General features: G+C 33.5%; 2 protein-coding genes across 4 annotated transcripts; one reads left to right on the top strand and one right to left on the bottom strand.

Annotated features, from left to right (window-relative positions):
* Positions 1-5,284: 5,284 nt before the first annotated feature.
* Smp_140500 (putative paramyosin (Allergen Blo t 11)) lies at positions 5,285-31,813 on the bottom strand (the record flags this gene model as incomplete). The annotated part of the gene is made up of 13 exons (XM_018793719.1): positions 5,285-5,652; positions 6,597-6,829; positions 9,143-9,384; positions 9,632-9,825; positions 11,167-11,269; positions 12,115-12,200; positions 17,406-17,577; positions 22,750-22,887; positions 23,861-24,059; positions 25,723-25,844; positions 27,125-27,310; positions 29,384-29,584; positions 31,553-31,813. The coding sequence occupies 13 exons, from the start codon at positions 31,811-31,813 to the stop codon at positions 5,285-5,287; spliced, it is 2,505 nt and encodes an 834-aa protein (XP_018648203.1).
* Positions 31,814-43,589: 11,776 nt separating this feature from the next.
* On the top strand, positions 43,590-56,154 carry Smp_033950.1 (putative smad4; the record flags this gene model as incomplete). 3 transcript variants are annotated; one of them, XM_018793720.1, is made up of 9 exons in its annotated part: positions 43,590-43,654; positions 43,734-44,024; positions 44,066-44,279; positions 48,121-48,324; positions 49,601-50,235; positions 51,599-51,786; positions 53,739-53,931; positions 54,355-54,698; positions 55,168-55,303. In XM_018793720.1, the coding sequence occupies exons 1-9, from the start codon at positions 43,643-43,645 to the stop codon at positions 55,301-55,303; spliced, it is 2,217 nt and encodes a 738-aa protein (XP_018648204.1). In that variant the 5' UTR covers positions 43,590-43,642. The 3 variants fall into 3 exon arrangements, with proteins under 3 accessions (XP_018648204.1, XP_018648206.1, XP_018648205.1); XM_018793723.1 differs by lacking the exons at positions 43,734-44,024; positions 44,066-44,279 and having other exon boundaries at positions 48,121-48,350; positions 55,168-56,154; XM_018793722.1 differs by lacking the exons at positions 43,734-44,024; positions 44,066-44,279.
* Positions 56,155-72,089: the final 15,935 nt, after the last annotated feature.

A 72,089-nucleotide genomic window follows, 5' to 3' on the forward strand; every position in this document is an offset into this window, starting at 1 on the left:
AAGATGAACTGCAATTCAAAGTGGTGCATGGAGGACAGTTGATAAACACATTCCAAGTGGGGACCTGAGTCAGACAGGGTTGCTAACTCTCCCCCTTTTATTTTGTAGCATAGGTCTCTGTATCAGTAAACCTCAACATACACAAGGAAAAAAGCAAGATTCGCAAATGCAACACGAAGATCATCAACCCAATCACACTTGATGGAGAAACTCTGGAAGGGGTGAAATCTTTCACTTACGTGGAAAGTATCATTGTTGAACGTGTAGGATCTCATGCAGACGTTGGAAGTCGATAGGACGTACATTACGGAATTCACCAAATCGCATCACGAGGCAATCCCTAACTTGGAATCATGAAGGGAGACGGAAAAGAGAAAGGCCAAATAACACATTGCGCCGGGAAATAGAAGCAGATATGAAGAGGATGAATAGTAACTGCGAAGAACTGGAAAGAATCACACAGGATTGGGTTGGATGGAGTCTGTGCCCAACCATGAGTGGTGACAATCGGAATTCAGTATGTAAGATAGAAACGTACTATTCAGTATTTTAATTCTTATATTGACATGTGAGAAAGTATTAACTTTTCGGATTTCTTTAAAAGAATTAGTTAAAAATCATAAAGTTTTCTATACTGAAATAAACGCATTAGATTATCTACCAAATCTAATGTGACTTAATTTCAGGCTTTCAGGAAATTTCCAGAAAAATAATACCATGCTTTTTAAAATAATGCTTTCCATTATTATTTATTATGTACAAGTTTATTAGAATCGGCTGCAATCGAAAGCTTTAAAACGGTACAAGTATAAAGAAACTTGTAATTGACCATGTGATTTATTTCTCATGTGAAGTTTCCAGGAATATACAATCAAGTAAATCAAACCATTGAGAAAAGAAAATACGGACAAAAATGAGATCAATTAAACTTTTAAATAACTTGATTTAAGAGGAAACGATTAGTAACCGAATTAGTGAAAATCACTTAATCTAGAAGACATTTCTTAGTGTTTATTGTAAACTAGAGTGATCCTTTTAACAGATCTACACTTAACGAGTATTACCATATATATATATATATATATATATATATATATATATTATAAAACAATAACATCAACTAAAACAAAGAATACATTTACTGTTGTGAAAGAGGAAAATAAAGATCAGTGTATTGTAATTTATTCAGACAACCGGAGCAAATAAAAGTACGATTTTAAATCAACTGGAAAGGTACATGACAAACTTCATTCATTAATTATCATATGGACAAACTGGAAAATTTACCAAGATAAACTATAATTTTCAAACATTAGACCACACAGCTGGACATTATATTTTATTCTTATTTTTTTTATAGAGTATCTTAGTAACATATGAGAGCCATTTACTAAATACTTCGTTTTTAAATTTTTATCACTGGTCTTTCACATCCTGTATGATTCTTCAAGTACACAATTCCTTTCTATTTTCCATTCTATTCTCTTCAACTCAATCATCCTAGCCTTCTGCTGCCAGGTTTTTCCACATCCGATTGGTGTTACACACCACTTATGTCGACAGACATAATTAGCATACATTTCTTTTCATGATATTGTAAACGTGCCATCACATTCACAAAAGGAGATAGCAAAAATTAAATGAGTAATTTCTTGCATAGTGGTTGGCTAAAGACTCAATTGCTTGGTAATTAACCGGTTTTACTTTTATAGGTTCAGGATTTCAATGTTTTAGTTTTCTATTCGATAAAAAAGGATTTTACGATAATATTCTATTAGTAATGATTTACAATATTCATACATTTTTCTTATTTATGTTCCAATCCGATCATACTATTACTAGTAATCGAATAATTATGAGTAGAATTACTCCCATTATATGAAATGTTATCATTGTAATATTATTTTGAGGGTTTCTTACGAGAACTACTTTTTTATATGGTCATATGATATGTGTATATAATATTCCATTTGTTAAATAGAAAAGTGCATAACAAAAATACAAACTCAAGAATAATCACGTGAACTTTGAAATAATTTTTTTAAAGAAACGTATTTTCATTGAGAAACAAAATCTGGAAGAACAGATTTATAGATAGATAGATAGATAGATATGCACAAACTCTTAGCCATAAACTCTATAAACCAAGTAAAATGATAAGATAAAATGTCATACGTAGAATATCTTAAATTTTTTATTTAATTTACTTACATTAAAAATTTATATTTTTTTAGTTGGTTAGATCAGATAAATTTGGTGAGTTTTTGTCCGGAATTGTTACAACAATATCACTGATCAATCAGAGATGATGGTTTAATTCTAATAATTTTTATTAAACATATTTTTATTTAATAATATAACTTAAGCTTTTAAATACACAATATAAATTTATATCAGATTGTGGATTTTTGTGGAAATTGTAGTAATTTGATAAATGAATTCATGAGTCGATTCAAACTAGACCATCATGCGAAACCATGGTTTCGTCATAGTATGAGACTCCTAAACAGTGCTCATTCACGATCCTCCATGCACATCTTGAATCCAAGACCTTCGGCTTTGCGCGCGAACTCTTTACCTCTAGTCCAGTGAGCCGGCGTTCGACGGTGATGATGCCTAACTTCAACCAGTCCAATATATTGCGCAGCCGCCCATCACTGTCTTCAATAAGTAACGGCCTCACAACAGACACGGTTGAACTCCACTGGTCACTGCTTCTCATGGTGGCGCAATATCGTGGATTGGCTGAAGTTAGACATTAACACCGTTGGATGCCAGCCGGCTCAGTGGTCTACAGGTTAAGTGTTCACGCACGAGACCAAAGGTCCTGGGTTCGAATTTGGCGTGCGGGATCGTGGATAGGCACAGTTGAGGAGTCCTATACTATGACAAAACGGCCGTCCAGTGCTCCCAGGTTTTCCATGGTGGTCTAGCTTTAATCAACTTACGAATAAAAGTACTAAATATTAATTAAGACAAACATTCTAGCAAATTAATTCTGAAGAATCTTAAAACAAAAATGGCTGTTTTAGCAAAAGCAATGATCGATGTTATAGTTTGGACTCTGGTATGAAACAAATAAATTTTCTCATATTTTAAAATGTTTATTATCACTTTAGAAATGAGTTGTAGAAGCACCCGTTTTATTATACTATCCTTTTGATTCTGATTAAATACAATCATTGGTGTATAGAATATAGAGCACTACAAAATGCTTATACAGATTCTATATGAATTTAACTATCAGAGTGATATCTACCACCATAAAACTTGTCCGTTCTCAAGAATATAGAATTTTGGGTTACATGACGGATCTAACATTTTTTTATAGTGGTTACAATCTTATAGTTTATATTCTTCATGTATGGTCACTGTTTGGTATCAAAGGTCCAGCGTTAATAAGAGTTTCATACTTTAATCCATGTTAAGAAAGAGATAAGACAACTAGACTTTCATTTTCAAAACATTCTGTTTAAGTAAGGATAGATATTTACTGATGACCATGCCCAGTGAATCGGCTTCACTACAAATTCATTTGACTGGGAAAACATAAATTATTGAATACATTCAATAGATTGTTGATTACGCAAAAGCTATGTGAACGTATAATTTTGGCACCTGAATACTAATAGAATAAAGGTTATAAATCATTATACAAAATGATAGTTCATTATTATTTTATTATGTGTCTTTAATTTGGTTGAGCATTTTAAAGGAAAACCGTCCTCATACGAAATAGTTATTGACAGATGACCTAACTGACATGTTTAATTTTTTTGTGAATTAGAACAATAAGCAAAGTAAAAGAAAGGTAGCTATATACTGTCATTTCAAATCTCATAAACAATATTTTTGCTGTAGAGAAACATATCTTCTGATATGACTTCAATAAACTTTAAGCAATTATATTTGGTGAGTTTGTAACCATATAGAGACATTAAGTAAGTGTAAACAATTGAGCAAACATACTGACTCGATTAATTATGATCTGTTAGTACTATGTAGGAAATCAATTATAGACCAATGACTAAAACTATGTAATTATCGGGAGATCTTGAATGTATAATGATTTGCATATTTTATTAATTGTTTTGTTAGTGAAGAATTCAAATAGCCATTGAACACCTTGATCATCAGAATCGGAATGTTTGCACATTCGTGCAGAAAATAAGACAGTATAAATGGGTATAAGATAAAAAAGGTGAATTACAAGTTATCACAAAGACAAAAAACTAACAAGGCAAAGAGAAATTTCAGTGAAAAATATAATCGACATCCATGTTAATTCAATTTACCATTGTCAACTTAAATTAACTTCGTATGAAATCATTCAGTAAATTAACTAACTAAATTTTAAGTGATTTGATTCCGATAATAGTAAGTAGAATCATTATACTCAAAATAAATAGTCATTTGAAAATTGAGATTAATTATAGATCATTTACCATCACTTGACCACATAAATTGGTTTTACATTACCCGCAAATTAATTAATTAGAAGGCATTTCAATTCATTTATGTAGATAAAATGAAACAACATAAATGCTTCTTCCATAAGTAACTGTAAAGTATAGTTTTAATGTTTTTGTATTCATACTTTAAATGGTTGTTTTCATACTAAGAAGTAACTTAATGATAATTTTCAGCAACAAAACAAAAACAGCTCAATAAATGAGCTTGTAATATACACAAAGAAATTTCGTCCTCAAATGTATTACAAGGATATTTATCAGCTTAAAATTTAGTAATCAATATTTGATAAAAAAAATTCTGAATATAGGAATGTAATGTCTCTACATATACTTGAAGTTTTTCTATATAAATAGTTCTCAATCTGTTGATGGAATATATGATGATCCGTATAGTTTTACGAACAGGATATAGTGAAAGCAAAATGTATCCACGATGTTTGAAAAAATATTAAACTGAAACAAAACATCACTTAGTAAATTATTAGTACATCCTAGTAAATTTACACATGTATACGTAATTATCTTTAAATTTTATGAATTCAATGCAAATTCAGAGTGGTTAACTAACACCTTTCACTACTACTTATTCACCAACTTTCAAGAGTAAAATATGCCAACTCATAACGGAATTTACTGTTATAAAGAGTTGATAATGAATAATGTTCTAAGATATTAATAAATTTTATAACCACTTTCAAGTTCTTGAACGAATGTATTTTGTTGACAAAACCTGATGAAACAACAAGAAGGATTTAAATATACCTCAAAGAAAGTTGTAAACAAATATCAATATCAAATTACTTACTAAAAAATCAGGTTCCTGGTAAAGTATTGTCTGGACAATTTGTAACTTCGTTATCTGAATACATTTCTAATGATTTATCATATTCTTTTAATTTCCAATTTATAATTCCATTATTATTAGTATTGTGACTAGTTAATTCTCGTGCAGTAGGTTTGAATTCAGGATCTATGATAGTCAACTGTTTTCCGTACTGGGTTTCATGTTTTAAAGTGTTACCTTTGGTATTTTGGTAATTGAAATTTAAAAATGTTTTATAATTGTTCGCTGTTATATGTACATCAATATTAGGAGTAGGAGAATTTGGTTGATCTGGTATTTTAGTGTCTAATTTAAAATTTTGTTGATTAGTGCAATACTTGACATCGTTGTTACTTTCTGGAAATTTTAAACATCACAGTGAAATGGAAATTTAAATTCCAGTAGAAATAATTACTGAATATGATTATAACAGTAAAACTAATTGATAATTAAAAGAATTGAACGTCAATTCACTTGGGTGTGTGCGTTCGACTTCCAATGTCAATAAAATTTGCCAGGTTTTCATTTATGTGAGTTTATGAAACACAGCTCACATCTTTTAAATGAATTCAGGAAGATATGAAATTCTCTAAAACGTTCATATCCTCAGTAACATACCTGGATTTATTTCCTTCAAATTATTTACAGTTATGTTTTCTACACTTACAATATAGAAATATATTGAGCTCCGTAAATTTGTATCTCAATTCGTTCTTCAGTGGCTGACCTAGAAATGGAAGCATCTATCGACTTTTAAATGAACTATATTTGAAGTAATGGCTGTCAAATGCATCCAAAATTAATGTTCATTTTCATTTTAGAACATTTTATTCGAACTTATCTGGAGTCTAGTATTGATATTTACACTCAGACTTCCGAGTTTTGTCTACAAGGTTATTAAAGTAAAGAGCGTCTTGAATTTCATTGAGTAGCGCCATTCAAAGCATAATCGACACTTTTCTGAAGTCATTTCGGAGGCTTTCGTTTAGAAGGTTCATTTTCCGGTAGAGACCAATTAACTCACTCTTAAGTGTAAACATGCTGAAAGTATTGATCAAATAATTTTATATGAATTCGCTTGAATCTGCACTAACAATTACTTCATGATAAACTTTAAATGTCTGAAGTAGTGTATTTGGTCAAATGGATAACTTTCATATAATCGACTATCAACTATGATGTTTGGTTTTTCTTAAATAATTTCTACTTCATGCGAAAACATTTAGAATAAATAGCTGAAATATTTTGTAGGTAGACTTATTGCATATCAGGAAATACCCTGATTGGATCAGAAAACTTACCGCCATTATTCACTTTGGTTTCTCTCGAAACTAATTCGTCCGAATCATTAGATTGACTGGAAAGTATAGCGCTGTCACTGACTGAATAGTAGGTTCGTGTTGTATCCGATTTCAAACTTTGTGCACTTTGTTCCTGGGTGTAGTACAGCTTATTCTTATCGTTCAATTGAACTGGGGACGTATTTTTAAGTGTTTGATTAGATAAAGTTAAAATTTCATTATTCTCATGTGGTCTGTTTTAAATAACATTCCAAAAACATTCATATAAAACGGTTGTTGATTAGTTGCATATCAAAGAACACGAAATTAGTGAAAATGCGTTAAAAACGTAAACCAATTGAAAAAATAAATTAGTTTTTGATTAACCATACACGTTATTAATTTTAGTATGACAGAAGTTTAGCACTACATTCCTTACATCTTTACATAGTTAAACAAAATGTGGAAAAACAATGCATATTGTTCATAACATATATATATTTGGGATATCCCAACAAGTAGAAATTTGTATTTCTGACGTTTCGTGACTTCATGTAAGTTACTTCTTCAAAGCAAATAAATAGCTTAAGTAAAATTAACACAGGTCCAAATAGTACAAAGGAAACAATGCAGAATATTTTTAGTAAAATCAAAATCATAGTAGGTCTGAACATGTCAATGTCACGTTATTTTGGTGAACGTAATTCTGTTTGAAATATCACTGCATATATTTGTGCGTTAGAAGGTGGGTATGAAAAATGTATACACTTGTAATATGAAGTAGTGAAGTTAAAATTGTGGGTACAGATTGTGTGAAAAGTGGATAGGGTCAAATGTAGTTGTTTGGATAAACAGTCCAGGTTCGATGAATAGTCAGACCTTCTTTCCTTTGAGGGGAGAGAGATCTAGCATTATGTGAAAGGCTTCAGCCACTTGCCTCTGTAGAGTTGGGAAAACCTTTCTGTATTATTTTGATATTTTTTTATCAATTCGGTGATTTGAAAATAGCATGTGATGCTAATGATTTAACTTGTAGATTTTCCAATTCTATAGGACTATTTGATCTTTCTGTGTAACTAACATGTTCCTTGGCACGCATCGAGATCTCATTGGAAGACTCTCAAATTTAGAACTCACCACGATCGACTCAAACTAATCTGTATAGAATTTTTCATAGACGTAAACTGGATCTTATTTTTCATTCTAACTAAGGAGTTTTTTAGAGTGTTGGTTGTCTAATGATAAGCTTTAATTTTGTACGTTTTCAGGATCAATTGTAACTATTCTATCGTACTCCGTTGGTAAGGTAAAACCACAGTACCTATTCAAGATCTTTCATTGGAATTGTTATTCAAAGAATGACAGTTTTGTTTTATTATGTTTTTATTAATATTTCTACGACAGTTATTAGATTGCAGGATGTTTATTATATCGTCTTTTTCCTCTAGCATGTCTTCTGCAGTAATGATCTTGATTGCTCTTCTGAAAAGACTCAGAGCCATGGAAAGTTTTGCACTGAACGAATGTTCAGATTTAAGATCGATATACCGATTTCAATGCGTCGGTTTTCGGTATATGGTTAAATTTAGACTTTCACTAGAATTCCTTTTACCAAACAGTCTAATAATGGTAGTTTACCATATCCATTTAATTTTAATAATATTACAGTAATTTCATTAAAAATGAAGAGTAAAATGCAATCACATTTAAAAAATCGATAGTAGTTCGCTGAATAGATAACTGTTTTTGATTTTATTGTAAAAAACGTAAGAGTACGTCGAAGAGGAATTACTGTCTTGAAATTTTTTATCAGCTATCTATAATGAAAAAAAAATATAATTACAAAGATCTGAGACCTAAAAGCTAGTGACGGAAAATAAAATGACGAATATGTTGATATTTTAAATTATTCACTTATATTGGGATGTAATTTGTTGTAAAGCAGAGATAAACTCAATGGTAATCAAGCTTTTTACCAAATATGTCCATTTAAAGTATACTTCAACCTAAGACATTCTAGTCTTAGGAAATATTCATGCTTACTTTGCGTGAACTGATACTAAATAAGAAGTTTCTTTTTATTTTCACTTTCTGTATCCGAGGAAGTCGTCAATCTTTTGATAAATGCGATCACTGCAAATAGCCTTATGTTTGATCGGTCAGAATTACTCAAAAGACTTAATTATGGTTTAACGGAAGACGTATTCACGTTGTATATCCGAAGTAATATAAATTATTCATAAGTTAGGAACACATTTATAAATTATGATGTAGATATTCCACGTATGAGAGGTTTTTATAAAACCTGTTTGAACTCATTTCACTTTTCATGTAGGTTTGAAATAGACTTAACTGGCTTACATTTCACATCATGATCAACCCACATTTGTTTATAGGGTAATCTAGATATTATGATTGCGTTTCACTGATTATTGTGCACCTTCTAAACATACACTTAAGAACCTTGTTTCTAATTATCAAAAGGAATTTATAACAAGAGAGATGAGCGAAATTCATAATTTATATTTATCCAATGGATTTATAAATGAACAAATTGAAATACAAACCTTTTATTTGATTTTCCATCATTAAAATTGGTGATGTTGTGACAACGATCTAGAAACTTTTCTTCATTCCAAACACTTTTATCATTATGACAACTACTGGTTTTTACTTGTTCATTTGAATAATCATAGAAAATATTGTTATTGTTATGTTGAAATTCTGTTGAGTATTCGACCACTCTTTGAGATGAATAAGTTGCTGGTTTATTATCTCGCGTCGCTTCCATCATACGATTATCAAGCTCCTTAAAATGATAAGACATAGAAATATATGTCATGAAAAATATAATCGAATTGGACGTGTAATTCAAAATACCTTCATCTTGACTTGTTTTTAAAATCAACTAATTCTTATCAAACTTTATACCTTTATTCCTTATTTACATAAGTCATAAAGTACAGGAGACTATTATTCAGACTACCATAAAAATACATTGAGATGGATAGTTCTATGACAACACGCTTTAAAATATTGGTCAGTCGGTTGTTTACCTTTATTAGACGTTGATTTTGTTCTGTTAACCTTCGAAGTAAATCTGTCAGCTGTTCATTTTGACTTTGTAGATTTCCTTTATCTTCACTTACTTTGTACATATTCATCTCTAAATTTCCTAATCGTTGTTGTAAACTGAAAATAGCATTAGACTGTTTCACAGCGTTTGATATATTTCTTTGAAAATTGTTTCCTAATAACAGATATAATTGTAAAAAAGCATCTAAGTTGAAATAATTTTCTGTTGGTATACATAAATAGACATATTTATATTAACATTCATATTAACATTGAATGGACAATCTGACAAAAACTTAGCGCCGACTATATAGAACATATCATGGGTAAAAACTATGGATGAATAATCTCAGCGATTGAAACCTAAATAAATCCAACACTTTCCCTGACAAACTGTTCTGAGCTTCAAAAATATTCATGATAAATTTTGAGTCTGATTATTTCCGTGTATCACACAAATTAAAGTCATGAGACATTGGAATGAGTCGATTTTACAATTTGTCTCTTTTTCGATATCACCAAAGTTAAAACCTTGAACATACTAATAAAAAATCATTTCAGTAGGCATTATTGAAGACATACAGAATCACTGAATTAATTTTCATAATACATTTGTTATGTTCTATCTTTATTTTAAACGAAAGTGAACAGTAGAACAAATATTTACAATAATTTACTATCAATGAACACTATTTCATCTAGTATCTGTTTTGTGCTGGATTTATTGACCAATACATCACTCTATAATTCATTAACAGTAGGCAACAATCAGAACTTTGTTTTTATAATTCTCTCTTATAAATTTTATGATGATTTGTTTTTATAAAAATGAAATACTTCCTTCTCATATATTTGATTCCATTATAATTTATCTAATCTTTACAGAATGTTTATTTCTAAAGCTTATATTGTAATAAAATAAGAAATCTTAAACGGACATACAGTGGATAACTTGCACAAAAGTATCGTTTTGATTGCACTATTTTACATTGTTTACAGTGTTTCAAAGTTGGTGTGTATGGGTTACTTGAAACTTCCCATTGATCTTAGGAATTGCAATTAATAAGTATGTTTTGACATATCCTGTGGAGATTGTCTCGATATTGTCGTTAAATTTCAAATATTTTTAAGCAGAAATGGATGGTGGTTTACACTGGAGTTCAGGACGCTCATTTATTCCCACTAGGGACTGATTGGAAGTTGATCATTTGCAGTCCTACACATTAATGGAAATATTTGAACAAACAAGACATATGAATTAAAATTTACCCTACTGGACAAGGCACTGGCGTTCGAAGCCGCGGATAAAAGCATGAACTTCTGAATGAACTTACACCCAACTGACGAGTCTCCAATAAGACGAAATCCGCATCGTGGATTCCAATGTTAGCTATCAATCATCATTACATAAATATGGTTCAAGAGTTCATAACTCAGCAAGGACGGATGAATGTTTTTTGTTAACTCATTTTTCGAAATCAATACAACTAAGAAATGAACAAACCATTTAGTTTACCTTGAGAAATCTTCAAGTTTTCTCTAATTTTATCGCTGCTAACTGTTTCACAGCTTTCTCGTCTTAGTGAACTTCTGTCACATTTCGACTTCGATTCATTTATCTAAAAGTTTATTTGGTTAATAAATACTGGTTAGACGAAAGAATAAACTTTATTAATACGAGTATGAAGAATAAAAAAGTACTTGTTTATGAATATCTTGTGCTTATTATTAAACACAACTTTATTATAGATCGTCCACATTAATCTACTACAGACAATAAACAAAAACAAAAATAAACTTTTATTTGATCTGTTTGCTTCTTGGAAGTCGTGTAAATATTTTTTGTATTAAAGCTCACCATTTTTATGATATAACATTTCAGAAAAGATCTTTTGTTGAGTAAGGCAATCTCACGTTAGCATCATATGTATATTTATATAACCTTCGAGATACATGTACGTTACTAGTCACAGCTGTGGTCTGTTGGACAGATGATGAGTATGTTCGTAGTCATACAACTTCAGTTTCATTATATTTTTGTCTGATACTAATGAGAATGTACCAGTTACATCGAAATCTAGATTAGGTTGATATAATTTTTAAACTATCCACCTGGATATCTTCTAAATATTCGAAACTGCTTGGAAATTAAGGACACTAGAAACTTCGAATATTTTAATGAAGTGAAAAACCAGAAGATTTCCTATCTTTTTTCTTTCGCTTTGTGATAATTTACAGTCTTATAAAATGAAATTATACTCAATGTCACTGAAAAGCACACGTTTTAATAGTCTCCCGTTTATTTATGTATGAATTTATTGAATAGGTATAATTCGTCAACCTATATTGCTACTTATTTGACGCAAAAATATCTTGGCAAATTAATATGTAGTGGAACATATTATTTATCATAACTGTTGTGAAAAACGTTTTATGAAAACATGGTGATGGAACAATTATTAACCTGTTTTTTCATTTCACTGATAGCATTTTCATTTGCTTGTTTCTCATAGTCGACTGAAGTTAAACGTTGATCAGAGAGTAATGACCCTGATTACAAAGTATTAAAAGAAAGTACAAAGCATTATTTATTGAACAGATGACGCATTTCCCAATAGTTAAATTATTTGGGCAAATTTTAATAAGATGGAAATATATTAAAATGTATAGAATTGTTCTACGCCATTCACATAATTGTAATTTCTTTACAATCTGCTTACTTCTCAGTCCGAACACTTAATCAATCTGAAAAAAATATTACTCAATAGCCTATTAGTATGATTTATGTCCATATTAATTTCTTCTTACATAATTTAAAGTATTGAAGATAATATTAACAGGGACATACATTTGATAAAGGTATTTGTCAAATGTACTATTTGTGTTTTGCACAAACCGAATTTAAGGTTATTTAAAACATTTGCTTAAAAGATCTAATAAATCGTTGCAACCTTTTTAATGAGTTCTATGAAACTGTTAGAGAAAAATACGACTTTGTGAATACAAATAGGATTAACTGAGTTATTTATTGTTATATGGATTTACTGTTACTGTCAGGTCCTAGAACATAGACACACATTCAAACGCCCCAAAATAAGAGTATTTCTCGAACTTAAGGCAGCATTTGACTCTGTTGGTCGTGAGGTTCTATGGCAGTGTTTGTCACTGAAAGGAGTATCAAAGAATTACATTAACCTTATAAAGGCTCTCTACTCGAACACAACTGGTAGAGTTAGAGCTCATGGCGAACTGTCATCAGAATTGATTACCTCAAATGGTGTTCGTCAGAGCTGCCCGCTCTCTCCATTGTTTAACTTTATCGTAGACGTGCTTTTTGAAATAAAACTTTCCTCATCTAAACTTAGAGGGGTTGAACTTCTACCAGGAGATTCACTTGTTGACTTAGAATATGCCGATGACATAGTTCTATTTGGTGAAGACGCTGACAAAATACAGTCTTCTGACCATCATAAACAACAATGCAGGCATGTTCGGGATGCGATTCTCCCCCATGAAGTGCCAAAATGTTACTTCAGGATTGAGTTACATCGACACCTGAACTAATGATAGGGAGTGAAGTAGTTGAGCGTGTTGGCCGCTTCACTTATCTTGAGAGTCTCGTCAGCCCTTGTGGTCTGGTGTGTGACGAAATCTCAGCGCGGATACAGAAGGCTCGTCTAGCTTTCGCTAACTTGTGTCATTTATGGCGTAGGCGAGATATCCGTCTAGCAACAAAAGGACGGGTTTACTGTGCAGCAGTTCGTTCCGTCCTACTTCATGGCTGTGAAACATGGCCGGTAAGAGTAGACAAGATTCGTAGGCTGCTAGTATTCGATCATAGGTGTCTTCGACGCATTGCTCGTATATCCTGGGACCACTGAGTAAGTAATGCAGTTGTTAGGAAACGGGTACTAGGTAAGGATGGCAAATCGATTGATGAAATAGTGGAACTTCATCAGTTGAGATGGCTGGGACCCGTGTGACGTATGCCCAACCACCGACAGCACCAACTTTCGATGTTTTATGGTGTAGGAGTAGGTTGGAAGAAAGCTAGGGGTGGCCAGACCAAAACGTGGCACAAATCCATGAAGTCACTGACAAGTGGACTGAGCCATGTTGGTTGGTGTAGATTACCTGGTTGGGATCCGCGAGATTCTAATCTTCTGAATTTTTCATGTCCCTTTCTTTTTTCTCTCCCCAAGTTTATTTCACTGGATTATACTCCTTGAATAACATATTCAAATCCCAATCTTTCTGATTAATTCCTATACTCTTACTACTTCTACCACTATGAGATTTGAACTGACAACTTCGTCTCTGTGCTAATGTGGTATGACAACTCAAACAGGTGTATGTACGTACGAAGTTGACTGATAGGGTTTTACTAGTTATAGTGTATTTCATTGAGAATATATATATATATATATACATATAATTTCTGGCATCAATTTCTATGTGGATTTGTGGGTGTTGACTTTCAATGTAGATGTTATGTCCTTGTGAAAATTAAACTACGAGAAATGTTTCAGAAGAATCAAACCCTGATGACTTTAAATCAAATGCTGTTCAACATAAACAGTGAGTCACTTCTAATGGATTCTCTATTCAGTACCAGAAATATGTTTTAAATAAAGTAATAATAATCTTAACTTGGAGATATTAGGATTCAACATTATTTCGTGGGACAGGAAAATGTTGGCAGATTTAAGGTACACATACTTTTTTAAAATCAGGATCTTTACTACGAATCTTCAAAAAAAGATGTTATATTTTATTGAAGGTTAAACTACGGGTAACTTCTAGGATCTATCAATGGAATAATATTCTGTTTGTCTAGTATATAAACCAAGTATGCTTGAAATAAATGATTCGCATAGCAGAAGCTGTTATTGGTGTTCTGAACTCAAGTGGACAGGCTAGGCGAGCGAAGATCCAATAAGGATGTTAGGCTGCTCACACTGGTCAAACGTCATTGTTTTGGCGCAGTGTTAAGATTGGATAAGTCGTATTTTGATTAGCAATCAAATCACGTGATAAAAAACCAGGCCTAAAGTCACAACAGTAGATTTTCAACAAAGCTCAATAATTAACAGTTCAAAGAAAAATAAATAACAATATTTTTACATAGATTTATACTTTAATCAAATGAATGAGATAACAAATAAAATATTCACTACAAAGCAAAAGACAACAATACTACCTAATGATAAGGGCCTTCTCAATGTTCTAAATTGAGTAGTGCATTTTTCATGCAAGCCAGATTTTATTGATTTCAATTGTGAACACTTTCCTGTACAGAACTGTCGTCTTTTCAGTAAGTCTATCTGTTCTGTAAGCTAAAATCGAAAGTGCATGAGTTAGTTTGTATCTGAATATATAATTTTTTTATCAATCCTGAGTAGGACAAATGAAGGAAACAGAAATTTTGATAGGCTTAAATCATTCATTATGAAATACAGTGCTTCTTAATATAAAGCCTTCAAAGCCATTTCATAAAACTGACTTTGTTTCTTAACGATTCGTCTTGAAAATAATCAAGAATCTAAGTCAAAATTTTTATATAACTGCGTTAAAACGTTATGTGGAATAAAATGATTAAATAATAAATCTATTCATATTCAGTTTTAGTTAGTTTTAGTCAGTCACTGAGAACATAGCTCTTACTAGCGGTTAATACTGGTTATTCATGAAACAAATTCGATGAATTATCTAATAAGTTTGGCTATCGGTGAACCTGCTAAATAACTACACTTTTAAAAGTTTCAAGTAAAACCCATACTACTACTAAGTAGTATTTTTCAAAACTACCTACTAAAATGAATTGCTCTAAATTAGCGGCTTCACGAAGGTATCTTAAAAGTATAAAAATGTCATTTTTAATTTTATGGATTCAGTCATAGAAAATGTCATTCATATTACTTTATTTGGAATTATTTTATTACTCAAAGTTTAAATGGACGCAAAAAACACTGATAGAGAGACTGTCATTTTGATTCCAGAGTTTTGTTGTAAAAAAACCCACCTCTCTTGTTTGACGATGAAAATCAGCTTTAACGGTGGATAATTCTTCAGTTTGCTCATTAATTACTTGTAGATAATAATCTCTTTCTGAAATAGTAGTTTCTAATTCACTGACCTTTACAGCTTGTCGGTTAAGGAACAGTCACACATAGAAAACAAATGACAATATGATACATTTAATTTCGTTGATAACTTTATTAAAAGTAACTTCGAAAGAAATGTCAAAACAAAATTTAAAGTTAAATTTTAAATTAACCACTAAAAATTATCTCTTAACTATTGACATATGTCTATGACATTGTGTGTTTATACATTATTGATCGGTGATGATAATTCACAACTCCAACTTCGTAACTGTGAACGAAATTACTTTCATCCTCTTCTTTTCCCTCCCCCGCTAACTAGGGTAAAAACAGCAGTTTTGCCGATGAAGGTTTCCGATGTTGATTCAGCACGAAAACCAGTCAAATTAAATTAAATTTATCCGTTGTATATCAATCGAAAATAACTAGAATATTCAAACTGACTAACTGTCGTGAACTCGAAATATCGTTAAAATGTTTTGAAATTCAGTAAATAGTCTTTACACTGAATAATTTACTGAAACAGAAATCCAACTTCATGGATACTGATTTGTTTTTGATAATTTGTAGTTTAGGATCTCATGTCCTCAACATGTAGGATTTTATTCAATTGGGAATGTAGATTGTTTTAAATGCCTTTATTCGTAATCCCTTGAAAATCTTTGATTCCATATCAAAAGAGATTGACAGCTGAAGCTCTACATATATAAGCAAACCCAAACAATGTAAACAGAAAAGATGGAATACAGTTAGCTGTAATTTGCCAACTAGTAATTAATAAGTAAATTCGAATTTCATTTTACATTTTACTTCCTTTAATTGGTCTCTTATTTAGTAGACAGTAACGATTACTTTCACTTGTTCTAACCAGTTAATTGATCTGAGTACGATGAACAACCAGTTCGGCTAGCAAAACAACACATTTATTTATTTATCCGGATTTTATGTGTTATATGACACGTTCGATTTCCATCTATCAAATGATCCCATTTCATCATCAATCATAGCCAGGGGCGATATACGGTTTCTAAGATTATTAACATGATTAAACTGTTTACTGAGTGTACAGTTACCTGTGGACCATAAATTTATATTCGACCATGTCTGATTGTATTCCCTAGTTAAAATTTCGGACCAGACTGACTAGTGCAATGATGAACTTATTTGACGTTTAATCGTCGAGATTCATAAGAATATAACTACCATTTCAAGGTAAACTATTTAAAAATATTGAATACTAGATGACAATCGGTCATTCAGAAATTTAAAAGTAATTCTCCTTTTGTTTGTTATGCTTCGTGACAATGAATTGATGATATCTGGCAAACTCATTTGTCATGTTCTCATTTCTTACTAAAAATGTCAACAAATTACCATCATGATAAGTTAAGAAAATCACCAACTCTTGAACTAGCGGGATCCATTTAAAATATCACGTCATAAAATGAATTTATTATACATGTCCAACTGGAATTTGATTTCCTAGTTAACTAATTAGTAAGTATACACAGATAAAATAATGAAAATAACTAAAGATAATAATTCAACTCTAATTAGTTAGTAGTAAATATTTCAACGCTACGTGTTGTTAGTGTATGTCATAAATCTTCTGTGACTGAATTTTTAAATGATAACGGGAATATTCACCTACCAAGTGTCTTTTCATATTCATTAATAGAACGTTGATTATCCTTAAAAGCGGATTTCAATTTGTCCAATTCATAATTCAGTTCTTTTATTTGATTTTTCAAAAGTTTTGTTTGTGCTTTATTCTCCTTATTCATAATTGATTTCCTTTTTAATTCACTAATAATTTTCATCACCTGTTGGTGAAATATATTTTACTTAAATGAATTTAACATTAAAGTTTATCGTAATGTAGCATTATGAGTAGTATAAGCTGTCGATTAGTAAGTTCTACCACGATAAATGTTTAGAAGTAGAAAGATTTTGAAACTTATCTAAAAGTTGAAACTTTTGATAAAAGTTTTGGTTGGATGAAGTGCTTATGTAACTCATGTCCCAATACATGTGAAAAAATTATTTTAAACTTCATTTAGTTGCTGTGTATCAAGTTCAGGATTCCTTGATTGAAAATGTGAGGACTAGACATTGGACAGATAGCACTCAATTGATTTATATAAAACATGAATATAAAAAAAACTGCTAATCCCTTGAAAAACACTGTACATTACTGCTACGTACTCTCACTGATTACGGCAGAATACGGTATCCAACTAACAGTACTAGGATGTATAGAACTCCACAGTCGCATATCAAAAGACAGAAGAAGCAACGAGAAGTGATTAATGAGTAAGACACCAAAATGTACGAAAAGACATGGGTGTTTATAATATTAGTACTGGCTATGACACTTACTTACGCCTCGGGGTAACAGGCGTAATTAAGTATGACATAACTATAATCCAATCAATCCACAAGCAGGAAAGTTATGCAATTGTCCAATCATAGCTTGCCACGTCGATATTTTATCAGGTTCTAATTGGATGGAATCTTTTTGGCTCCTCTAGCGCCTCTGGAGGCTTCGTCATGATTTTTTTGCCGTCCCTACAATTGTGTTAGCTTCATCTAGATAACCACTGTAATTCTGAAATAACTAGTTGTCTGGTTGACGTTGGTCCGTGATGTAATTTGTGTCACGTACATAAAATAAAGGAATAATTAAGCATAAACGTTTTTGGAGCATAATAATTGTTATGTTTAAAATATAAGATTTTATTATCACCATCTTACTGTCATACTAATATTTATTTACATATAGTTCATGATCGATATCAGTTTATCAAACTGATGCATAAACTAACTCTATCACGTGCGTCGAATGTTAAACACAACTAATCAGGATTTTACTACAGCGTAACTATAAATGCGGGTTATAACTAAGCAAACTAACAACGAGCGTTACAACCGTTTGGTATATATTTAGATAAATACAATAAATGACTTGTAATACCTGAGTTGCATACAAATATAGTCTCTTAATAACATCATACTTTGTTAACTTATATGAATGGTACATTACATAATGTCAGGAATAAACAAAGCTTATTATTGTTCATTATTTCAAGGTGCTAAGAACTTTAGTTCTTCATATCATGGTGATGAACATACATATTTTTCTTGTTGTTATAGTTCAATTAGGTACAGATTTTGATTCAAGATTGAGATCACCATTTAAACTGAAAGCGCTAGGGTTTTATAGGATCTTTCAAAAAAGATGAACCCCTGGACTAATGGTTTGATGTGAAATAATAATAGCTTTGGGAAGTAAAGCCACTTAAAAGTGTGAAAATATAATCCAGAATAATTATCTTGAAACTGTTTAACGCAATAAACAAAACGAAAGATCTGAGGAATTTTTAACACAAGAAATTTGGATTCATAAATTTATAAAACCGTATACCTAACTTCTGAACAAACATAAAATCTGAATGTAGTATTCGCGACTAACTGAGATTGTTATATAAGAGAAGAAATTCATAAAGTATTGCTCTAATGCCTATCTAAATACGCTTAACAATTTCGCATAATGAATCACATTATTTGATAATTCCATAACCGATTATAGTTTGTAATGAAAAAATATGTATAACTAGAAATAAATAAAGAAGCCTTACGTTCTCAATGAATTCGCTTATGTGGTTTTCCTCGAAAATTTGTTCCCATTTCCAATTTCTGTTCAAGTTCAATTCATTATTAATCATATTGTATAATCTTTTCATAGACAGTTCTATTGATCTAGCGAAACTTTGCAAGTGTTTATTAACTTTGTTTGTCTCATTTAATTGGTTTCTTGTTGTCTGATCAGTTGTCATCTGTTTATTTAAACGGTTATCCAATTCTGCAATATAAGACTGTACATATGATGCATTGTGAATATTCTGAGCAATTGTGAGATTACTTGTTACTTTGTAAAACAAAATTGTTAACACTATGGAATTATGAAATCAAAACACAGTTTAACAACTGAAGGTGTTTTAACTGTTCCTACAAGTTTTTCTAGATGGATTTAACTAACAGTCTTCTCCTCCTATCCTTACCAGTTATAGCATGACCAACGATTTCTGTTTTTCATTATTCCTTCTGAGTGTCTAAAAGTTTACCAGATACATAGCTCCGTTTCATGACCTCATTTTGATTGGAGCGCTAGTGACGTAGACGAAATACATATTCTGCTTATTTCCTTTATACCTTGTCGACAAATCTTGTTGATAATATCGTAGATAAAAAAAGTAGAATAAAAGTGTTTCTCATGTTTATGTTTCATACGTGAGTTTCGGCAGACAAACGAGAAGATAAGAGATGGCAATGGCCAACATTCCATCTCAATTTAATTAAAACACGACTTAACTTTTGGGTATGATATATATATGCTCTCCAACATTCGAAGCAGCACCCACAGACCTCCCAATCGATGTTGGCCCACCAACAATTGAAGAGATCAGCATGGCCATTAGACAAATCAAGAGCGGCAAGGCAGGGGGACCAGACAACATCCCGGCAGAGGCACTGAAAGCAAATGTAGCAGCAACTGCCAAGATACTCCACATCCTCTTCAGTAAGATTTGGGATGAAGAACAAGTACCAACAGACTGGAAAAAAGGACTTCTGATCAAGATACCAAAGAAAGGCGATCTTAGCAAGTGCGACAACTACAGGGGCATCACTCTCCTCTCAATACCAGGAAAAGTCTTCAACAGAGTATTGTTAAACAGGATGAAGGATTCCATAGACGTCCAACTTCGAGATCAACAAGCTGGATTTCGTAAGGATCGATCGTATGCAGACCAAATCGCAACTCTACGGATCATTGTGGAACAATCAATTGAATGGAATTCATCACTCTACATCAACTTCATCGACTACGAGAAGGCATTTGATAGCGTGGACAGGTCGACACTATGGAGGCTTCTTCGACACTACGGCGTGCCTGAGAAGATAGTCAATATCATACGGAACTCCTATGATGAACTAAACAGCCAAATCGTCCACGGAGGACAACTCACCGACTCGTTTGAAGTAAAGACCGGTGTTAGACAAGGTTGCTTACTCTCACCCTTTCTCTTTCTCCTAGTGATTGACTGGATCATGAAGACGTCAACATCTGGAGGAATGCACGGGATACAGTGGACAGGCAGGATGCAGCTTGACGACTTAGACTTCGCGGATGATCTGGCTCTTCTATCACACACGCAACAACAAATGCAGGAGAAAACGACCAGTGTAGCAGCAGCCTCAGCAGCAGTAGGTCTCAATATAAATAAAGAGAAAAGCAAGACTCTCTGATACAATACAATATGCACCAATCAAATTACACTTGACGGAGAAGCTTTGGAGGATGTGGAAACCTTTACATATCTGGGCAGCATAATTGATGAACACGGTGGATCAGATGCAGATGTGAGGGCGCGGATCGGCAAAGAAAGAGCAGCATACCTACAGCTGAAAAACATCTGGAGCTCAAAACAATTGTCAACCAACACCAAGGTTAGAATTTTCAATACAAATGTCTAGAGAGTTCTACTGTATGGGGCGGAAACTTGGAGAACTACGAAAGCCATCAACCAGAAGATACAGGTGTTGATTAACAGTTGTCTATGCAAAATACTTAGGATCTGTTGGCCAGAAACTATCAGCAACAGCCTACTGTGGGAGACAACAAACCAGATTCCAGCAGAGTAAGAAATCAGGAAGAGGCGCTGGAAGTAGATTGGGCACACCTTGAGGAAATCACCCAATTGTGTCACAAGACAAGCCCTCACATGGAATCCTGAAGGTCAAAGGAGAAGAGGAAGACCAAAGAACACATTACGCCGAGAAATAGAGACAGACACGAAAAGAATGAACAAGAACTGGATAGAACTAGAAAAGAAGGCCCAGGACAGAGTGGGTTGGAGAATGCTGGTCGGCTGCCTATGCTCCATTGGGAGTAACAGGCGAAAGTAAGTAATGATATATAAAACAAAAATATAAACACATACATACTATCATAAAAAAGTGACTAGAAAGGCTATGATAGTTCATGTGTCCAAAAGTTAAGTTAGATCATGTGATCGTGTAACAACACTAACTGCTACAGACATTACTTGAACATGACATCATTCTTGGATTAAGTACTCAGAAAACAGCGGTAATCCTAAATACATTCACCAATTACCAGTAGTAATGAAATATAGCTTATTTGAAAGTGTCATCCGAAAACGATAATCCTAGAGAAGAGAAAGTGTGGAATCCGTAGTCTTTTATGTGTGGAGATAAGAGATCGCTGATACGAGAAGTGCTGTAGTGTGTGGTGCCCGAGAGTTGACCCTATACACATGCCCTACGGGCAACTTGAGTAAAAAGATGAAAGTGAGAAAGAGAGTCTGTTAAATTAAACGAATCGGCGTATATATATATATATATATATATATATATATATATATATATGTCCTCAAGAAACTAAATTGCTCATCAGTTTGAATCAGAGTACATCTAAGCAAAGCTCTGCACTCATAATGAATGACTAGGTATCGTGAAATCTAGGAAATTAACACTAACAAGAAATATTCATAAAAAGCATATTTCACTAACTATGAACTAGAAACTGTTAACAGCATTTCCATGAAATTATATTCCATGGATCCGTAAATAAAATAATTCATTTTATATAATCGTATATGGTCTTATTTTTGCTAGTTTCGAGGCTTTTAACATAAATTTTCAAGGATCAAGATATAAAAACATTCTTTCACTACTGGACTGTTTAAAAGTTATTGATCAAATATCTGTATGTTACCCCGGATAAAGTTGAGGAATATACTTGTTTATACTGTCTGTGGGAACTATGGTGGCTTTTGACTGACATTTTTAAAACCAAAGAACTTCGAAAAAGGATGTAATTATCGTTCTGGATTCGGTTCTCGCATATTATTAGGATACAGTTTTACGTTCGTGTTTCGAAATTTATTTCATCATTAAGAAAATAAACTTACTTCTGTTGCTTCCAGTTTTGCACTTAATGTGGATAACTGACTTGTTGCTGAGTCTCGTTCACATTTCATTTTAATCAGTTCTTTTTGTGTTGTATCCAATACGGATTCTAATGCTTTCCTAGAGTTTATATCTGAATCCTGGAATAATTGACATATACTGAGTGAATTATATTGCTGACATAAATATCTTCAAACCCATTTATTTAATCTAATAAACAAAAATGGTCTATATTTTCATTTGCCAGTGAGCAAATTATTACTAAGCAAGTATCAAACAGACAACATAAAATTAAAAAGACTTTCAATAAGCAGAAAAATTGTATTTCTGCTCATAAGGATATGAGAAAAAGATATGTTTATTATTAACTCTACCCAATGCTCAACTTTTTTGAAGCTACCAAGTCCAGCCTTGGCATTAATACCTATAAAAAGACTTCCTTTTGATGTTACAAAAATAAAATTTTACCTTCAGTCTTTAATCGAATTTTATTGGTAATCTTCTAAGGATATAGTATTTTGTGTGTCCTAATTTATTGGAACACTAACTACTATACAACACACCACTCACTTAGTAAAAGTATCTTACGTATGAAATTCTTGGATTGTCTGGGGTGTATGATTAATTTATAAAGCTCTCTTTGGCTTTCGACAAAACATTATTTGCAAATTTTCTTTGATAAGAATATATTCTCTATTGGTCAGTAGTTTATGAAAAACAAGACCGACAGCCATCATAGATTTTTAATTATCCAATACGACTAAGTAAAGTATTTAGGCGGTTTACTGGCCATATGTTGCTTCTTAGGTTCAACTGACAAACAAAACGTTAAATAAACTGATGTTCCTGACATGGTTTACATTCACAGGACAGATCCCAAGGTATTTTGAAATGCACAACTACTAGCTAACTAGCCTAATCATGTGTTTGTGTTCTATGAAATCCTAATCTTTATTTGTGTACTAGACATTGAATCAAAATAGTATGTGTGTTATTTTTCAGCCAATAAAATAATAACTAAGAACAAAAATGAAACTTCTAAAGTAACTAGTAGTCTTTTACTGCCGAATGTTAACAGATTTTCAGTTTTATCATACGTAAAAGAAATCCTACATTTTGTTTTGCTGTGAAATCGGACAGTTTCTTCTCCAACTCCTGAATTCGTTCACACTTTTCAGTTATTTCTTTTTCGTATTTCGACTTAGCATTGGCCACTTCTACACTTAGAGTTCTTGCCTCTAGTGTTGCTCTTTCGGCACGCACAACTGTATTGTTTAGTTCATCTTGCAGTTGTTCGCATTGTTCCTGAAGACTAAAGCAAAATAATTCAATCACATGGCTTGTAAAATGTCTACTACTTACAACTCTGAGATCAAGAAAATACATACTTTCATTAAACATGAAACGTTTCTAGTAACGTTTATGATTTTAATGGGATACATTTAATGACCAGATAAAAATAATGTATGCAATACATAATCTTTTACAGTTTCATTAACATAAATTTTGAACTGTTTTAATGATACTGATATAAGACTTTAGTTTTAAAACGAAAATCATAGTAATAGGTAATTATTTTACTGTACAGTATAATGGCAGCTTTCTCATTGATTTCAGGTGAGACCACCTAATAATCCTAAAGTTTCTAAACATTGCCTATAACTTAGGCCGATAACTATCGAAACGTCTGCTGGTGTCAATCAAAGAACTGAGCTGGTTTTTAGTAGCAAAAGGATGTTTATTAATTTTCAGTTTAATAAACTAAATTTCGTAGACCATATGAATTATTTCGGCAGTGAGAATTTAGGCTCCTAATATGTTATATTATCATAATTTTTCAAGCCTTTGTGTTATTACGTATATATCCGTTTGTGAGAAACATCAAGTACAATAAAACGACTCTTGATTTTCATCGACAATGAGTATTTTCATTTTCCGTAAGTGTACGAACGATCAATAAAATTCTTACTTTTTCCATTTCTTTGACCTTTTAAGCATAAATTGATTGAATTTATAATCACTAGTCTGAACAACTATAGTCATACCTCTGAAAATCACATCTTTCCATTAATTTGGTGTCTTTTCGTATAAAGTATGGTTTCTGAAATCTCTATTCATACAATCATAATCGCAGCTAAGGTTTCATAATAGAGACAGTTGCCTAATGTAGTAACAAAAGTATGTGGTTTGAAAGGACAGTTAACAATGGCATCAAAGTCTAAGTGATGTTGTATTTCATCATTTAACTGATATTTCAGATATCACCCATTTAAAATGACTCGACTCCCAGTGCGTAAATTAGATGCCACTCAGACATAGAGGTTGCAGTTTATTTTTTTCGAACTGTTATATTTATGCAATATGTAAAACATCATGTGAATTAACGTATATCTGAATTTCAAAGGCTCTTAAATGAATTTCTTTTGCGTGAATATGATAAGGTATTACCTCTTTAGGATTGGTTCATTGTGTGTGAAATGAACAACAATCAAAAGTGATAGAACAAATCGGAAAAAAGAAGGTGATTAGGCCAATAAATTTTATTTTTTAGATCTTTGTTGGTAGCTAGCTATCCAAAATTTACTGACAGGTTTAACGAAATAAACCAAACTGTTTATTCGTTAACGGATTTTACACTATAAAAGCATATCAGCATTTACTAATCCTATAAACGCTGATATAAAAAGCTGCTGTTTAACACAAAGACAATTCTGTATCACACCAGACATACAGTACAGAATAAAAGGATTATTATTATTCCTGTTACACTATTGTTTATAATAAAATAAAATCTCATAATCAGTAGTTTAAAATGTAAAACGGTCCGTTTTGGTCTTTTAATGGAAACAGAATTGACAGTATCACATTCTTACAATAATTTATAGGCATGCAATATAAATAACTGTTCATACCACAGACTCAGTAGTTAAATATATCTGGGAAATGGTCTTACAAAGGGCATTAAAAAAACTCACGATGACTTGTGTTTTTCTTCAATCCTAAAAATTTCTGCTTCATTCTGACTTCGCATTACATCTATTGTGGTTTTCAGTTTTTCAATTTCTATAGTTCGTAAATGTTCTTTCTCTTCTAATGTCTAAGGTCGTGAAATAAATTTTCATTACATGTAAAAACTAATTTTTCTGATAAATGAAATCGTTAACGAGTTCAAAGGTTATTTTTATTTGGCATCTATAAACAAGCAAATTTAAGCTTGGTGATTAAGTTACTTGGATTTCATCTGTTGTGTTGAGTTTAAAACCGTCTTTATGCAAATCAGTCTAGACAGTCAAACAGTAGTGTTTCTAATACTAGCATGCAAAATATTTACCAACATATTATCGTCCGAAGTTGCAATCGCTTAATAAATTGCGTGAAATTAAATGAAATAATATTAAAAAATTCAAGGACCACGGGAATAAATAAAAAATATTTTATTATTTTTGTCCAAACGGCAATATTCACTGTTTTTAACAATTGTTTTTACCTAAACCATACTGTGTTTCTTGAAGATCTACTAAGTGAACTGTTTCCCGTTAAAATTACAAATATGTCCAACTTCATAGCTTGAGCATATTTCTCAAGCTTTTTTATTAATCTCGGAAGTCCAAAAAAATCAGTAAACAATGGCAAACGGTAAAACCTGATAATTTTATTTGATCTGCATATCACTGTACTCCACATTTAAAAATGACCTGCTTAAACTGAAACAGAAACTGGGTGATGAAGACAAAGTACTTTGACTTTACATAAAATTATCATCACTTTATGAAAGGTAATTAGTCTAACGGATACACCTTCATAATCAGTTTGCTTAATTTATATAAATAACTACTTTTTTGGAGTTTCACTGTAGACAATGCTTGTCGAAATTCAGTTACATTAAATCTAAAATTCATTTATAAGGATAAACACAAAACTGGTAGCTGTTTACTAGATCTGCGTTGGCATGAACTTAGGTTAGAGGAAAATTTCTGAAATAACCATGACTGATAGACCTAGTTTACAACGAAATTCAAGTCAGAAGCTTCAAGTTTCTGATCTAATGAATCAATCGTTATTTTACCTATGATTCTAGAACGGCTTAGCATTCTACTAAAGCCTTGAATGTGGGACTACTGTGTGTTCATTTTGATTCTTAGCGGCAGGCATTTTCTTAAAGCATTCACTTCATTACCAAGCACCCGTAGTTGAAAGGCTTTCTTCTATAAAAATAATTTAAAAATTAGTACTTGCCGATGGATGAAAGAGTAACGTTTCAAACACCAACGAAAATATTGACTAATTCATAAAAAATATAAGCTGGAAATTCAACAAAATATTTCCTTATATACTAAATATAACTTCAATAAATTTTCTTTCTTCAACTCCACTTACTTTTAAAAATTTGTTAAAATGACTGTGTACATATTCAATATCTTGAATTTGGAGATTTATTGGTTCTGTTAAATTATTATTGAGATCAAATTTTTGTATAGCCGAACTGATGTATTCAAGAAACAATTTATAATTTCCGATTTCTTTGTTAGACACTGCCAAACGTTCATTCATTGCACACATAAGCTACAAGAAAAAATATTCGATCAACTTTTTAAAGTCTTTTTTTCAATGAAATAAATGTTTTAAATTCATTAACCTAAAGTCAGTGTTACCTATCTATTCAACAGAACACATATTCAGTCATTTCAGAAATATGACCATAAACGGTTTTCACTAAGAATCTCTAATCACCAAGATAATTACTAGAAAATTTTGAAATTGTTGGAATTTAATTTATTATCTGTCCGAAAATTTCTGATTACTCCAGTTTTTTCAAGTTAGAATGAATTTTAAGTAAACAGATTGCTTAAGTTTTATTTTATTTTAACCTATCAACTAAGAGTAAATAGTCTATTATGTCGAATGAACATGAATTTTAAGTCCTATTTAATTTCTGTGATGAATAAAAGTCTGATTTTTTGGGAATTTATCAAATTTTTATTGTTGAATTTGAAAAGTTGTATCAATGCAAACATTTTATATCTATTGTCTTTATCAAGCAATATCTTTGATGAAGGTAAAACACTGAAGTAGTACGAAAAGCAATTTTATTGATTTATTTATAACACAATTAGTTTTAACTATGGAAATACGCTGTTTTAAATATTTTTGTTATATAATGATATTCGTCACATAAGTTAATTAAAAATATTCGGACAGTTTTGTATGTGAAAGTCTACTCGCTTGACGTTAGATAACTTTGACTCTCATTGAACAATATTTCTCTTTTTCCATATTCGAAGGAACATCATTGAACCATAAATAATTTGACTGCTCTAAGCCAAAATGTCTAAAAATTTTTAAACTACTCAGAAAATGTTGATACTTTTGGATAGAAAGGATTTATTTATTTTATGTTATGTAACTTGTTAGGATGTCATTTGTTTGACAGCAGTTTACATCATTTAGAAATCTGATGAAATACGTTTATACACGATTAAATAGGACCTTATGGAATTCAGTGTTGATCGTTGGGACAAAAATGTGAATAGTAAAAGACCTGAAGTAACTCTAATACTAACTATATGACACACATCTATCACTGAACCTCAACGTATAAAAAATAAGAGACTGTTACCTGTCACCTTGTTCAGATATTATTTACAATTTAAAATGAGCAATTATATTCCAATAAATGTTAATAATGAAGAGTTATTACAAGTAGGTAGGAAATTTTATTGATAAACTAACAGACTCATCGTAATTGACTGCACAAAAACTTCACTTCAAACATATTTATGTTTAAATCTTATTCAGTAGAAATCTACTACAAAATGACTATTTAATAAACTTTGATGTTTTATATTGACACTTTACAGTTGCTCAAAAAAGTAGATTGGTATTAGAAATATACGTGATTCGTAACGTTCTTCAAAAGGTTCGTAAAAGTCCCTTAAAAATCTTTTTGACCAAATTTTTATGACAATTGATTAGTAATCTATGGAACTTTTTAGTTTTCATTATTTCGATAAGATTCCATGCATTTTTAAGGTAATCTTCATAGCAGCCAGACACCATGTTCATTATTTTTGTCATTTGCTAACTTGTGACCTTTTTTGGGCTGATTTTTTCAGTATATCGTGAGTAGCTGTAAGTTGTAAAGTTTACTGAATTGAAAGTTGAAAAGTAGCTTAGACTGCTTAGAGTAAAAATTATATTGTTTTAAAAATTTAATGGCACTTAAGACTGAGCCATCGAACACCGGCAGATTGACTAGCCTTGGACTCAAAAAGTCCAGAGCTTACTCTTATATGAGGTTATCTATGTACGCAGGTGAGTATTCCTAAATCAGGATAGCATAGTAGCCTAACTTTAACTGTTTTTTGATGGTTCTTCAGTTACTCTCAATTTAAGATGAACCTTATGTTCAGATAACAAGTTTTGGCTAGACTGAAGACATTTTAAATCAAAAACGTTGGCCCCATAAGAGATTGTGTTGCTTTAGGAACAGTATAAATAGTGAATTCGTGAAACAACAAAACTACAAAACACCTCAATTCGCTAACAATATAATAATAACAGTCTGAAAAAGCAAATCAGGTAATTACCAAAAAGAAAGAAGTTAGGACCGTTCCATATTTTTATAATCAAACTTACTCTTTCTTGTTCAGCATTAGTTTCCAATAACTGATCCACACAATATTTTAAGTGCTGGAACTGCATTCCGCTTTGTTGAGATTCCATACTTGTTTTGGTGATTTCTTGGTCTCTCTCTTGAGAAACTGCTTCCAATTGCTTACGGAGTGATTTGACCACGATGGTCAGTTCACGCTGCTCTTCAAGTCGTTCTTTATTTAGCTAGAAAGTAAACAGTGTCATCTAATCAGTCAGTTTAATTTGAAAATCCCATCTCAGACAAATTGTATTTCATTGATTTTTTATGTAGAACCGCTTACTTTTTCTAGTGTCACCAAACTACGTCACTAACTCGAATAAGCAGGTGACATATTTATCTTTATTATAAACCATTTTTCTTCGAAACTTATTCAAACTGACGATCACTTTCCAAGAATACATTAAATTCACTCCCAAGAAAGAAAATGAACTTGGTAAACTGTCTCTTTTAGACTATTTAATTTGAAGAAATTCTAACAGAAATCTAAATTTAACCATCTACCGAGAACTGATTCATTCGACTTTTAACACAGAGTTCAACTCCACAAATCCATCCAGTCAAGAATTTCTCTGGCTCTAAATTTATTTAGAAACAGCAGAATTATTGTATCAGAAGAAAAGAAGCAAAGGGAATAGAAAAGTGTAGCCGGCATCTTAATATTGAGTGATTTTCCCATGACTATTACTGGAAATATACTGAAATGAAATGATCTGTTACCAAATAGCAATGAGTCAAATGGAATATCTTGGAGTGATACAGTAGTTCTGCCATACCATCACGGCACGAGGAAAGAACCACAACAAATTCTTAAACCACACAAAATTAAATCTTTACGTAAGACGGCCAACACTCTTCAATTTCTTTATTTTAAAAGCAAGGAAAAACCTCTTCCACTTTGATACAAAATTGTCTACGATTAGAATGTATAGATTGTGATCCATTCTATATTAGAGAGTCATGTCATGAAATCCCGACTCGGATCAAAGAACCTCTAAGCTATGCTAAATGACCTCCTATTAATCTTGTCAAACTTTAGAACTTTCAAATCAAATCAGCAGCACCGCCTGTAAATACTATTTTCAGTAACCATAAAACTGGTTTTAATAATTTGGTGATAGTTCATAAAGGTTTTTACAAATATATGGTGCGAAACTTTACATGACTTAACAAGAAAGAGGCTAACATCTATCCAACATGGATTATTTATCCAAAATGCAGTACCTAGTTCTATTCACACCTTCCACTGTTAACCTTAACTCTCTTCTCTCGCATTTAAAATTCTATATTTCTTCGCATCCATTACAACTCAAACAAATACTCGCACTTATGTCTCATAAAGATTCACTCTTCATCTGAATGACATCAACATGCCTAGACTTGTTTTGAATATATTCAAAATGTTTTGTTTTGTTTTCTGTATGTTGTTCAAACTTATGCTAGTTCAATTCCGTTTTTATTCTCTGAAAAATTGACTTACACTAAGCCAATAAAAGTCAGAAATTCAGTTTTAAATGCACTAGAATATTGCAAATTTATCATAGTTTTTATTGCACAACACTATTTCTTCATCAATAAATTTTTTTACGAATAAAAGCAACGATCGTCCACGTAACATGTATATTATTGATGGCCTAAATAAACCAGTTATCCCAGCGAGATGTTAATTACTTATTACCGGACACCATCAGCAACAGCCTTCTGTGGGAGAGAAAAAACCAGCTTCCAGTCGAAGAAGAAACTAGAGAAAGACGATGGAAGTGGATAGGACATACATTGCGGAATCCACCACACTGCGTCACGAGGCAAGCCCTAACTTGTAATCCTGAAAGGAGACGGAACAGAGGAAGTCCAAAGAATACAATGCGTCGAGAATTGAATGCAAATATAAAGAGGATGAATAGCAACTGGAAAGAACTGGAAAAGTTTGCCCAGGATAGGGTTGGATGGAGAGTGCTAGTGGGTGAACTATGCTCCTAATGGTGTTTCAAACTTTTGCCACAATCCTACGTTATATGTCGACTATGCCATATTCAAGTTCAAACACTTTGTAACTAAGAGAATAATTTATGCAAAAATATGTCCTTATATTAGTCTTGTTAAATCATGACGTTTTATTATGAAATTACTGAATTACTGCTGATATATCTTACTCTAAGGAACTCTGTTTTAAAATGTTCGACTTGTGATTTCACATCACTCAACTGAACATGAAGATTTTTATCTCTAGGTTTGCCTTCAGCTGAATTCGCGATTGATTCGTAGTCTGTTCCTTTAAAGAAACATTTGTTTGATAAGTTGTAGTCCTTCTGAACTTCTCTAATTTTGTCTTTTTCATTAAACATTTTAATTTCGAAACCACAATGAGGCAATATTGGAGAACGACCTTGATGTCTGTTTTCGTAATCAACCATTGGTTTTGTCAGAAACGTCTTCACAGATCAAAAATTTCTCTAAACATTCACCAGGTAAATTGAAAGTCGTGTAACGTCTATGGATTGAAATTAATGAAAAACATAAATGAGTGGTATTTATTTTAAAACTTCTAAAAGACAAGGAACTGGGAAATTTATTAAATTGACATTTCGTTTTAATTTAAGAGCGAGGAAAGTTATCCAACTAACGAATTAGTACATAGTTATGTACTTTATACTAACTAAATCCCGTACATAACTTGTTCCTGGTGTTGAACTTTTATTTTATGCAATACTAGCATAAAATAAACATGTCACTCCTTTTTAAATTGGTGGTAGCCTTTCCCGATATCTTATTTCTATTGATCTTTTTATTCGGATGCTCAAACAAATCACATGATTAGACGGGATAAAATGTTTAATATCTTGACTAAATCTCGACGGCTGATTGGCTACGAATTGAGAAGAAAATTACCCTGATGTTATACAATCTCAACGATTCAAAAGTATGTTTTTGGATAAGTAATAACCTTTAATACTTTAGTTATTCGTTCCAAGGTTGAAGGACTGGCTTGAAATTTTACTGTGACATTCTAATCACTTTTTAAGCCTGTGATGGTTGAAAAGTGACACTTTTTTGTTGTTGAAACTAAGCTTCTTTTTGTTCCTGCAAAAGCGGCTTATCCTGTCACTACCTGAAAATGACTAAAAAAAATTAATAGCAAAAACCCACACTAGTTCCAATCTAATGTATTTATAAAAATGATATTCATTAGGGTACTTTATTACGTAGTCATTCTACGAATATACTGCAAATCATTTTCCTCGTGTAAATTTTTAATTCCGTTTCCATAAACTTGTCAGTTAACACTCCATGGATTCAGAATATCACTTTATCTTGTTATATTACTGACTTAGGTATTCACCTTGACTGGATAACACTTCATGAAAATACTATTGTCTAGGAAATTTTCCCTATCATTGATTAGATTATAAATGTTTTGCCGACGAAAGCGCTGTCATACGTGATATACTTTTATTAGGTGACATAACTCTAGATCACCATTCTGAGATTTATCACACGCCTCGTTCTATTGAAAATTCTTTTAATTTGCGGTGATCTTTCTTAAGTTTAGCTCTCTTGGGATAAAGAATTCATATTATTCATCAACCGGTGAATGATCGGAATACCAAGTAGTAGTGTTGCAAATTAAATGGCCTATTATTACTCAGTAAGTTCAGGAAACGGTTAAACTAGACAAAGATTTTACAAGATTACAAAGACAATATCTATCTTAGTGCGACCATTACCGTACCCTTAGAAACACATTCTTATTTTAAAAGCGCAAAAACATTTACATGTTTTAAACAACTTCAGAAATAAGGATAAGATGGTAAGTAACTTATGTTCAGTTTAAAGAAGACGGAAAACTAGGATATCATTTTTTAGTCATAATAATTGGTATTTCTTAGCTGATTCGACTTTCTGATGTATATACAAAATGTATAAAAATGCCCCTGATATTCAGAGTTTGACAATGCATTTACACGCAACACCTTTACGATTGAAGTATACCAACTCAGTCAAATCAGAGGTCAGAAATGAAGGAGTTTATTTGGAAGTCTATTGGTATGTCGAGAAGCGTTCGGTAGTTGCAGGGGTTGAATAGTGCGGCGTGCTCACTTGTGATCTAATGAAGGTCTGTGATCGAGCGCTTTCAGCTAGGGTGTGTCCAGTTAAACTAATGGAGTCAGCATCGATGTCGAAGACATAAAGAGCTTTATTCATGGGATTTATTTACCGCTCCATGTAGAATAACTATGTGATGATGCAGAGTGAGTCTGTTTTCGGTTTATTTACATGCATTATGGATTTCGAAAATATATAAACGACCTGTGGAATTCCCCACCAATTTAATCAAAGTATTCGTATGTCTTTGTATCTATGCATTCAAGCGCTACACTAATAATAGCCAGACGAACGTTCAGCGCGATTATCAGTATACATAAGAACGATATTATTTAGATGTGACATTATAACATCCGAATTATTGTAATTATTCAGCTTCTACGTCGTATTTCCTGTATTTAACGAACTATTGTCTCCCCGTTGCTGTTATCCGACAGGTAATTCCTGTACATAAATCGGCTATTCAAATACTCGACGATTTAAAACTTGTTCAATTCAATTGGTGGTCTGACAACATCATCGTTCGCGCGATCCACTAGTTTACCCAGTCGAGCGAATCTCATGCAAACTGAAAACGACGTTGTCACTTCTATTCCAACACTGATATTTTTCACGAATATAATCAACATGAGTCCACAGTGACACTCTTGGTACCTTATGTTCTTTTTGATACTTCTTGTTTGTTATTAACTTATATACAGTACTCGGCGTTTATCATTTTGTAGAGACAACTACATCGTGACACTTCGACCCTCAACCTATATCCTACAACCCTTACTGATTGTAACAGCGATCGTCTGTTTCCCAAACCCTTACCGTAAACGTCGTATGACATACTTTCGCGGTTATACTACCGTACTTTCAGTTAATCTGCTAAGTATAGATATAAATAGAATTCCACACTTATGGGCAGTAAATTTTCAATGAAACAGACTGACTTTCAACCCTAGGTCGATAACAGTGCGAACGTTGGCATCAATTGATAACACACCTGTCGTTACTTTTTCTGAAAACTTAACGTTGCTTATCTGAGGAACTTAATCGCTTTTCGACACAATATGTTACAAGAGGGCTTGATAGAACTTCAAAATGCTGTGGGTTTTCTATCATTGTAATTGTTAATTAGTTGGTATTCCACCAACCTGTAAGTCACATGAATAAACACATGGACTAATCTATCATTCCTAGATTTATCATTGCTTACTATTTCCCGATCAGTTGCTGCCGCCTTCTTTCCATTTGTCTTACAGCTCAGCAATACCCGGAGGATTCTTATTCACCGTTTAGCGACCCTCGGCGAGATTACGTATAACGTGTTTGGTGCCAATTCAAACGGCCGTTGGATCTGGTGGAGGGTATTGTAAGACAAGTGAAATTTCACTGTGCCCTAGTCAAAACATCAGGCGGTTAATTCAGTGAACAGTGAACGATTCAGCGGTCTTCGTTAAGTTCAAGTACAACCAACGTGCATCAGCTAATTGCATTCCATGTACTGGCCCATGCGGTGGTGGTCGCAATCTGTTTCTTGTACCTACTCTTACTAATATATTTCTTTTATAACGTCGTTTGTGTTTTATGGTCTTCAAAACAGTCATAGTACCTTGATACGCTGAAAGGGTGATCCACTTTACGTTCTGACCGCAAGACGTGACTTCGAAGTTAGCTGGCACGTCACATCGTTTCCGTCAAACTCGAGTAGGCTACCAATCATTTGACACCGATCATTTACGTTAGTGACCTACATCTACTTGCTTATGGTTTTACAGTAAATCCGATAAATTAAAATATGTTAGTTCTGTTGTAGAGAACTTATATTGGGTTCATTCACAAACTTTCCACTGGGACAAAGTATGACATATCGAATGAAAGTTATTAGTCTGTAATTTGAAGATCGTGATCATATCAAATTTAGTCCTTGTAACGGGACTACACTTAGTTACCTAACGTATCTCTATGTTATGTATGGGCTTACAGTCATCTTGGATGCTGCCCTTTGAACTTGACTCTTGTTCCAACGTCTTCTTTGAAAAAGGATGTGTAGCTGGATGGAGCTCCGTAATTTCGGAATGATGAACTATGTTAACAATGTCATTCTTGCCTCACCATCGAATTAGATGAAAAGTCGATTTATTGAATGGAGGTTTCCAAAAGCTTTAGTAAATACTGAACGGTAGTGTGCATTGACTTCTAAATAATGGAATGTAAATCATTGTCTAGATAATCTGTAATGCATCATTAATCAGTGTGTATATACATGTTCTATGATGACCAATATTCATTATTATGTGCTTTAAACGATTCAGCAAAGTTTTATGAATGATAGGTGATACTGCCAATCTAAGTCTTCACAACTAACCTCATCATCTTCGTCCTGTATTGGCTTCAATTTTCTTGGAATCTTTCATATACAATAATGCCTATGATAACATGCTGGAAAGATCATCCAACCTCCGGTGGAGTAGCGCCGGTCCTTAGAGTGTAGCTATAGGCATTCAACCAACCGCGTTTTCCAGCCACAGGGCATAGAACTAGCTAAAATTCTTTGTTCGATCGATCTTAAAGGTCTTTTAGCTACAGAAACATGTTGTTCTTGAATCTGACGTTTAATCTTATACCTGTTTGATAAGTGTGATTTCTTCAGAGGTTTTATGGAGACATAAATAGACAAAACATAACGCATAGATAGTCATTCTTATCTCAATGTTTTTACTGTACGCACTCCTAGCTGATGGAGCTCGATCAGGCACATGAACCAGATCAGTGCTTTACAAGTGCTGCTCAGCTCATATAACAACCAGTCAAGTTATGTTTCATTAACTAAAGTACATCATCCTAGCCAAATATACTTTCGTGAGGCATGCCAGTTTACATGCAAGACCAAATCGGTACAAAGGTTACGATTTTTACAGTAGTAAATTGCTCAGCTGGGTTGATATTTTATAAGATATAAATGTGGATAGTTTTAGTAAAAAACATGTTATCAATGTCACAATTGGCGCGCTTTATGAAGGTGGCGTTGCGACACACAATTAATGTTCGAGAATGGGTCCATGAGAAGTTGGGGCCTTTTAGAATCTTCAACCTTATAGCTCTCTGGAATATCTAAGGTTTTAAAAAATAGTGCAGAACGAAGCCACTCACTCCATATCTGTTTTCGGTGGCGTATCTCAAGGGAGCTGAAAAAGAGTGTAAGAAAAAGGAAGGATGAGAAGTAGAGCAGACAGTATTCATGGAGTAATATTTAAGGTATGGCTACTTAGTCTATTTCTCTTCTATCAAGGTACTTATTAAGCAAAAGCATTCTAATATGTTAAAGAAAATAAGTGTAAACAGGGTATGAGTGGATAAGGAATTATATTGGTGAAGGAGGTTCAGAAAGAAGCTGAAAGCATGGAATTATGTGTAATTGTAAAATATAATGCTGGAAACAGTATTCTGATACAAATGACTGTCTCCCTTCTTTTTCGAAGCTGTTTGAACCCTTTTTGTTTTTATATTTTAAAGGGTATAGATAGAGCTTCGTTTTTAGCGAATTGTCTAGTTTTCTTGTAATAGGATTACTCGGTAGGAAGTGGAACCAATTCGGCGTTTTAAACAACATTTAAAAAGGTATTTCGCATAAATAAATTCGCATTAATAACGTTGGTTCTTGAAATCCCACTTGACATAGGGTACCGTAATTTAACGTGTTCTGCGCGACAGACACGGGAGGATTGAAGTTATCTCCCCACCATCATGTTTTCTGGTCGGTATCTCATCATCCTTGACTTCAGATTTGATTGGCTTTAAGAATAATGATTGACTGATTTCTTTACATTAAGTTTATTTCTAAATCCTAGAAACTCAGATTCTTGGGTGTATCCAATCGAACAAGTAAAAATGTGGTAATCAACAGGAAAACTGAATGAAATGCAATCATCAACCCACATGAACATGTCTAGTTTTCAAAGCCCGGATATTCGTGAAAAGTGACAATAAATGATGCAGACTGGTTTTCTAGTTCGTTCCGCTAATCTTTGGATATTCCCCTCAATGTTTGTGTACTAAATGAACTCAGATAAGTATTGAAGATGGTACTCAGAATTTTTTTAGATGCTTCATGTTGCAGTATGGTCTTTTTCAGTCACCTATATATTCGAGGATAACGATTCTGTCTGCGGGCGTCCGTAATAAATACTGAAATTAAGGCTTCGGACTGATTGCTCGACCAAACAATCGACAAACTATTAAGTATTTATATCCTTCTGAAGTGGAGAAAATAACGTTGTGTCTATTTATTCACATGATGCCGAATAAATCAGTTGAAATTTTTCAGAAGTTATGGAAGACAACTGATTAGGAAGGGACTCTAAAGTTATAAGTACAAAGTTGATTTCAAATTCATTCTCGTCACATCTGGAGTCTGATTTTAGACCAAATAGATAAAAGTCATTTGGATTTTTTTCGACGAACAGCACTTTTGAATGGATATGACTAGTTATATGTGTAGTCTGTAATGCAGTAGATACGGGACTTTCCACTTTCAAGAATCGACATTTAGCCTATTGATATCCGTCCATTTTTGAAGTTGAGCCTGATTCTCTTGAATTATTAGCTTATTATTCTGCTTGTAAAATTCCCTCCAGAGCTTCAGGTCGCCATTGAAAAGTGGTTTTCCAGATGCTTGCAAAGGAAAGTCGTTTATGTATGCCAAAAGGTGCAAAAGAATTAAAACTTTATAGCCCATTCTGTAGCCTGAAAAAAGGAAACATCGTCCATTCAGAAATGAATTGTCACGTCTGCCAGTTGTGACTAGTCCTCTTTCTGCCTGAGCTTATTGATGAGAAACATGAAGATGATTAGGAAAATCCGTTATAAGTATCACATTTTCAATTCAGGATCCTAAAGCCCGTTTGACCATCAGTCAGGAATGAAGGGGTTTGATGATTGAAAATGGCATATAGTATGAAGAAATTTTCACCTGGCAAACATCATATTTGTTTTGCTAGGATGCCTGTTCCTGAAATTTGAGCATAAACTCTCCAAGCTCCTAGTTATCCCAATGAATCATTTTATGAAATTTCGCTATTTCAGAGCGTTCAAATTTTGCACGCTTAACATTATTTAATAGAGGTTCTTTCAGAGCTTCATGAAGAAGTGAAATAGGTCTATCTGGAGACGCTAAATGTTTGGGCAAGCTGTAAAAAATTTTCCCATGGATGTTATGAAATGAGCCATAACCTAATCATTTCAACATCATTTCTGGTCATGCTTCAGATACACCCCTCTATTTTCTCCTTTAACAATCCAGAATTTGAATGTCTATTCAATTGCCCTATCACAGGTTCGATCGTCACGCCGATACCATAATTAGAAGTAATTGAATTCGTTATGCTAACTAGTAATACTCGGAAATGTCCAATTCATTGCCTGGTAGTCACTTATTGACCAATATTTAAGTCAAAGAGAGCTGTGTGAGGTCAATCGAAGGAAATACATAGGGGATTTCAGTCATCCACTGTATAATATACTAAGGGATCATCGATCGGCACAAACACCACAGCTAACTCATGAAATTTGATTTATGAGGACCATAAACTGAATCCACGAAATTCGTATCATTTTGAATATCGTGTACAGTTATATAGTTTTGAGTAAGCGCCTTCATACATCTTTGAAGAGTTATTTCAATTCATCTCAGACAATATAAGATCGGTTGTGGTGAGTTTTATCTCACTTCAAGACTCAGATTTGTGTAGTAAGAATGTAGTGTAAGTATGTTATTCCTCCTCTAGTATGCTTCTGTGAGTGTCTAGTCTTCTCTTCAATGAGACAACACTGCTTCGGGTAACAGGTTCCAAGAATTGATGACTCGGGATGATAACCTTTATGCTACAGGTATTTTGTTCGTTCTTGGCTTTTCTACTCACTGTTATGTCCTCTGAAATGTCCCTATCTAGTGGGAAGAAAAAGAGAGGATATATTTTTTCCAAAGTCATTTCTTAGTATTCTACACATCAAAATCAGATCACCTCCTATTCTGTGGTAGGACAGAGTAAAGAAGTGTAGCTTTTCAAGCGCTCTTTGTATGGCAAACCCGGGAGTTCTGGAATTGCACAGGCAGCCGTCCTCTGTACTTCTTCCAGGATATCCGAGTTGCCTTTGAAGCAGGGGCTTGTAGTCTGAATGCAGTTCTCTAGCTTAGTTCTCACCATGGTTATGTATACTGTAGTGAACATGGTAGTATCTAACTTGGTGAATGTCTGTTTTAAAGCTCAGAGAGTGCTAAAATCTTTAGCTGAGACCTCTCAGCAATGGGTCGTTGTCATATGATTACTCCAAGATCCTTGTGGGACTGTGTCACAGGTATAAGCCCTTACCCTACATTGTACCTATTTACCTCTGTATCCCGAAAGTGCACGTAGACACACTGCTGTGTTGATGGGCATCAGCTACTCTTTAGACTAGCTAATAACAATATTCAAGTCTGCCTGAAGTGCTGATGCATCTGCGTCTCCCGCTATTTTCCGCCAGATTTTTGCATCATTAGCCTATAATAAAATTGGGGACCCAGTTATACTTGAGAGATCATTTACATACAGTATAAAAAGTAAAGAACCTAGGACAAAACCTTGAGGTACTCCAGGTGGAACACTTCGAATTCACTCTTATTTTCTGTCTACAACTTACCAGTAAATCCTTAAGCCATTTTAGGCGAGGTCCAGCAATACCAAGGTTTTTTTTAGCTTCAATAGCAGTCTATTTGTTGACACCTTGTCAAATGCTTTGCTGAAGTCTATGTGGACTACATCCACTGATTCTCCATCGTCTAAAGCCTTTGTTTAGTGCTTCCTTGCTATAAGGAGGTTTGCTGTATAAGCTAAACCTTTTCTAAAACCATGTTGTTCGCTGTTTAGTAAGTTGTTTGTTTCCATTGTGGTCTTTTCGACCATTCTTTCCAGTATTTTAACTACGATATTGGTGAAGCTGATAGGTCTGTAGTTCTATGGAAGTTGCTTTAATCATGTTTTATGTATGGGAGTGACGATTGCATTCTTCCATTCCGTGTGTGACACACCTTGGTCAAGTGGCATATTGAATATCACAGTCAGCGAGGCTGCGATATACTGTGCAATACGTCTCAAGATTTTTGGGTGTAATTCATCCGGTCCTGCAGACTTTTCCATGTCTAAGGTGCTAAGAGCCTTGAGTAGATCGTCTTGATCAAAGTACACAGGGAGTAGATGGTTTGTTGACTTTGTACATGGGTTAAGTTCTTCGTCTAGAAGAGGCTACTGAGTGAAAACTGCCCCTAAATAGTTTGCCATAGCCTATGTGTTTCCTGGTCACCCTCTGTCATTTCAGATTCTCTACATTCCCTAATTAGGTTGGTAATCCAGTGTGGCATCCTTGTTCTGTAATTTACGCTCGAGAAATGTCTCTTAGGCTGCTTGATTGCAGACGGTGCCAACTGTATTTCATATTTTCTGTGAGATTCCTGGATCTTAATTATACGCTTACTTCTTACCGACCTGTAATGTTCCGTAGTACTCACTGTGCCACGGCTGATGGCAACGTTCCGAAATTTCTCCTTTTGTCTTAGTAAATGTGGAATATCCCGGCCTACCCACAGATGGTCGTGCTTTTCTTTGGGATTGTCCGGGTTGAGTTGCCCGACTGTAAAACTGCCTAAATGAGTCTATGCCTCTTCTACTGATGCCCCTGAGTCAATTATCCAATTTTCGGCTGATGCTGCAGAGTTTATCGCCTCCATGTCTGTCTTCCATATGTTAGGACGGGCTGGTGCAACTGTTTGATAGGCCATCTCATCTATGAACTTGAATAAAATGACTTCATGATCACTTATCCCTAGAGGTAGGAGGGAAGTCATTTGACCGACATCATCAACGTGTGTGAAGACTAAGTACAAAAAAATGGGGACGTTCGTAGGGCCTATCTGGTGGGATCTCTAATGTGTTGTAATAAAGATAGTGCGTTTGTGGATTCTAACAATTTATAATAAAATGACGTTGTCGATTACCCCACCTCTAAGTTTACTCAGTTTACATACGGAGCATTCAATTCACCTACTATAAGGCTTTCATCCCTATCACACAAGGACTTAAGTTTGCTTAGGAGGAAGTCATCTACTGCACATTCTGCACAGTGATATACTACTACTAATTCAATATCCTGCCGTCTATTTTTTAGCCTGCAACGCACCAGTTCATATGTTCATGAATCCTGTGTCACTGTCTCGACAGCTCATATAGTGAGGGTACTTTTCATATACAGGGTAACCCCACTTCCCCTACAGTTTAGTCTATCGGCCCTACTGGGTGAAAAACCAGTCAATTGAGTTTCATTATCAATCACTTGTAATAATAACCATGTTTCTTAGACATCAATGACAACCGGGTTTTCTGTTTCTACCACTGTCCTGAGATCCGCCGTTTTATTCTGAGGGCTGCCAGCAATTATGTATTACACCCTTAATCCTGTGGAGAACCTTCCCTTACCGACCAGAGTGGTTTGGGGATCGTTTTGCTCCGAACTTTTACAATTTTAAAACCCTTAAGAACGAGGTTTCTTTCACCATTTTGGTGGCGCTCATTTATTTCTACTTCTTCCGATCGTCTCTTAATATGATCGACCAGGCCGAGATCCTTACGGACGTATATTCCGGATCCAATCAGTTTGCGTGAGTTTCCCAGTATCAGGTTTCTTTTTCAGCCGAAACAAAGGTGACTTTTAAGAGGCAGTTTTCCTGAGTACTTTGAGAATCCACCTTTCGTCCTATTCTATAAAGGTTACAGATGCTAACTCGTGAAACTATTACTGTGAGTAGCGTGCTTATTGAAGACTTAAGGCGGCTTGGGTTGTGCTGACATCTAACCTTTGGTTACTTTTAGGAAGACTCTCTTAACTTATGAAAATGACTGACCTGTCAGCGAGGACCGTCTTAACACACTGTGGAATTTTAATAACCGAGGTCTCGCTCTGTCTTCTTATTTTTCTTTTTCTGGGTGTGACTGTAAGCCAGTCATTTACCGTATTTTGTTTCTTGATCCTCTACATCGATCATACTTTACTCCCACATAGTCTGTTTTGCGTCGATATGTGAATCCGTACCTGAAGCTGTAGATTCACCTACCTTGGTACTACTTATAAGTTGTTTCTTCCCAGAGCGCTGTTTATTTTTCCTTGTGACATTGCCTACATCTGTATGCTTGTTGTCCGTTTTTCTAGTAGGGTCCACCATGATGGTCTCATCAAAATCCGAAGCTGGGCTCATGATAACGCTCGCTATTTACTCGAAAACTGAATTGTGCTCATCCACTGCTGCCTATTTATCTGAGGAAAATTTTCTAGCTAATTTCGACAGCTAAATCTCCGCAACAATCATTAGGGACTTTATAGAACAACATGCTTTGCACAACCAACGTGACAGCGGCTTACAGAACCTTTTATATGCAGCCAGCATGAGTCCGGTGCACTCATTATGATACCACTCATTGCAGTTGTCCATCATTGACAGGGAAATAGCATGCAGGTCAGCCACTATGATGGCTTTCTTGCGCCATAAATTTGTTTTGTGACCTCAACGGAAGAACAAAAGCGAGAACTGATCTCTAGAAAAAATGTCTTGATAGGTGGTAGAAACAACACAGACAAAAGCAGAGGTTTGTATACTGCCTCACTTAATAAAAATCGAAAATCCGACTTCATCAGTTACAAAAAGATCTAAACACCTTTGGATACAAACAATAGTAAAAGATATACACAACGCTGAAAAACATGCTAGTGCCCCTTTTTGTATCTGTTACCAAAAAGTAAAATTGTACACCCCAGAAAAAAGCGATACTCTTGAAAATCACTTTCACTGAAATAAATTCAATTAAAGCAAAAACTGTAGTCTGGATGCGTAGTTAAACGATCAATACTATAAAATATAGTCAGCGGAAAAACACCACCATCATTTTTAAATAGTGCACTTCAAAATGCTTTAAAAATCAGCATTGATATTCCATAGACCATTTATCGCAAATTACATTTTTTGTGAGGAGTTGATGGTCCAGCAGTTTGTTTATACTTTTCAATAATAATACACAAGGCGCGCGAGGGTCCTTAGTCGACATAATTTCAATGAGATTGACTTCATGTTGGTGCTTGTAAGTTCCCTATGGGATTTTTCTACTAGTTTTTGTTATATTTTATGCTTACCTATATCTTCCTTATTCTTTTTAAAAGCCGAATCCATATCAGCTCGATTTAAGGGCTGGGCAATGCGCTATGTCATTCAATAGCTCTCAGTTAGATTGTGGTTCTCCCGACGTAGTGACAGTTATAGTTCACAGCCTTATGTGTCATCGACAGAGTGGAGAATCTGAAGAGTTTGCAAGGCGAGCTATTGAGAGTCTTGTGAAAAAGTTGAAAGAAAGGCAAGAAGACTTGGAATCCTTGGTAACTGCCATAACAACAAGTGGCAGCCAACCAAGTAAGTGTGTTACAATACAAAGAACCTTGGATGGACGTATGCAGGTATTTTCAAGCTTATCCTTACACTATGTGCTCTTGTTCAGATCGCTGGGCGGAAATGTCTCCCTCACATAATTTATTCACGTATATGGCGCTGGCCTGATTTGCATCGAAATGAGTTAAGACACTCCAAACACTGCTTATTCGGGTTTGAACTGAAACAAGACTGCGTGTGTATAAATCCTTACCACTATGAAAGAGTTGTCTCTCCTGTTGACTTGGCTGCTCTGAGCCTTAGTCCTACACCGGAAAAAGAAGGTAAATCTTTGTAATTTCTAGCCGATACAATTTCCTTATATGTAATCCTTGTTAGTTGTTCACAAGTATCTTAGGCAATCCATGTTTTCAAGACAGAAATTGATTAGGGCTTGCTCTAGTTACTTAGTTGTCAACCATACAGTAGTCTATTTCCAGTGTTGTAATATTAGGGTAGGGATGTGTCAGTTGATCACAGAAATTGTAGGTTTAGCACTGACTTGCTTTGTATCCAACGCAAGGTTAGTGTAACTACACAACCAAAACTGTGTCCGTGTAACTAACCAGTCACAAGTAACTCAGGTGCATTAGTATAAGTTGTCAGCGAAATAGAGTTGTCAAAATGAATACCAAATTGGAAAAAGTAGTATTAACATCATTGAAAGTGACACTAAGCACTCGGAAAGGATATGCTCTAAGAAAAGCGAGTTCTCCGGATGAAAGATATTGGTTTTAGGCCTTGGGACTTAATGAATCTGTGATACTGCGACTGATTGTTAGTCGTGTTCCTCAGTCTCTAATCGATGGTCACTATGATTTCATGGATTCCAACTAGATAATCTATACCTAATATAGTGCAGATCAACACTTGAAGGCTTTGTGGGCCAATGCCTCGTTTTCAGTTTAACCCCCAAACTTACAACATACTCCACCACCCACCATCGAACGTCAACGTAGGCGGGATTTAGAAACACAGCATTCCAACCACCTCAATCGATATGGATGGAATATGTTGATATTTGGGTTACCATGTATGCCTAATACTTTGCACTTAATGTCAGTGTTGTTCATTCTGTGACCTCAGCTTACGCAAACACTAAAGATATCCATTATCAAATAACAATGACCTACAGATATCCTCAATTTCCTTAGTCCATGTTTCACTTCTAAAACTAGAAAGCTAGCTAATGCGTTCAAATACTTTGTTTCTCTTTTATTTGCTCTGGTGTTGATGGTAACCAAGCCTTCTCAAACCGATCAAATGTCTTTTAACAGTTCAAACAGAATTGTATCTGTCCTTAGTCGACAAGTGAATCCTGACGAGTGGCCAGTTTTTGTCCCTGTGAAATTATGTATATAGCAAATTGCGATAGCTCTGACAATTTTCACTTGGCCCTGCTAATATAAGTGATGGTTCGTTATATGCTTTGACTTGACCGGTAATGTTCAGTTAAAGCGGTCTCCGCAGTCTATGTACATCTTTGATACACATTTTCAAATTAAAAACTGCCAAAACCTCTAGGCCAACAGAGTCAAACACCGATTTCGTTTCGGGAAATACTGCTATGGTCGGGCGTTTGTAGGTATTTTTATGTTCTACAGTCTGACAAGGTGAATATTTGATTGATTTCCAAGTGTGCTTCCAGCGTGGTTTTGGTGAATTATGTGTTTACTATCTTTAGTTAATCGTTTGATAGTTTCAGAGGTGTTGTATCCTTCAAGCTGAATGGTTTAGTTAAGCTTTCATTGTCTCCCTAGACCGCCAGTTCACATTGCAAAAAGAACTGAGCGATTAGGATTTCACCACACTTGAACAACTTGTTTTATTGACCCGCGTTTTGATTGTTCATAATTGCGTCCTTATTTGCATCTTCGTTTTGATTGTCTTTTCTAGTCTAATCTGTGGTTTTGTATGTATTTTTGTATTTGGCTGGTAGGTTTTGTCGGTTTCGGTGTATACCAGTTGATGTCTTTAAAAGTTCTCGGGTTTTTTGTCTCCAAAATTTCAGCGTTTTCCTAGTTCATAACTGTCCACATGCATGAATACGAGCAAAAATATATAGCATTAAATAACTCTTAGGTGTTCACTTAGATGCAGGGAGCACGGCTACCTTATCTTATTTCTCAGAATTATCTGTTTGCTGATTTTTGGTGTTCGTTTCACGTTGGGTGTGGTCATTACTTGATAAGATTCTGTAGGTAGCCATTTCTCTAACATTCATCCAATAGGCATTTCTGTCCATTTCTCCCTGTAGTGGCGGTACGTCAGCATGTTTTTATTGTCCAACAGGGTTTTTACATAGCTCGGGTCGTTGCTGTCGTAATTAGCAGTTTCGTTGGTGTGGTTTGGTTTCCGAAGTACACGAACCTCAGATTTTTTCTCATTAGTTATGGTGATCAACACATTTAAGAATGGTAATTTGTTAACGGGTTTCGCTTCTAATATATATTATATATCATCGAAGACGACCAAATTGCAAGTGCTTTCCAGCTGATCCTTTACGATTATGAAAAATGTAGCGTATCAGATTATTTGACCTGATTTTTCGACACCTAAAGTTTTCGGCATCTGCTTTACTGCTCCTGTAGTTATTTCGGTAATCTTGTTATCATTCTTTATGTTTGTATATTCCATTCTTCTGTTGGAAATATGTTGTTACACACCAGTTGATTAGCTCAAATAAGCTATGACTGAAGTTTGGTATATTCTAAAATATTTGTATCATTAGTGAGGGGCAACGATGTAGTGTTTTTTACTTTGTTCCATCTGAGATAAAGCTGTGATGATTATGGAGGCCAATCCTTTAACCACTGATAGTCAAACCAATTTCTCTGTGATCACAAAAACACTTTCAGTGTCATTATTGTTCAACTGGCACATCTCGTCAGTTTATGTACGTTGTTTATCATCACAGCAACGTTGGAAATTTTGATTATTTCGTCCTGCGGTGATTTAGTTATCTCGGTACCTGTTTCAGGAATCTCGATCACTGAAATATGAGAATTTTTCAAAGGGTTTATCATGTTATTATGGAGTATAATTCCAAACTCAAATATGCTGAATTTTTCTAATGGGTTTTGCCTATAAAATGCAGAATGTCCCATAAATGTACCGAATGTCATAAGCGAAAGATGGGTGCTTAAAGTATCAGAAGTGGATATTTATCTTTAATAGTACTTCCATTGTCATTAATATTTACGGTAAACACTAAGCGAAATGGACACAGTTTTATTTTCGGGTAGTCAGTAAAGTGGAGTGTTCTGATCAACTGCCATTTGGTAAACAGTGTTACGAAAATTTTAACGTCTTTCGTCTGTCATTTTATTTTGGTTAACACACACAGACTATCCCCATATTTATAGAAAAAGAACATTCAGTACCTGAAAGAATTGAGTTGAAACTTTCATCTGTTGAATCTTCCATTAAGTATCAATTGGAGTTTTCCTTCATAAATAAGTGCTCTTCGCGAACGAAGATCAAGTAAGAATAATCGAAATGGATCATATTCAACCTCTTTCGGATGTAAACAGGAGATTGAAACAATTATATTTTCGGCCGTAAACCGTATTTCTTACGTTTCGTCAAGGAACCCTGATTAGTTCTTTAGATTAAATGAGGTTAAAGAGTATCTGAACACAATTTAGTCAATCATAATCAACGTAGTGCAAATGTAGATTGGCCTAAGTTACCTTATCACACCATGATATGATAAAATTAGCAAGATTGATGACAAGGTTCGGTTTATTTAATGACATTTAGAATTAAATTAACTGAACATTAAAAATATGATTTGAGAAGAGGAAGTAAAAAAGATAAATATTCAGCAATGTTTCAGTTCAGGGTTTAAAGGAAGATGAGTGAATGTATGCTCGCCACTGATCAGTTTTGAGCTGTGGTACCTAGCGTCTCCAACTGTGGTCTCATACCACCTTTAACATAAGTCAGTTCTCATCTGTCCGAAAAGTAAAGCCTCGGTTCTAATCATTTTCTACATTGTCAATGTAAAATAACTGCAGTCATCAAACAAACATTTTCCTTTACAGAAATCTTTAAAGTAAAACCTCTTTCTAGTCTTGGAATTTTTGTTAATCGTACTATAAAGTTATTATTCTTTATTTTCAGACATGTGTAGCGACACAGGAAGTGAATCCAACTGTCCGGATTCCCTAGTTTCTGGATTCAAGGGGACTCAAATAGCTGATGTGAGATCATGTTTACCAGGGGATCCTATCAATGAAGGGAAAAATTGTAGTTCCTCCGTCTTATTGTCCACTCATCCTCGTCTTACTGTTCGAGATCTTCTTGGTGAACAAGGATCTCACACAAGTAGTGCTACTTATTCGTTGATATTTGTAAATAACGCTGTAATCTTAAAATATGTGAAATGGTATATCGTTTTCGTACGCTGCATATTAAAGGGGGTTTAAGGCTAAAATCGCTTTTGATTAGTGATATGAGCGGGAGTTAAACCCAATAGTCAGGTCTTTGGCGAGTGAATGACTTACAAAGCTGGTATCCTTTAATCATTATTTTCCTGTTAATAACTTGCATATAAGCATGTTATATCATCAGATCAGAAAATCTATTTCTCTGGTCCGTGGTTTTGTCTTTGGTATTCAGTCCTTTTGAAGTTTTAAATCAACATTCCGGTTTTGTAAGCAGCAGCCACTTGGCTACGTCATATCATTGCACCTTATCTGTCGATCAGGGTTCTACTTATTCATCCTAAATCCCTAACGACTTCGTTCATTCATCAAATCACAATTTTGAGTATTCAATTTACTCAATTTCAAGGATTTTCAAAGATTGTGAAAAAGCCATGCAACTATAATAGTTTCTTTAGATATTTGTTGTACACACTTTTTATTTTCAATAATAATTTCACTAGTTGATTCTTCTGGTAAAGCCTAAAGGTCAATTAGTTCCAGGTTTAGTGATTTGTGATATCACTCAATCCACTGTTAGAAATAGTTATCTTTAATGACATCAAAGTTATTTCGAACCGTAGGATTCAATTACCATATTACCCCTCGATTCAAATAAGTTCGGCGGATTTAAAACCGAGTATAGGGTTAATTAGTCGTTCGTTTTCTCCTAACTCCAGCTCCATCGTCCTCTAGTGACGAGTTTTCTTGGATTTCAAAGCGATCAAAAAATATCTAGGTAATTCCATCTGTACCTTTACGTGGTTGGATCGTTTTGATCTTCAGACACAAAACAGTCTGATTCTTCTGAAATATAATCTCAATTAAAGACTGGTTTATGTCTGGATCTTTTTCAAAATTAAGCAAGGGAATTATTATTTTCCTGGAAACGATTTTTGTGTGCGCTGTTATTCCTACTTGTATTTCAATATTTTATATATTCATCTACCGGCTTTATGGTCCAGTAAGAATTTCCCGTTGCTTGCATTTAATAGCCTGTGTTCTATCAATCAGTCTTATGTCTTTTGACGAGGGACTTCAAGATTGCTTTCCATATGTTTTGCCATCTTTTGTTCATATCTTTCCTCAATAAGAACAGTTCAGATTTAGCGCTTTTTATAAGACTATTTCATTGTTAATGAAGCCTTGTTTAGTGATAAATCTACCTTTCTTCTCAGGTTGCTCAAAAAATCAAGAGTGTGATTTGGAACAGACTCCTTTATCGCCCAACTCACAAATCGATTCATCTGCAGTACTCTCATCAATCATTTCGGCATCAAGAGTTAACCCAGCTCCACATTTGGATAGAGGACAGAGCACTATGGCCTGGTCAGGTATCGCTAGTCAAAACCATCCACATACATTTATTCAGTCTGCTACTAACTTCTCGAAAGACAGTTCCATAAAATCGGAAAACACGTGTGTAACGGGATATTCGAACGTGATCCCTGTAAATTTGCCTACGATTAGGACGATGGATGTTTTTACGTGTACGACCAATCCGTCCATAACTTTTACACCAGTTCAAACTAATAGCCTCTTAACAAGCAGTTTTGTTTCACCAGCATATTCTTCAAATTCAACTCCAGTTTGTCTATCAGGAAACACTAATGGTGCTGTAAATAATAGCTCAAATAAACGTCCTGGTGGATCTTCAGGAACTACGGGTGGTTGTAGTACTGGAGGATCTGGTTTTGGCAGCGGTGCACCGTGTAGTGGAGTAGGTGGTGCGGCTGGGGCTGGTGGTGGTGGTTGGGGCAATCGTAGAGGTCCCCCTGCCCCACCATTCACTCCTTCTGGGTCCATACTCCAAGTAAGATTTTATTCGTTTTATCTTTTTAAAATTATGGAGTGTTTGGAGTAGTCTTAATGTTCTTATCAGTGTGCGAGGATTGTGTTTCTTACGGTTATAATTTTTTATTTTATTTGAATACATAAATATTGGTACAGAGGGGCACCAGATATATATGCGCCAAACAAAAAATTGTTATTTCATTTAATTATGTGACGGCTATGGTACTGCCCGGGTGCCCAGACCGAAGCAGGTGGTTTTCTTAGGGGACCACACCACTAGCCTTTGACCTAAAGGTCTGATCCACAAGGCAGTGGAGCATCGCAAGGAGATGTAGACCCGTGGTAGCCGGTAACGAACGATTGTTTCATACGCCATTTGTTCCCTCAGGATACTGGAGCTCATGTGCCACATTGGCTTGGAATCAGGGTTTTCCAACTCTAGGTGGACTTTCCGTGTCCACCAACCCGGTTAAAGCGCCGGATATTTGCTTTTCGTCCTCTCAATTTCGTAAACAGCACCCCTCCACGAGGAGGCAGTGAGTAGGACTTCCCTGGTAGAGGCTGTATACGCGTGGACATGTGAGAGCATTTCGAGAGAGAGGGCGGGCCCTTCCCACTCTCGGCTGTACCAGGGCATTTGGGGGGCACGGTTACAATTATTTTGGGGATTATACTTTGCAGGTGACACTGAATGTTCACTCCTAATATTTCGTAGTTAGTTATTTGATCTCACCTGTTCAGGCCAGGATATGTTGCTAAAATACTAAGCTTGGTACTTCTAGATCTTAATCTTTTACACAGGGAAGGACTGAGTAATACCAGGTAAGGCCTTAATTTAAAATTAATTTATGGAGAAGCTACTTATAAAACTAGTTGGTCGTTGCTTATGCACAACTTGTTCTAGCATTATCGGAACCGATCAACGGGAAAGTACATCTATTTACTGTTTTGTGACAAAACAACTACGATAGTAATCCTGATCTAAAATTTTTATAACTGATCAAATTTTCATGGTAATTAGTCAGTTTCAGAATTTCCGTTAACTATGATGCTTGGGACATCTCTGGTGTAACGATTCATTGTTTAGATGTTGTTGATCATAGGATTATTTAGTGTAATGATACCATGTCATAGATTTCAACAGCGTGAAAACAATGAAGTCATATTTTTCAGGTATTCATTTGTTTACCTATATTATTCTATTAAAGTACTACAGAACTGAATTTTGTGAAAATAACGAATCTGAAATTACCAAATTTCTTTGGAGTTGATGTTTTGTGTATAATCAGTAAAAACTGTTGTGGTATGTAGTGTTACTATGTTGTATTTAGTTTTGTCGCTTCACATACTACAGAGACTTAGTTCGTTTTCTATATTTGCAGCCGTTGCCAGTCCTAACTACACAACGTCCTCCTGAATACTGGTGCAACATTGCTTATTTTGAATTGGATCAACAGGTCGGTGAATTGTTTAAAGTTCCAAGCCAGTATTCACGTGTCACTGTTGACGGTTACACGGATCCTTCTAGTCCAAATCGTTTTTGTCTCGGACAACTATCAAATGTACACCGGTAAGTTCATTTCCTCACTTTTTGAACAACTACTTCACGTAGCCATTATAATACTTATTCGGATTCTTTTTTACTTTCCAAGGCTTATACTTAACAGCTCTAATATTTCAGTGCAACTAAATTACTTTGTAAAAGTTCATGCACTGAACTAAGAGCAATATTTCACAAGTGGATACTAATGATCATACTCGGTTGTTCAGAGCGAAGGTTTTAAAGTTGATTATTTTGATCACTAAAATATTGTTCCATACACATCTGATAGTAATGCCGTATTGTTGCAAACTTATCAGTAGATGTAACTCACGGAAATATTGATTAATCCTTTTTTATATCACCGGTTTTCTAACTGAAACTTTATGTTCCTGTCACTGCGTCAACTGAAGAATCAATTAGAGTTTATATATGACAATTACCTAGTTGGTTAACTGTTCTCCACACAACTTGACCCAATGTACATTTGTGTTTGACTCCTACGTTAATTATGACTGACCATGGATTTCTGGAATTCACTTATTTGTGGATACCTCAAAAAGGTGGAGACCTAATCTCACCGGAAAATCTACCAGCAGCATGTATGTCTCATGCAGAAGTCCAAAGTAATTTGAAGCAAATCCTGTAGCAGATGTCAGGGACTAATCCCTCACGTTTTGGATAATAAAAGTATTGATAAAGCTATCATTTCACACTACAATTATCTGGCGAAACATTTCTCATATTAAGTTTTACACAAATGTTTGTTCAATATCTTTAATGTCTGGAACTCTTGGTACAATAAAGCATCAGAAAATATGCCACACGTTTTTGTTGTCTAATCGACCTGTTTCCACCATTTTATTAGTAGTATTTCGAAAATCATTGGTAAAAACTGAAGGAAAAGTGTACTAACCAAAATATCCATGTTGTTCCGCCCTATCATTGCCAAATAGCTTGGAGTTATTTTCGAATGTTGGTACTATTCGAGTTTCATACATTAGATTTTCAGTCGAAACCTTGTTTCTTTTCAATTTGAGTGACTACGTGGTATTATTCGATCTTACACAAGTGTAGTTCAGGGTCAGACACATTGGTCTACACTTGATTACTTAGTTACACTACTGTTACTTGGCTCTACATCACTTTAATATCACATTACCGGGATAACTTCTGTAAGTATAATGACTTTGTCGTCACTTCATTCACTCCATAATGTAAAGTGTGTCATCCTACGTCTTTATTTCAACTTGTGTATATGTATTTCCTTTGTTTTCCGTATTTTGTAACTCACTTTTCTTATTTTATCTTGTGTTGTCAGAAGCAGTTTTCAACATTAAGGGTATCAAACAAATCATTCCTCACTCCAAAAATTTATTTCATACCTTTTTTGTAGTTTTTATTTGATAGTTTATTTTTAATAACTGAGCAGTCAAGTTTATTCGTTATTTTAAAGCTGATTATTAATGATAGTAATCTTCTGACTTAACTGTTTAAATGTGTAAAGATTCATCTTTCAGTTTTCGTATTCATGGCACTCCAAAATCCTGACTTATGTGAATATTTATTTATATCGAGTTTTCCGTAAGGTGGAACAGTACACTCATCCTACAAGACACTATTTAGTGTGGCTTACTTTAAAACTATTAACCAGGTACGAGTGTTTTGCAAATGTGGCTACCAAAATATAGTAATCAGTGCTTATGATTTAAGCTACTCTAAAGTGTTCCGAATTGCCTTAATGTATTAGTTTCTAACACTAGTTGCTAGTTCTGAACACATTTTCGGAAAAATCTTCGTAAGCAATACCTTAAGTCACTGACTATAGATTGTACAGAATATTCGGTGATAAACAATAGAAGTAAATTTTTAATGTTTATCGAACTGGTTCTCGACTGTTATTTCGGCGGATATCTTGTAGTTTGATAGGTTAATCTTTAGTGTACTACTAAATGAATAAAACTGGGTATTATTTTAAACAGGTCGGAGCAATCCGAAAAGTCGAGACTTTATATTGGCAAAGGTGTAGAACTAGATAACGTTGGAGAAGGTGATGTTTGGATTCGCTGTCTTTCAGAGTTCTCTGTATTCGTGCAAAGCTATTATTTGGATAGAGAGGCTGGCCGTGCACCTGGTGATGCTGTCCATAAAATATACCCTGGTGCTTATATCAAGGTATGATGTTAGTTTTAAATGGTGAGATATATAAAGTTTATTTTATCAACTGGTTCTCATCCTAATTTAATAAAATTTCCTCTGAATAATGTTTAATGGCTGCAACATCAAATGCGCACTTCTTTTTAACGATACACACTTGGTTGTATTTATGAGTGAAATTCTTTGGTCGCAACTTCGCTAAAATTGCAGGGCAGTAGTAATTGCTTAAATTAATCTTTCTGGAAAATTCTATTAGTCATTTACTTTTTCCGTATGACAAGTATTTTTTTTAATCAGATATTAGCTAAATCCTAAGAGTGGTTGTAAAATTATTTCGGTATTACAAGTTTATTGCAACTTATTTTTCATGAAGTGTTTGCTCGATTTTTATTTTCCATAATCATACTAGCTTGTGTAGCTTTCATTCTCTTCTAATACTAGGTTTTCGATATAAGACAATGTCATGAGGAAATGAAATCTCTTGCTCAGTCTTCTCACGCTGCTGCTGTCCGACAAGCTGCGGCTGTTGTTGGGTCACCGACGACAAGCGATTTATTGTCTCAGCTACCTGGTGCCCTACCTCTAGGTTCCAACCAGGCTGCTCCAGGATCTTTACCTGGCACATTAGGTACAGGAGCATCTATTATGGCTACTGCTGGGGTCGGGGTGGATGATCTTAGACGTCTTTGTATGCTTCGTCTGAGTTTCGTTAAAGGATGGGGACCAGATTATCCTAGACGTAGCATCAAAGAAACACCTTGTTGGATCGAAATACAGTTGCACAGGTATGACTTTTTTTAATTTATTTTCCTACAATAATAAATCAGTACCGTACAGACCTGAACAAATTACTACCATCTTATAAATAACCACATAGTCCCATGTAATTAGAAAAATTGATTAAAGAATTGGAATTGTAGAGTTTGCTCAACATATACTGGAAATATTTCTCACTTTTTGAAAGATTTTTAATGTTCGATCTCTTTACTGCTCACCGCCTTGTTAATAATGGTGAATGAAAGTACACATGTGTAGAAGTCTAAGTGGATGCACTGTAATTGGGTAAAATAGAATACCTATAAAGCTGAAAAGAATTAGATTTTTGTTGTGAATTTCATAGCTACCACTGAAATATCATAGAAATTATAAACCTGTATAAACCTGCGTTGAGAATTCTGATTTACTTTATATCACTAAAAGTTGTCAATTACTTATGGCCTCCGTTTTTCTGTGTTGTTCCCACTTTTTTTTCAGACCTTTACAGTTGCTGGATGAAGTTCTCCAGGCTATGCCTCTTAATGACTTGAAACCAACCCGACATTTCTTTTCTTATTTTCAACAACCATCTGGATGCAACTCAGTGAGACCAGCAGCAACCAAACGTGTATAGGTTTCTGGGTCTAAGATACTTCTCCTTTTTTACTTCAAGATTTTAAACGTTTATTTTAACTAGTCTATTTCCTGTTTACTTTTAACTCCTCTGTCGGTAGTTCACTGCATATTTTTCAGTTGATGCACCGAAACTGATCGCTTTTTATCTAATTGTTTTTTCTTACTTTGTAATGTCTACTATTAAATTATGAACACAATAGTCATGGTTATTGTTTTGACAATTTAATGCGCATCAGGTGACTTTTAATTATTGTTAAAAACTTTTGTACGTATCCATTGCCACCTACCTAACATTTAGACCTCAGAATGTTTTAAGCTCCAATTTTCTCTATATTGTACAACATTGTCTATAAATATCATTTATGCGCCCTCTATCAGGTAAGTTTAATATCACTTTTTTTACTATGTACCTACATCAAGTGTACGGATATTATTTTTGCCTTTTTTTTTAAAAAAAACTTGTCTACGTCTGACTGATCTGTTTTACGTTGTCTGTGTGCAAAAGACCACGTCATCGCTTTTTGCTTTTCTTATTTATAATTGTAGTAAAACAAGTAGTAATAGACTTCAATCTTTTTATAGAGAGTGGAGCATAAAACGTATGTAATTTATTCATGGGATTCTATCCATTCATCTATGTAACAGATTACTTTGTTAACCATAAGTTTATTGTCCTCCATTTTGTTTGGTTTTATTTCTTCTATTTTTTGTCTTATTTAAGTTTATTGAGTTTTAGGAAAACAAGTAATTAGTCTTCTTGTTCTAAATTGCTTAAACCCTAATTTTTCCTTTTCTTTGCATCTATGTACTTTAATAAAACTCCCTTCTAATATAATGTTTTAACTCGGTATCTGGTAAGATTATTTTTGCTATCTAACTATATTTGTAAGATTATGCTTTCTCATCATGAGTGTATAGAATGACTGCTAAATCATTTCCAAATAGTGAACCGTATTTTAGGTAAATGATTAATTTTGGCATAAATTTAACAAAATATTTCACATCATTCCCTTTTAAAAGAATAATTGCCATATATTGCATGTAATTCAAGTGCAGTTTTGTTCGAGGTAAATACACTTGGTTCTTTCTGCAAAAAAATAGAAAATTTCAAGATCATACAAAATTAATTGGTCGAAAAATAGGCTTGCAGTTATAAAAATACTAGTAATCAATTATGCTTGTAAACTTAAAGGTTATTGAGGCTTTGCTCTGGGTTAAAACCAGTTAATGAGTCAGTGTGATACGTGTCGATAAAGGAAAACATGTGGATGAAATATGCCTAAATTAAATGAGGGAACTTATAAATTTAAATAAATATTCACTTTCGTATTCCCGTACCTTATAATCTTTGTAATCACAACTAGCAATGTGTAAGCTTGAAAACGTAAATTTAAAGGAGTCCATATGAATATACCTCTGGAAGATTTGTTTGTTAAAAACTACTGAAAATGATGACCGTAATAATTCAAAAAACAGTTTAACTGTTCTTCAGTTTCCTACATTTGCCTAACAACCTAAATGGAATGTAAACATAACTCACTGAATCTTGATGAAGTTGGAAAAATCATAGTGAATCTGAAGCAATCGACAACAAATCATGATAACTTCATTCTAGAAATCTTCAACAGTATTGGTCCGATTTCACCTGTTACATTTGACGTCAATATCAACTAGTATCTGGAAACTGGACACGATCCCATCTGATTGGTCTCGATCATAGATCACTCTAGTCTATCAGCAAGAATAAAATTCCTGTTACGATAGCTACTGAAGAATCAGCTTGACTAAACAGTGTGTCTAAAATGTTTGCTTGAATAAGCATTCGACCTTTAACTAGAGTTTGTGAAGACCAAACTTAAGATAACCAGTCTGATTTCACAGCTGAATGTGGATATGTAGACCGAATGCTCACTATTTCTTATCAGGTTTTGGAACACAGACATAGCTACCGACTCCTAATCATAGTTGTTTTTCTCGTCCTGAAGACGACATTCATCCTTGTTGATGGAGAGGTAGTGTGGGATTGTCTGTCATTGAATGGTGTACTGAAGAATTACATTATCCATGTGCAGACTCTACTCGAGCACTACTGGTTGGATGGGGAAACATGGTGAACTGTCATCACAATTTGAAAATTTTGAATGATACTCATTATGGTTGTCTACTTTCCTCATTTTTGTTTGATTTTGTCATAGTTATTGTTTTAGAAAGGTCGCTATCATCATCCATCTCGCATTGACTTCGACTACTTAAGTTATATACTCTTGGTCAATGAAGATACTGACAGAATGCAGTGTTTTGTGACCATCTTAAGTAACAATCCAAGCGTATTTGGTATGTGATTATCTCACTCCTAATACAAAATATTGCCTCAGTACTGATGTACATCGACTTCGAAACTCGTGATAAGGAAATGTTGGCTGCTTCGCTCATCTTGGAATTCTCGCCAGTGCTTGGGGGTTTGTGTCTGACGGAAGCTCGTTTGTCAAAATGTTACTTGTGTCGGCGAAATATCCGTCTGACAACTGAAGAACAAGTATAATGGGGATTTTAGTGATTACGAATTTTGATTCGAACTCTACGTGATTCCGCAGTTATTTTAGTAAATCAGTCATTTAGTGATTAAGTCACTTGACTTGCGTTTATTAAAGTTAGAACCGATGCCCGGTTCCATTACGGTTCACAAATCAGAGTAGTCTTAGCAACTGTCACACAAATAGTCTCTTGATGACGTTTGGATACATATATTCTCGAGGAGAAGCATGGAGAAGTTCTTTTGGATGACATATCCTACTAAGTTTGGAATTTCGTTGTGCTTAATTTCGTATTTAGTAATACTTACTGTCAAAAAAACACTGTTGCTTGCCAGTCAGTGGGCTATTATTACGACCCAATGTGACAAGAAGTTAGCGACAACTCTAATAGCTTCATGTTTATGTCTTTAACCTTATCGTAGGTTCAAATCTCATAGACAGCAACGATATTTTCATCACTCCATCCATCATATTCATAAAAGTTGTGTTCGTTTTTGATCTAATGACAATTGTAAAAGCATTGTTTAGCGATAAATTAGTGTTATAAATAAAAATAATATATTTGTAATATTTCAATGAGTAGAAAATTAGATTTTCTGACGTTTCGTGACTCTGTAAGCCACTTCTTCCCTGAGGAATGCACAATTTATTTAAAATTATGAAGTTAAACCTCGATAATGATACTTGCGAATTAGTGTTCTGTTTGTTTATTCCATGTTTTTAAGATTCTATTCAGTACGGAACTAAGGATCTGGTTTTAGACCTAAACATGTGATTTCTATCTGGATGTAGCATAAATCCCATTATTTTTGTGTGGACATACAAGAATTGACAGTTTCTTAAAAAAGGAATATTGTATACTTATACGACTTTAACTTCATTTACAAAAAGTGACCTATACTTGTCTAGATCGATTGTTTCGCCCTACTGGACTAGAATTATCACCAAAAAATAACTCATGGCATAGCATGGAAAGAAATCTTATCAACAAATGCATATGTGGAAACAGATTCTCATATCTAGGTTTAAAAATCTCTTTGTATATCTACATATTTGTTTTGCAGTCAGTAAACTAGGTCAAAGAATAAGTGGAATCATTTTATTGGTTTGTTAGCTCAATTGCAAAATTAAAAATAAACACATCCCAGTTGTTTGAATTCACTTATATGGATGTTATATACTGGAAATGTATTATCTAGAATGAGTAGTGAAGTTCGTTTAATTTTATTCTATCATCAATTAGGATTTCTTATCAAGAGTTTCAGAAATCGTTGGCTATTAAGTGAGCACAGAGTTTTCATTTGCGATGGATAGTATTATCTCAATTTCAAAAGATCTCTTACTGAAAAGATGTGAAGAACTATTGAAAATCCACGTATACTAAACAGTTATCTTAAAATTAGTTTGTGACTCTTAGCAGTGGTCACTTACAGATCAACTTGATAATCAACTTTTTTTATAATTTGTTGTCATTTATGTTCATTTTTAATAGCTTCTGACTTACTACTAATCATCTGTTAGCATGTGTGATTGTTTATGGCTATAAAAACCAATCTGGAGGTACTTATTTATGTTTGTAAGCTATGTCGCCAAAGCTATTTGGTATCTGAACTCAATAGCTCAATGGACAACGTGTTAGGTTTTTGAAGCGGAAGATACTGAGTTTGAGTCCCAGTTTGAGAATCGACACCGGCATCCAGGTACATTCAAGTGAAGAGAATGAAACAGGCTTTCTAAATTTCAACGTTAGCTTATATAACTATCTCTTCGGTGATTAGCTTAATACATGGATGAACTTGATCATCATGAAGTGAAAGTAATAATTGTTGGGGATGCTGGATCCCCAGAACTCACTTGGTAAACGTCTAATTTTTTAATTTTGTTTTGGTAATTTGAATTTCTTGTTTTTGCAAGGACATTTTTATGCTGTATGTACTCTTGAATTGTGTTTGTGATTGTTGTTCTTACTTCTGGTTGCTTGTGGAATATACTTCCTCCCTTCTGAACCTGAACTTCTCCTTCTAGTTTGTGGGACTGGGACGCATCTTGTCATTGTATCGCTGAGTCTTCGTTCCGTCTCCGATTTAGATCTCGTAATCTCTTCAAACATAGCAATAATGGTTTATCTATTGAATCATTTGTCAAGTCTAGAACTCTGAAATAAACCACAGGTATCCATAGAAACACTGGCATCATGGTATAGTTCAAACAAATTGTGACTGTAATAATGCACCAGATTAATCAATAGTATACAGAATATGTTCTTTGGTTTAAAAATTCCTCTGACAAATGTAACTTTGACTAAAGTAATAACAAGTAGTAAGACACTAAAAAATAATACTACTTTTCACTTTTGAACTGAGGAAAATGTTTTTTCAGAAAATAAATAATTCACTATCATTGGTATGGTAGACATGAAAAAACTATACTTTTTAGGAAATAAAAGTACCAAGTAAAATACATTCAGTTTTTGAATAAAATATAAGTGAAAGAGTAACTATAGGAATCTAAACCAGAATAAGTACAACATAGGCTTGATAAAGTGGAAAGAAACAGTTAACAATAATAATGATCGATTCTTAAGCAAGAATTTTGATTGGTTAACGGTATATTTTAGTGATATATTAAGAAGTTCATTTCGTTTGAATGTAGAAAACTGGAGAAAATAAACAGAAAGAAAGAAAGTGTAATCACATGTCAATCATATCTTAAGATTTATGTAATTTTCCAAGTAACTACTCAATTTCGACTTGTCACTTGTATGGATTTTTATATCCCGTGCTATAATCTAAACACAAATCCTGTGCAAGTTTCAGTTCTGTTATTCATATTGCTTAAGTGTTATTAAGAATACATAAACTAGGGTGTAAAAAGGTTGGAACACGAAGATAGGCCCTTACTAATTATTTTACATTTTCTCATTGGTTCAGCTATACTAATATTTGATCTTATTATCTTCTTATTTTATGAGCAATCATTTAACTAATTTCAGTGAATACTTTGTCCCACTTTTTCTTGTGTGTTTGTTATGTCTGATGAAGTTTAGAAGTTTTTTGTTTGCAAATTTTCAATACGTTACAGCACGTGTTATAAAGGGATCGAGTAAACGACGTACGTTTTTTACATGACGTAGACTATTGTGGACTGCGCAAAAAACAATTTGTCCATATTATATTGGTTGAATAGTTTATAAATAGATGATACAGCTAAGATAATTTTTTTCTTCTGAAATAGGCTCCATTAAAATTAAGGAATAAGTTTTTTGGGAGAAATATCTGTTCCCTTACTTCAGTTATTTAAATTATTTGCCAATAAATAAATATTTTATTCATTTGATGATGAGGTATTTCAACAAAATTTTTTATTGATTACACTTATGATTCAGATTATATTTGAAATAATTTGATATAAATGAAGAAGATATTACACTACTACTACTACTGCTGCAGGGAACGAAAACACCAGTAGGGACAACCGAATATACTTGAATACAAAATTACAGAACATCTTATTCAAATCTGAGAACCATACAGTAAATTCTTCGTTTGCGAAATGTCAATCAGTTGTCTCAAACTTGACTGTTCCTTCTGAAAAATGTCAATCGATCGTCTCAAACTTCATTGTTCTTTTGTTTCCATACCAATCATTCTATGTTCTCGTTCTCTATTCTTCGATCTTCTAAATCTTCTGCCACCAGGCATTTCACTTTCGATTGATAATATATACTACTTATACCTGTCGAAGTCAGTAGCATACACCGTATTACTAGCTTATCTGGATTCATATTTAAAATGTAAATTCGAAAATTAATGTTCAATTTATTTTATTACAAATATTGTCAACAGTTAATAATAATCAACATTATTAAATAAATATACATGTTAGGTATAAGAAATTACAAACTAAATGTAATTATGAAAAAAAATCAATAAATGTTCTATTGTATGACGCCAATAGATTTACTTTGTCAATCAAAACCAGTTGAACATTTCTTCCCTTTTTTTCCTTTTCCAACTTTCTCACTTTCTCTCCATTTTAACTATTAAGTAATTATTGATTTTTAGGTAAACTCTGTATCAATGAAATTATAAGATTTGATCACGTCTATTTATTGATGATTAACTTTATTAACCCAGTTTAATTACATGTCTATACAGTGTTTAAGTAAATCTCAAACTCTGTGCCGTTCATTTCAGTTCCTGATTAAAATCAACTGTGTTATAAACGACAACCATGTATATAGCGGAACTGGATAGAAAAATAAAATTTAAGATTCTAACATCATTCACATTCATGTCCAAATGTAGAAAACTAAATCTGACAACAATAAATGTTTAATCCATTCGTAACATCAATGTATTTCTACAATTTATTCTTGGAACAGACTATTAGTAGTTTGTATTGCATAGTTTTTGGAACAAATAAGTAGACACCCAAGAAAAATTTATCAAAACATACAACTTATTGAAAGGTCAATGGTACGCTTGCAAACTGATTTTTCATATGATTAGATGTTACATGTTAAATTAGACAAGATTGTTAAACTTCATCTAATCAACACCATTTGATTTTCATTGTCCTGCAGGTCAGTTTCGAAAAGTTTGATATAGATCATTTGCAATCACAAATTCAATTAATAACCTGTGATAACATAATTATGCTTTATCTGTGAAATTAGAAAGTGATGATGAGTACTTAGACGAACTCTTCTTGTCACTGTAGTACAAATAACTACGCTGAATTAATAAAAGTCTAAATAATTTACAGGTAATATTTGAAGTTACTTCCAAAAGGTAAATACACAAATTAAGTAATTAATTAATTGTATGGTATTTTCTGATCCTACTTTGGTGGATCACCAGGTAACTTCTGAAAACCTCCATAATATACAAGGAAAATATACAACCTACTTTAGAAGTAAATAAACATTTAACAATGAGTTTTTCATACGAATTCTGTCCAACCCATTGTCCAATAAAAACCAGTTACCATAAAACAGTATTACAATTCTGGAAATTTAAAAAATTGTTCACAAATTAACATTAAATTACTAAGTTGCCTTAAAATTGATGGATACTTCAAGTGGACAAAAATACAATTCGTATTATTGTATGGAACAGAAGATCCAAAACTACATAGAAGAGTTACTGAGTGTTACAGTTAATAAGAAGGTTGTTTAAAGTATATGCATTACGTAGCTCAACCAATGTTTTAGCGGATTAATAAAATAGTGTATTGTCATTTATTTTAAATGCTCATACATAACAATAGGCTCACATTAAAGTACTGATAAATAATAATTCATGAAGGCAGTACAATTTCCAAAGGTTAAAAAGTTGGACGTATGTATTAACACAAACACTATTTTATATTATCAGCCAATCGAATAAAGACCGACGTAATTCAATCTGTCAACGTGAACATTTCATTAATGCTAAAGAAAGTCGAAATGATTAGATGAAGTGAATTTGTAATTTAGGGAGAAATGTAAATGACTGATTTCTCTATAAATCTATTTTAATGAAATTTCCGTCTTAAATTCCAGTAAAAACTTAGAAAACACTATTTTAATTGGCGTCATAATATTAACATTGTTAACGATCATATCTGTTCTTTAATCAGTTTCATTATATAATGCATTGTAGTTCAGTGAATAGTAAGTAAACTTTGATAAAATTAGCTTAGTTAAGAAAATTTAATGTTACTAGTTTCATAAAATTCAGTAATTGAGAACAAAAGGGTTGGGAACACTGATAAAACCAAAGTTATTATGAGAATGATTTTTACTAGTTGTTATAAATGCTCGTATAGATAAAATGTATCTTTTAGTAAGAGATATACAACTGTAAAGTCAGGAGACGATGGCTTCATTTTCAAAACGATAACTATGACAAAATCAAACAAAAATGAGGAAAGTAGACAACCATAATGAGTATCATTCAAAATTTTCAAATTGTGATGACAGTTCACCATGTTTCCCCATCCAACCAGTAGTGCTCGAGTAGAGTCTGCACATGGATAATGTAATTCTTCAGTACACCATTCAATGACAGACAATCCCACACTACCTCTCCATCAACAAGGATGAATGTCGTCTTCAGGACGAGAAAAACAACTATGATTAGGAGTCGGTAGCTATGTCTGTGTTCCAAAACCTGATAAGAAATAGTGAGCATTCGGTCTACATATCCACATTCAGCTGTGAAATCAGACTGGTTATCTTAAGTTTGGTCTTCACAAACTCTAGTTAAAGGTCGAATGCTTATTCAAGCAAACATTTTAGACACACTGTTTAGTCAAGCTGATTCTTCAGTAGCTATCGTAACAGGAATTTTATTCTTGCTGATAGACTAGAGTGATCTATGATCGAGACCAATCAGATGGGATCGTGTCCAGTTTCCAGATACTAGTTGATATTAACGTCAAATGTAACAGGTGAAATCGGACCAATACTGTTGAAGATTTCTAGAATGAAGTTATCATGATTTGTTGTCGATTGCTTCAGATTCACTATGGTTTTTCCAACTTCATCAAGATTCAGTGAGATTATGTTTCCATTCCATTTAAGTTGTTTGGTAGTCCATTTCGAACATCTTTGTGTCAGACTATATCTTTCTTTATGGTTGAAGCTGCTGCTTGGTAGAAGTAAACGGTTGTCTGAGTACTGATGAGGGAGATGATCACCATTCTCTGTTCTCTGCGCCGGGATATTAAAAGTATCAATTATGTGCCTGTCAGGTTAGTTTAGACTATCTCCTCGTGGATTAGAATCACCTACGATTAATACTACATCTGAATATTTGGCTCTTTTAATGAGGTTGGAACGATTTATATAGGATTATTCTGTTACTTTGTCTGAGCTGCAACCAGCGGGAGCAAAGGCGTAGACAATGAAGAGGCAATAGCATGTGTTCTAATCTTTCAGTTTTGTTTACTCAAAAACCCACAACCGAATATCTATCAGAGTTCAGTCTCAAAGAGCCTGTTTTGCTAAATGGACCCCAGCGAATAGGCAGCAAATAACAATCATATCTATAGATAAATGAAGGGGAATTTGACCAATTGAGGTCAAATAAATGACTGTACTTGGATCCTGTATGCGAGTTTCGAAGACATACAGGTCGTGTAGTGAATGAGTACCCGGGTACCGTTAACCAATCTATTAATTAACGCAAATTTTCACAGTGTATTTGTAAGATACAAAAATTTTATATCAAATACACTGTTTGCACATCTTCCTTCAGTGGCTTTGTACATACTTTTCATTCTTCCAATTCGGCCGTAATTCAAATCGCTCTTTTCCTCTTCTTCTCTTTATTTTAAGCATTTTTAAGCATTCCAGTTTTGGTTCCTGTTACATATTACTTATGTCTGTCCTCAAAGGCAATGCACACTTCCGTAGTTGTTGCTTCCCCCATTACCCATACCATGGAAGCATATTTCTCTTTGGAGTACATGAGACGGAAACTGGATTGATACTGATCTTAGTGATATGAAAGTATGACCTCAAAGTGCAAAGGGCAACTGCTTGCAACCGGTCGCACACGACTTTTCTGTGGGAAACGTTTGATGCGCCAGTCCTATAATTCAAAAAGTTTTTTATTAGTGACAGAGATTTGTGGAGTAAGTTGAGGTGTGACATTTTTAGATTCAACCTTTTTCAACTCCGTCCAACTTCTGTGATAAGGCAGAATCTATACAGACTCTGGGAAACACCTTGTTGTTGTTAAATCCGTATACAGTTAGCAGTATGACGTCTCCCCCCAGACCTTAGACTGCTGATTTTAGCCTTAGGGTTCTTTAACCAACTTGCTTGGCGTGACAGAACCTAAAGAAAAAATTTTTCTTACCGTTGTAGATCGACTGAGTCATCACGATAAGCAAGGCCAAATACTACATCAAAGTAGCAGACACGGTTGTGTCCTTAGTACTAACTGATGAGTGTTGACAACTCTAAGGAATCATTAATTTCGCCAGGAATACGAATACACCTTATTGAATAATGCTATTAAGCATGAAATCTAAGTTTATATTTTCCTGTGGATTTCACTTTAAACATATTTAGTGCGATACTGAGTTATTTAGATTAATATCTTTGTCACAACTCGATCGATGAAATTCAACTAGCATTCAGTTTTCAATCAGTTTAGATAGTGGTGTTTTATTTGACTGGTTTCTAGATCAACTCAAATCTTTGTATTATGATACAATGGCAAACATTCTGATAGTGATATTCGAACATCAATAATTTTAAAACAAGGAAACTTATTTAACACGTTATCCTTAAAATAAGGATGTGATTTTGCTCAAAGTGATTACCTATAGTATGTCATATAAAAATAAATCAGTTAAGTAAATGCCGAAACCATAAGCCATGTTCCATAAACATGTCCAATATTTAGTTCAACCTCCCTTATTTTTACATATAAATAGTTTGTATTCTAATGTAAATGTATATGTTTACGTTTGAATGAAATTGGAAAAAATTGAATAAACTTTATACACTTAACTTACGTCAGTCACGTATCATTCTAATGGGGAATTCATATGTAAGTAAGTTATGGGATTCTTTTTTCTTGCCATTAATTCAGCTACATGCAGTTTTAACGATACTTTAATGAACTTGGAATTTGCACGTTGTTTTCTAAAAAAATAACTAGAAACTCTATTGGTTTAATAAGAGACATTTTTCTTTAAATATAAACAATGTCGTTTGAAAATAAAAGAAATCGAAGACTTTCTGGCTAAATATTGCATAGTTTGGAGAATAATCATTGCCTGACCGGTTTAATTTATAATATCTAGCAGATTTATATAGTACTGAAGTATATACCTTAACAACACAGTAATCCTAACCAATGGATAACATACCACACTGTAAATGATGTGAATTTAACAACTTTTGTGATTTGATTAGAATTGGATAAAAATATATGTGGTCGCTAGTGTAAGAACACATGAAAAGTATAATGAACTAATAATTAGTAGGATGTCTTCATTCTGCGATATTTATTTGAATTAAGACTGAAGTGTATTTTGTTCCACACTATTCAGATTAACAATATAGATACTATTGTTTATTTACTTGTCAGTCTACCTATACTGAAGATTTGTATCAATATTACTGGCAATTTCTATTTCTAAACAAATCAAGACGAAAAAATCTCATAAGGATTATCTACACCTGTTGTCAAATAGTAGTTATATGCACAAATAATAGACTTTTACAACTGACTACTTTTAAATTTATTGTCAGTCTATTTGTTAGTAAAGAACAAAAGATTATCTAACTCTAATGTGAATATCCCAGTGATTGATTTAGTAAACGTGGTTTGTGGACTACACAGTAGTAATATCTCACAGTATTTCACTGATGATAACTACACACAGAATCAGGTTGAACAAAAAATGTCTTTTCCACCAAAAATTCATGTCAATGAAACCCTTAGGAAATTTTAAGTTACTATAGTGTCAATACCAAGTATACAGAACTATTTGCACCAAAAAATCATCAAATATTTATTAATACTACTTCTAGTACTTTATACTCGTTGAATTCTTCCATTCAAATATGAGAAAGGCGATATCTCAGTGTAGTTTGTATGGTGTATTAGATATATATGCGCCACACAAATCTCATTTGGTTTGTGTGAGGGCCGTGATATTGCCCGGGTGCCCAGACCGAAGCAGGTGGTTTTCTTAGGGGACCACACCACTAGCCTTTGACCTAAAGGCCTAATCCACAAGGCAGGGGAGCATCGTAAGGAGATGCAGTCCCATGATAGCAGGTAACGAACGATTGTTTCATACGCCATTTGTTCCTTCAGGATCCTGGAGCTCATGTGCCACATTGGCTTGGAATCAGGGTTTTCCAACTCTAGGTGGACTTTCCGTGTCCACCAACCCGGTTAAAGCGCCGGACATTCGCTTATCGTCCTCTCAATTTCGTAAACAACAGTAATGCCACGAGAAGACAGTGAGTAGGACTTCCCTGGTAGAGGCTGTATACGCGTGGACATGTGAGAGCATTTCGAGAGAGAGGGCGGGCCCTTCCCACTCTCGGTTGTGCCAGGGCATTTGAGAGCCCTGTGGATTAGGCCTTTAGGTCGAAGGCTCCGGTTATGGCCCCCTAAGAAAACCACCTGCTTCGGTCTGGGTGCCAGGGCAGTATCACGGCTCTCACACAAATCAAATGAGATTTGTGTTGCGCATACGTATCTGGTTCCCCTTTGTACAAATATCTGTGTGTTTAAATTAATAAATAATTAGGTAATTTGATAGGGAATGTTGAGGTAAAGTTTTTATCTCACTAACACGTGATGTAATAAATATTTAAAATTTATAAATAGGATGAAATGTACGTTAAATACAAGTAAAAATAAGTTACTACATAAAGGTCTTTAGTCTAAACTATTCACTCCTAAATAACTCAGTGGTATTGTTCTTATGACATTCGGTGTATTAGTTCTTTCAGGATTTCAATTTAGCTTTGATAAAGAGTGTAAACCAGAAGAAACACTGGTTCAGAACTTCCTGTTGCTTTCATTCAATCCGTTGTAAGGACGGCTCGTCAGTAAACTCTAGCAAGCCATGAGAAGCCCAGAAAGAGACGCAGACATTCCATCCAACCACTGCTGGGGGAATACTCTAGAATGTCGATGTGTAACTTCCCCATTGGATGGATAAGAATGACCCCTATGTGCCTATTGGTTGTCTGAAATGATGATTTACTCTCAGTCAAAAACTATAAATACATGAGATTTCTGTACTATATTTTGATAGTGTTTTGGGGGATAAAGTTCCTACTTACTAGTCTTCTGTCTTCTCTATTGCGACGTTGCGGGTTCTATCTTTCAAGTAGTCTAGTAGTACGCGGCATAGTAAGAATCAAAGCTCGAGATATAACATCCATTAACATACTTTGTACATTATCAGGAATTAAATCAGTCAAAATTCAAGAATAATTCAGAAATTTCTTTATCAAAATCATTTGATAATGGTATAACAATTTATCGTCTCATTATTATTATTGTCAGTTAACTATTTTAAAATATCAGGTGAAGAATACTGAAATCTCTTCTTATAACCTTCCCTTTATTATTTCAGTTGTTGATTTTTATTATAGAACTTATGAAAAGTACTCACATATCTGGTCGTAACAGTGAACAAAGGTTTTGTGGAGAAAAAATATGTAAATATCTCTCAATATAAGGAAAACTTGAGTAAACGCAAAATAAAGTAGGTATATGGTCTCATTTTGAATAAATCTACATACATATATCACTAACGTTATGATTAATTTTTTTACTCATTAAAAAAGTTTTTCACTCTGAACCTGTTCGAGCTCACATACACAAACATACAGTATATACAGTCAATGATACGCACTACATACATACATACATAAATACACATACTTATATACATACGTACATACAAGTATAAATGTATACATAGTATGATAAACTAACGTATTGTACTCAAGCAGAAGTAAAATACATTTATATTTAATATTAATTAAATAGACAATGAAATATTTTAAAATATATTGAAAAAAGAAAAAAACGAAAACAAGCAAACACACAAAAAAAAGAAAAGAAACTAAGGATGTTATGGTTTTGTAATAGTATGCATACATAAATACACACACACATACATACATACATACATACATAGATATGTCCTTATATTCATGAGTAAAAAAAATAAACAACAGACAAACTTGCACCAGTAGTCAGTTGATTAGTTAGTTAGTTTATTTATTTATTTTTTTTTGGAAAAAGGAGATTGATTATGAATAAATGTTACATTGTATGATTTTTTTTTGGTTATATAAAAAATCATCAAATCAGTAATAATAATCATATTCATCGATAAATTAAAACAAAAAAAAATAATGGTTTGTTTATTAATTATAGTTTCTTAAATGAATATAAAAAAATATATAAAAGAAAAAGAAAACAAGTGACCCATATTTTGTATTTGTCTCGTTTACTCTTATCCTAGCCACTTTTATTGATACTTATTTACCTAATTCACATAAAAAATAAGCTTAATAGATTGAATCGTTTTAAAAAGATTTATTTGAATGATAATTTTAATCACTAATTGATATCAACTAATTCAGTAGTCTTAATATATATTGTACTTGTCACGATATCATAATGGTTTTGAATTCAATGGGATATAAGAGTATGGATACGTACTATAAAAGTGGTTTAAATTAGGAAACGATAGCTGTGCAATTCTCTATAGTCTTTCAATAGTTTTTCGATACACATTAATCTGATATGCATGTTAAGTTCATATGAAATAGATTTTAATATATCAGTGAATTGATTATAACCATTTCATTTGAATATTAAAGGATCAAAGAAAATAATTCTGTATTTATAAAATACAAATAAACTATTTTAAACTACTGGAGAGAAAACAGAAATTAGAAAGTATTTGTTTTGTTTGAAGTAAATGCTCTACAGAATTAGTTACCCTTGGGTATTGTATCTCAAAATGACGTTAAGATAAACACAATTAAAGTTCCAATGTAGCGATTTTTGTCTGCTAATTTATAATTTATTATCTTATATTTTTACATATCTAGCAAATTTATTATAAAGCTCAATAATTTCTAATTTTATGAAAGGATATGCGTTCACAGAAGTTGATCTCAGTTGACAGTTTTTAAACTAAACATGTGTATGTTATTTAAATTTTCATAATGAATGGATCATATTAGTTGTCTATTCATTACTAGCTATGGAACCAATATCATAAAATAGTAATTTGAAGTTAGCACTTAGTAAACTAATAAGTTTCATTCTGAAATTCCATAGTTAAACATTAAACTATTGTTTATTGAGGACTACTACTTGGGTAATTTTCTCCTTTTTACCGTATAATTCCCTCTCTGAAAGGGCAATATTAACATAAATCTCAAGTTAATTACAAAATAGAAAGAATATTTCTTATACCTTTTGTTAGATAATAACTCAAAAACCAAATGGTTATCATAAAATCATGTAAAGATAGCTTAAATGAAATTTGATAGTTAACGTTTGTCATTCTTTTCGAAAAGCACTCGTTTCAACTACCAACTTAGTTGACTGAATTTATCTTAATTTTCTTTATTAAAATTTAAAAATGTTATTAAAAATAATAATTCTCTAGTAAAATACATTACCGTCTAAGTGAATTGTGATAAGGATTCAGATAAACATAAAACACTTTAATCATATATGAATTTTATCAAAGCCTATTAAGACCTAATATAAGATTAACAAATATTCAATATTCCCAAGTTTCCAGTTGTGATAAGGCCAATGTTATGCATATCTCTATAAAACATTCTTCAAAAAGTTTTTGATTTCTTTTGTAAGCTTATGAATCACCAGTGTAACATTACCACATATGTCACTCAACTACAACAGCAGTGTAAATAATGAACAATTCAGATACAATAAGTTAATAAATATCGATTTGATTGTTATAAGTTAGTTTCCATCAATAAGCTATTTCTTTCAGAGATAAATAGCATATATTCGATTAAATTAAATGACGGACTGTGAAATCACACTATTATTCAAAATGTATTCATAATTCAATAGTGAATCTCACGATATAAGTCCATGCTTTAGTTGGAGTTTGTGTCTCTACGAGTCAGAAATGTCTATTTAGTGAGCTCTCCAACTGTCAAATCGATGTAAAACCAAATAAAAAAATTTCTCTTTGTGTCTAGAACATTCGACCGAGCGCACTATGAAAGCAAAGAGCTCGTGCCATATGATTGACTTTCTATATTATTATATTATTATTAATGAGATAGATTTTTGATTAGTGTATTAATTAATTAGAACTTTATGCATAAGTAGAGTTTATTTTAAAGCGTTACCACTGGATAATCATACAATAATATAGTTAATATCTATATAACTCTATATTATTTTTTTTAATATGCTCATATGTTTTGTAATTAAATAATTCTTCAGAGTCACTAATTATTAGCTTCAGTTGTTTCATAATATAAGCCGACAGTCATCTAATACCATCAGAGATAATGATTTCAAAGCCATTATGGTGAATAATAAAAATCAAATTTAAACAGAACAATTTGCTTAATGCATTTGTGACTTAGTTTTTAGCGAAAGAGGAATTCTACGATATCTATGACTGTTATCTATTCCAAACTGAATCAAAGTAAGACATGATTAGAAATAATATGTTAGAAAATGACATACATATGTACATTGTAAA

Source organism: Schistosoma mansoni, chromosome 1 (genome assembly GCF_000237925.1).
Source record: "Schistosoma mansoni strain Puerto Rico chromosome 1, complete genome".
In the NCBI taxonomy this organism is placed as follows: Eukaryota; Metazoa; Platyhelminthes; class Trematoda; order Strigeidida; family Schistosomatidae; genus Schistosoma; species Schistosoma mansoni.